General features: G+C 42.1%; 1 protein-coding gene across 5 annotated transcripts; it reads left to right on the top strand.

The window, feature by feature from the left end:
* The first annotated feature begins 516 nt into the window (after positions 1 to 516).
* Positions 517 to 46,868, top strand: ZMPSTE24 (zinc metallopeptidase STE24). 5 transcript variants are annotated; one of them, XM_005543839.3, is made up of 10 exons: positions 517 to 829; positions 3,429 to 3,575; positions 10,626 to 10,712; positions 11,253 to 11,369; positions 12,818 to 12,970; positions 15,086 to 15,227; positions 25,142 to 25,326; positions 39,044 to 39,148; positions 43,591 to 43,734; positions 45,163 to 46,868. In XM_005543839.3, the coding sequence occupies exons 1-10, from the start codon at positions 707 to 709 to the stop codon at positions 45,385 to 45,387; spliced, it is 1,428 nt and encodes a 475-aa protein (XP_005543896.1). In that variant the 5' UTR covers positions 517 to 706; the 3' UTR covers positions 45,388 to 46,868. The 5 variants fall into 5 exon arrangements, 3 of the variants coding, with proteins under 3 accessions (XP_005543896.1, XP_005543897.1, XP_073867268.1); XR_012421975.1 differs by lacking the exon at positions 25,142 to 25,326; XM_005543840.4 differs by lacking the exon at positions 43,591 to 43,734.
* Positions 46,869 to 51,830: the final 4,962 nt, after the last annotated feature.

Genomic DNA, 51,830 nt, shown 5'->3' with positions numbered 1-51,830 from the left:
GATTTTCAAACGCTTGAATTCTCTCATACGCTTGAATTCCGAACACCCCAATACTGGCCAAAAGACTCCATTTCTAATGCCTGGTCTCGCTTTTGAGTTAGCTGTAATTCAGAGGCACGATTTTTAGAGACTGGGAAATCGGCTGCTGTCGCGTCCTTCCAAGCCACCTCAGGCGGGAGCCGCGGTCCACTCAGTCCGGCCCCAGCCCCGACTACCTGTCGCCTTGTTGGGGGAAGGAGGGCAGATACTGCAGCCCAGTCAAGGTAAGCCGCTGACCCAGGGGGATGGAACTGCGGCTCTGGAGATTAGAAAGCCAAGAACATCGCCGCGTTCACGGGCCCAGGAGGAAAGCCAGAACCCTAGACCGGAACCCAGCGTCAAGAGGTGGGGGAAGAATGTTGATGCAACACAGCTCAGCAGGTCCGGGAACTTGGCGTCTGGGTCTCCGCCCTCTTTGGGCCGGAAGTGAGGAAGGTGGGGCTGGGGCTTTTCTGTAGAAACTAGGAGGGACTGGGTAGAGTCTGCAAAGGGAAGAGTGTGTCTGTGACACTGCCAGCAGCGCGCAGAGGGAGGGATGGGGGCGGGTATCGGAATAGGGGCCCTCGGAAAGAACGGATATCGCTGTGACACCGCGGGGACGCTCTGAGGGGACGAGTGTCGGTGTGGCACCGGTGCATGCTGAAGGAGCCGGCGGAACCGGGTGGCCATGGGGATGTGGGCATCGCTGGACGCTTTGTGGGAGATACCGGCCGAAAAGCGTATCTTCGGAGCCGTGCTGCTCTTCTCCTGGACAGTGTATCTTTGGGAGACCTTCTTAGCACAGCGGCAGGTGAGCCTAGACAGGGTCCAACCTGACCCCCACACCCGGCCAGCCCTGGACTAGCCTTGACTTCGACCCTGAGACTCTTGATTGCTCCAGTCCCTGCGCCAGTCTTGTCTCTGTGGTCCCTGCTGAGTCTGGTAACTTGGTCCGATGGCGGGCTGTGGCTTTGAGGGGGATCTTGGTGCGTCAGAGAAGTTTTCTGTAACGTTATCATGGGACCTAATCCCGTTAGGGCCTGGAGGAAGGCTTGGGCTCTTGTGCCCTCCCTGCAGCTTCCTTGGGATCCTTGGGCCCAGACTTGGCCTCCTTTATCTTTGGAATAAGCCTTCAAAAGGATTTAGACACCCAACTTCCTCATGACATTTATGTAATCATGCCTAACCATAGGATTTTGCAGTCCTTCCAAGAACTTGCGCCCTTAAAGAGCATATATTATTTCTGCTGAAAACAAAACAAAACAAAACAAAACTTATCGGGCTGGGCGCGGTATCTCATGCCTGTAATCCCAGCACTTTGGGAGGCCGCGAGGCAGGTGGATCACCTGAGGTCAGGAGTTCAAGACCAGCCTGACCAACGTGGCAAAAACCCCTCTCTACTAAAAATAGAAAAATTAGCCGGGTGTGGTGGCGTGCACCTGTAGTCCCAGCTATTTGGGAGGCTGAGGCAGGCGAATCGCTTGAGCTGAGATTGCACCACTGCACTCCAACCTGGGTGACAAGAGTGAAACTCGGTCTCAAAAAAAATAAAATTAAAAAAATATATATATTTCTCATTTTCTATAAAATCATCATTTTAGTTTAAAGTATTAAAATGGTAAAATAGGCCGGGCGCGGTGGCTCAAGCCTGTAATCCCAGCACTTTGGGAGGCCGAGGCGGGCGGATCACAAGGTCAGGAGATCGAGACCACAGTGAAACCCCGTCTCTACTAAAAATACAAAAAATTAGCCGGGCGCGGTGCCGGGCGCCTGTAGTCCCTACTCAGGAGGCTGAGGCAGGAGAATGGCGGGAACCCGGGAGGCGGAGCTTGCAGTGAGCCGAGCCATTGCACTCCAGCCTGGGCAACAGCGTGAGACTCCGTCTCAAAAAAAAAAAAAAAAAAAAAATGGTAAAATAGAAAGTGAAAGTTAACAATTTACCTGAGATAACCATGAATTAGAGATCTAAACTTTTATTTGTTTATTTTTAATCTTTATTTATTTATTTCATTTTAGACGGAGTCTAGCTCTGTCGCCAGGCTGGAGTACAGTGGCGCGATCTCGGCTCACTGGTTCAAGTGATTCTCCTGCCTCAGCATCCCGAGTAGCTGGGATTACAGGCACGTGCCACCATGCCCAGCTAATTTTTGTATTTTTAGTAGAGATGGGGTTTCACCATCTTGGCCGGGATAGAATATTTATTTATTTTATTCAGAGACAGGGGCTCACTCTGCCACCCAGGCTCAAGAGCAATAGCATCATCATAGCTCACGGCAGCCTCGAACTCCTGGGCTCAAACGACCCCTCCACCTCCACCTCAGCCTTCTGAGTAGCTAGGACCACAGGTGCGGCTCACTGTACCCGGCTAATTTTTTGATTGTTTTATAGAGCTGTTGCCCGGGCTGGTGTGGAGTTCCTGGACTCAAGTCATCCTGCTGCCTCGACCTCCCAAAGGGCTGGGATTACAGGCGTGAGCCACCGTGCTCTACCTGCCCTCAGCTTTTATTGGCACACAACAATATATAGGGAAAGCATGTTGTAGTGGCCCATTATTTTGTTTGGTATCCATTCTCTGTATTACATTTCCTGAACTGAAATTACCCTTACCTTTTAGAATTTAGTATAATGAGAAAGTTGATCTTTCTCCTAAAGAGATAGAGTCTCTGTCACCCAGGGTGTAGTGCTGTGGCACAATATGGGCTTACTGCAACCTCTGCCTCCCAGGCTCAGGTGATCCTCCCACCTCAGCCTCCCAAGTAGCTGGGACCACAGGTGCACACCACCACACTCTGCTAATTTTTGTATTTTTTGTAGAGACAGGATTTCACCACATTGCTCAGGCCAGTCTCGAAATCCTGGGCTCAAGGAATCCTGCCCGTGCCTTCCAAAGTGCTGGAATTACAGGCGTGACCCAGTGTGCCTGACTGAAAGTTGCTCTTTTCTCACAGACCTGATATGTTTCCATCTGGTACTCCTCAAGTTTCTGGCATTTAGGACCAAATTTAATGAGCAGCCTCAGTATCTGTTCATACTCACGGTTAGCATGTGTGCTTCTCCTTTCCATGAGTTTGTTTTCCATATTATAGGAGGTATGTAAACCTAGAATGAGTAGTATGTGTTACAAAGTTGTGATGTTACAACTTTGGTTTACATATACAAACTGAAGTGTGGTGACAACCCTGATTATAGTTTTACCAGTCAGCTAACCTCAGGTTCTCTTGTTCTGCTTTTATTTTCCTGCATCAGTCATTTCAGTGGTTAATGTATTTGATCAAGTGCAATATTTGTGTAGGTATAAAGCAAATTCAACAGAAATAAGTGGCAAGCCATAAACCATTCAATGTTTGATCATAAATGACTATTGTAATAATCGACTGTTTCACTTAAGTGTTTTCTTTAAAATATTTCAGAGAAGAATATATAAAACAACAACTCATGTACCACCAGAATTAGGACAGATCATGGATTCTGAAACATTTGAGAAATCTCGACTGTATCAACTGGATAAAAGCACTTTCAGCTTCTGGTCAGGACTCTATTCAGAGATTGAAGGCACTGTGAGTAATTTACTTCTTGGAGAGACAGTCTGTCAAATTGTTTAATACTTCATAATGGTTGTTTTCATTTTCATATTTTTGTAACACAAAAGAGGGTGCCACACTTACAAGTCCCAGCATGCTTTCTTAACCTTTGTTATTGGTAGTAATGGCTGTGGAGCAAAAAAAACAGAAACACAACTGCTTAGTCAGTTTAAAACTATAGAATATGGGAACTATTACCCTGAAGCCAGGTAGAAAAAAGATCCTCTTCCATTAGGATCCAGCTGAGATGTCATGTCTTCCAAGAAACCAATTGAAACTCCCTGCCTGATGAATGTGGGTAGGGTAGCATCCTATCATTATTCCTGTCAGAGTACTTACCGCATTATGTTGAATTTGCCTGGATTTTTTTTTTTCTTCCGGCACGGTCTCGCTCTGTCACCCAGGCTGAAGTACAGTAGCATGATCTTGGCTCACTGCAACCTCTGCTTCCCAGGCGCAAATGATCCTCCCATCTCAGCCTCTTGAGTAGCTGGGACTACAGTTGCATTCCACCACGCCCTCTCAAAGTGCTGGGATTACAGGCATGAGCCACTGTGCCTGGCCTGATTTGACTGTTTAATTGGCAGACTGGTAGTTCCTTAAAGAAATAGTACTTTAAGGTCTTGTTCATCATTTTATACCTAGTGCATGGCATGTAATCAGCATGTAGTTCCTATTTACTGAATGAAATAATGTGGGGTTTCTTTTTGTTGTTGCTTTTTTGTTTTGTTTTGTTTTTGTTTTTGTCTTGCTCTGTCACCCAGACTGGAGTGCAGTGGCACGATCTTGGCTCACTGCAACCTCCGCTTTCCGGGTTCAAGCGATTCTCCTTCCTTAGCCTCCTGAGTAGCTGGGACTACAGGCATGTACCACCACGCCTGGCTAATTTTTTTGTATTTTTAGTAGAGATGGAGTTTCACTGTGTTAGCCAGGATGATCTCAATCTCCTGACCTCGTGATCTGCCTGCCTCGTCCTCCCAAAGTGCTGGGATTACAGTCATGAGCCACTGTGCCCTGCCACTTTTATTATTTTTATCATCCTGATCATCATCATCATTTCTCTAGAACTTTTAGATCCACTAGTACCACTAAGAGAAAGATTCCTAAATTTAAAAGAATTATGATCAGATACCATCATTGTTTCGTGAGTTAAAGAAACTGGCTTTATGTAGCTGTGTTAAATGACAGAATTGTCTAGCTCATCACAAAATTTTTCTTAACAAGTATGGAATAATAAGACTAGTGTGGTTAGATCCAAATTATTAGAAACTGTGCTTATTTCTTCAGGGTGATGGAAAATGGCAATGCTTCTAGAAGAGTTAAATTTTGGTATTTAGAAAAATTAATAAATGATTTGGAAAACAAAATCTCATTGGCTTTGGGGATACACAGCTATTGCTGTTAAGTAATCTTTTCAATAATGACTTGGCTTTACTTAATTTATCTGATCATTTCTTCTGTTAGGGACAGGTCACAAGTAGGAAATCATCCTTCAGAGACAGATGGAAGTAGAAGTGGTTAATTTAGACACTATTCTTTCTTTTTTTTTTTAATAGATGAAAGAGAGTTTACTTATGTATTTATATAATGGCCTTGGTCCAAAAAAGACTAATGGGAGCTCAAAAAAGAATTATAGTAACTTTAAAAAATACATTAAGCATATCCAAGATCTTAAATGTATTATTCTCCCCAAAAGCTAGCTGCTTCCAAACTTGATTTAATATTTTGCATGTTTTCCCTCCATTGCTTGGTAAGTGTATTTGCCTCTCCTTTCTGCAATCGATGTCTGACAGCTGAGTTTTGCTGTTTTGTCAACTGACATTTCCCCTTCTGTTTCACCAGTTTCAGAGGAATTGTTGAACAGCTTACAACACTACCTGAAGAAGTAATACTGAGAGTTCTTGTTCTATACTGATTAATAGCTCCCATATTTTTCTTCATCTCTGAAAGGTCTGAATTCTCTGTTTAATGATGACAAGGCAATTAGATGAGATAGACACTATTCTCTTTCTGATGTTTGCTTCTTGGAAGTCCTTTGACTTTACCCCCTACAGGGCCATAGTAAAATGATAGGAAAAGCATTTTCAATCTCCTTGGTTGTCCCTGGTAAATAGTGCCAGAAAAGATAGACAGTAGCTTGGTAATTATGGTTGGTGACTATTTGTTCTAGGAGATAACAGAAATAGGGAGAATACGTATATAAAGTGAGAGCTTTGTAATGTACTGTGGCTCAAACTAGAAGCAGTACTGATGGGCTAAGGTTGGGAACAGTAATAGTTGTCATGATTTTCACTTCATACATAGTTTTTATATTTATTATTTGATGTTTACAACAGTGAAGTAGAAAGGATAGGCATTATTATTCCCTTTTTATGGATGAGGAAGCAAAGGCTTGGATAAATTAAAGGGCTTGCATGTTTAATGGCCAGGGGACATGCTAATAAGTAGTATAACTGGGTTTCAAACTCTGTTCTTCTGAGTCTTTAAAATGACATTGAAAAAACCATTCTTGAAACTCTGAAGACTGCAACATGAATGTGCTAAATTTATCTCTGGGGATTTTGTGGCTGCATTTACGCTTGGCAGGAAGAGTATTTTGGGTAACTTTGAAACCTTGTTTTGTTTGGAAACAAGTTCATTAATTTCTATTTGATTAAAATTAATAGGTTTGTATGTTTTGATCACAGAGATCAAGTGAGAAGATTAGTTTCGACTTTTTTTTTTTTTTTTTTTTTGCCATAGTACTTTCTACTTGATAGAACCTAAATAGAGTCCTTGTGTGGCCAGTTATAGTTGCCACTGTTCACATAAATATGACATTGCATCCAGACAGAAAATGTTCAGCCTCTCTGAGACACTTTCTCTAGTATCTCACAGATACCAATAAAGGGCTCATTGAAGAAATGGAGTGGTTGGGAAGCAGAGTAGGGCAGAGTTGAAAAGTTTAAATTGTTGCTTCTGTAATTTTTGCATGTTTCTATGTGAGCAGTTTCACCTTCTTGAGCCTAAGTTTTCTCATCCTTAAAATAAGAAGTGGGCTGGGTACAGTGGCTCACGCCTGTATTCCCAGCACTTTGAGAGGCCGAGGTGGGGCGGATCACCTGAGGTCAGGAGTTTGAGACCAGCCTGACCAACATGGCAAAACCCTGTCTCTACTAAAAATACAAAAATTAACCTGGCCTTTTGGCACGTGCCTGTAATCCCAGCTACTCAGCAGGCTGAGACACGAGAATTGCTTGAACCCAGGAGGTGGAGGTTGCAGTGAGCTGAGATTGTACCACTGTACTCCAGCGTGGGTGATAGAGCGAGACTCCATCTCAAAAATAAACGAAAATAAAATGAGAAGTGTGTGGATGTTAAGCCATACCTTGTATGGTTTGTGGCAAGGACTAAGTGAGTGAGGTAATGTAAATGAAGCTCAATGCATAGGAATTACTTAGTCATTGGGTTTCTTTGGCTAAGTTACTTTAACCTCTCAGTTAAAGTAACCTTTCAGTTAAAGACTTTCGGTTGCCTCATCTATTAAATAGAGATGATTATACCCTTTTCCCTGCCTGCTTTTCAAGACTGTAGTAGTGAAGCCAGGCATGATGACTCAATCCTGTAATCATAGCATTTTGAGAGGCTCAGGTGGGAGGATCACTTGAGCCCAGGAGTTGGAGACCAGCCTGGGAAACATAGTGATACCCCATCTCTGCAAAAAAATTTTTTAAAAAATCAGCTGAGTGTGGTGATGTGCACCTGCAGTTCCAGCTCCCTGGAGGCTGAGGTGGGAGGGTTACTGGAGCCCAGGAGGTCGAGGCTGCAGTGAGCTGTGATCACACCACTGTACCCCCACCTGGTGACAGAGTAAGATCCTGTCTCAAAAAAAAAAAAAAAAAAAAGTAGTGAAATAATATATGTCAAAGCACTGGAATTATTTTTTCTGGGATCATTAATTTTGCCATAGAACAACCCTGGGAGCATACTTAGTGAAATTATCAACATAGAGACATTGTACAGTTCACCATGCTTTGTTTTTCAGTCCCCAGAAGAAACTAAACAAGGTTTGCAGTATCGATTTTCAAATGCATTTATAGATCATTCAAAATTCACATTAAAACTATCCTTAATGCTCATTTAAATACTGGACTTTTAGTAATAGTTGCTCTAGCCTTTACTAAAAGCATTATAAGTCCTTAATTATACATTATTATTATTATTTAATTTTTTTTTTTGAGACAGAGTCTCGCTCTGTTGCCCAGGCTGGAGTGCAGTGGTGCGATCTCGGCTCACTGCAAGCTCCACCTCCTGGGTTCACACCATTCTCCTGCCTCAGCCTCCTGAGTAGCTGGGACTACAGGCGCCTGCCATCACGCCCGGCTAATATTTTGTATTTTTAGTAGAGATGGGGTTTCACTTTGTTAGTCAGGATGGTCTCGATCTCCTGACCTCATGATCCACCCGCCTCGGCCTCCCAAAGTGCTGGGATTATAGGCGTGAGCCACCGTGCCCGGCCAATTATACATTATTTATTAGTATTGGGAATTGGCTGAAAGAAATACCATCCCAGGTCAATTACTTCAACAACTAGGGCATATGTCAGACAGTGGTGTCTTTTGGGAAAACAAGGTTTATGTCTAAGGTTGAGTTAGTTGTAGTAAAGTGGAAATACTTGGAGGTAGTGTTAGGGGAGCCTTTTGAAAAGCAGTTTATTGGGGCTGAGTGCAGTAGCTCACGCCTATAGTCCCAGCACTTTGGGAGGCCACAGTGAGAGGACTGCTTGAGGCCAGCCTGGGCAACATAGAGATACTCTATCTGTACAAAAAATTAAAATTAGCCAAGTATGGTGGCTCATACCTATAGTCCTGGCTACTTGGGAGGCTGACATGGGAAGAGCCTTTGAACCCAGGAGTTAAAAAATACAGTAAGCTATGGTCGTAACACTGCTCCCCAGCCTGAGTGACAGAGTGAGACTCTGTCTCTTAAAAAAAGAAAACAATTTATTAACGCAATGATTTTCAAACTTTAGTATACATCAGGTTTACCTAGAAACTGCTGGGTCCCACTTCCAGCTTCTGATTTGGTACATCTGGGGTAGGGCCTGAGACTTTGCATTGCTGTGAAATTCCCAGATGCTGTTGCTACTGTCCAGAGACCATATTTGAGACCCATGATATTAAACCAACCCAATGTACTGCTAACAGTCTAAAAGATGAGTAAAGTGTGGGTGAGATTGTGGGAAAACAGAAACACTCAAGTACTGCTGATGGGAGTGTAATTTGTTATAAACACTTTAGGAAATATCCTGATAATACCAAATAAAGTTGAAGTCTACCATGGATGGATCTAAGAAAATTTAGAGTATAAAAGCAAATCATAGACTGATAAGTACAATATGATGTCATTTATATACGTTCTTTAAAAGCATACATAAATCACTATATTATTTGTAGATACATATATGAAAATGGGAATTAGATTGGAAGGATACCCATGAAATACGATAGTACCAAAACCCCTGAAACCATGAGGAACTATGTCTGAACCAATGGGAATATTGTGCTTCCAGTCAAGGAATGTGATTGATCATTGTGCTCCTAAGGTCCTGTCCTGTAGAGAGAAAAAATAAATTGATTCCTCTTGACAAATGAGTCCCACAAAGTTGTATGTGTTTCAGGCAGTAGAATTTCTTAAACATGCATTCTTTTCAAATTTTGAGCTGCTTCCTAGCTCCTAATGTCCTGGTTATTTAGTGAATGTCTGTGTTCACTTTATCTGCCCAAGACCAAGACAAAGGGTGGTGCTGAGGAAGAGACTTCTCCTGTGAAAGTCTGGCCCTTACCTCGCCTCTTCCTGACCCAGCAAAGACACAGATAATCCCATTCTGTTCCCCAGTTCAGTAAGTGGACATGACTCTCTACTTCTGTGCTTTGTCCTGATGGAAGAGGACTATTTTCTTTCACAGAAAAGACAATTATGGAGCCATATTAACATGGGTCAAATTCCATTTCTATCACTCATTAGCTTTTGGATTTCGAACTTCGTTGTTGTTGTTGTTGTTGTTGTTTGTTTTTGAGACAGGGTCTCATTCTGTCACCCAGGCTGGAGTGCAGGCATGATCCTGGCTCACTGCAGCCTTGACCTCCCAGGCTCAAGCAATCCTCCTACCTCAGCTCCCCCAAGTAGCTAGGACCACAGAATCATGCCACCATAATCGGCTCATTTTTGTATTTTTTGTAGAGACAGGTTTCACCATGTTGTCCAGGCTGGGTCTCAAATTCCTGAACACAAGCAATCTGCCTGCCTTGGCCTCCCGAAATGCTGGGATTACAGGCATATGCTTCCACACCCGGCTGTTTAACCTTTCCAAGTTTAGTTTGTGATTTTGTTGTGGTCTTTTGACAGAAGTGTGTTTTTGTTTTGTTTTGTTTTAGAAAAGCTTTATTGAGGTAATTAATGTACCATACAATTCATCCGTATATAGTGTACAGACAAAAATGTTATTTTAACTGCCTAAATTTAGTCTCTCAGTGGTTTGTACTCATCTACATGCATAAATTATGCTAAATGTTAAATAGGTCTATTTTTTAAAAAATTAATTTTATTTTGCTACTTTATTTTATTTTATTATTTTATTTTATTTTATTTGAGACAGGGTCTCACTTTATTGCCTTGCTGGAGTGCAGTGTCACGATCACGGCTCACTGCAGCCTTGACTTCCTAGGCTCAGGCAATCCTCTCACCTCAGCCCCCCAAGTAGCTGGGTCTACAGGTACTATCAGGCCCAGCTAATTTTTAAATTTTTTGTAGAGATGGGGTCTCAACTCACCTTGGTGCCCAGGCTGGTCTTGAATTGCTGGCCTCAAGCCATCCTCCTGCCTCAGTCTCCCAAAGTGCTGGGATTACAGGCATGAGCCACGGTACTGGCCTCTTTTTTTTTTTTAATAGATTATTATTTTGTACTTTCTTTCTTTATACCATGCTTTCTCATATGATAGTTTCTAGTACTGTTCAACTGTGATCAAAGTATGCTTCGTTTTATAGCTTATTCTTCTCTTTGGAGGAATACCTTATCTCTGGAGGCTTTCTGGACGGTTCTGTGGTTATGCTGGCTTTGGACCAGAATACGAGGTATGTGATTATTAGCATATATTTGTCATGGTATTTCTTTTGGCTTGGCAGGCTTTCTACTAAAGTTAATTTTTTGGCTTCTGCCAATGTTAGATTTGCCTCTCTGTCTGCATAGTCCTTGGTTACCCATGCTGTATTGGCATAACATTAGTTATGATAACAAATCCCAGAATATCACAGGCTTATTTGCAATGGTTTATTTCTCAATCACATAATAGTCCAGTGTGAGTATTTTTAGTTATCAGGTGACTTTCTTCCATGTGGTAAGCCAAGAATCCAGGCTCTTTATCTTAGGGATTTGTCTATATGATTTAAGGTACATTTCATATAGTGCCTGTGTAGTAGAAAAGGATTTGTTTTGTTTCTCGTTTACTTCTCTCAAAAGTAAACTTTTTTGAAGGCAGGGATGATGTTTCAGAGCTTGTATTATCCGTAGAATCAAGCATATTGCTTAGGATGTAGTAAGTGCTCAGCAAATACTTGTTGATTTGTTTGCTAGTAGTTCATAAAAACTAGATTTTTGTTTTTTCTTTTGCTTAGATCACTCAGTCCCTGGTGTTTCTGCTGTTGGCTACACTTTTCAGTGCATTGACTGGTTTGCCATGGAGTCTTTATAATACTTTTGTGATAGAAGAAAAACATGGTTTCAATCAACAGGTATAGTAAAGAATAACAAATGTTCTCTTTTAAATGTGAAAAACTTCTGTGCTTTTATCCTGTACTGTTTATAATTTAAACATAATTTACTATTTCAGAGTATGAATTGAGAAAAAACGGAACTGCAGATATGGTAAAGATCATAGCTGAAAGTCTTGGGAGCCACGGTGGCTCAGGCCAGTTGCCCTGGCACTCAGGGAGGCGAGGCTACATGTTCAAGGCCAACCTGGTCAACGTTGATTAAAAAAAATAAAAAGAAAAAAAACTTAGGCCGGGTGCAGTGGCTCATGCCTGTAATCCCAGCACTTTGGGAGGCCAAGGCGGGCGGATCACAAGGTCAGGAGATTGAGGCCATCCTGGCTAACCCCGTGAAACCCCGTCTCTACTGAAAATACAAAAAATTATCTGGGCATGGTGGCGGGTGCCTGTAGTCCCAGCTACTCAGGAGGCTGAGGCAGGAGAATGGTGTGAACCCGGGAGGCGGAGCTTGCAGTGAGCTGAGATCTCGCCACTGTACTCCAGCCTGGGTGACAGAGCAAGACTCCATCTCAAAAAAAAAAAAAAAGAAAGCCTCGACTGGGTAGAGTGGCTCACACCTGTAATCCCAACACTTTGGGGAGGCTAAGGCGGGAGGATCACTTGAGCTCAGGAGTTCAAGACCAGCTTGGGCAGTATAGTGAGACTTCATCTCTACAAAAAAATTCTAAAAGTTAGCCAGTTGTGGTGGCATGCACCTGTAGTCCCAGCTACTTGGGAGGCTAAAGCAGAAGGATTACTTGAGCCCAGGAGGTTGAGGCTACGGTGAGCCATCATTGTGCCACTGTACTCCAACCTGGGCAACAGAGCCAGACCCTGTCTCTTAAAAAAAAAAAAAAAAGAAATTTATGTTATAAACTCTTAGCACTAATGTCTGTTGTTTTTCAGCTACTGATAATCATTTGTTTGTTTGTGACAGGGTCTCGTTCTGTCGCCTAGGCTGGAGTGCAGTGGCAGGATCATGGCTCACTGTAGCCACAACCTTCCAGACTCAAGCAATCCTCCCACCTCAGCCTCCCTAGTATCTGGGACTATAGATGAATTACGCTACACTGGGTTAATTTTTTTTTTTTTTTTTTTAATTTTTAGTGACAGGGTCTCACTATGTTGCCCAGGCTGGTCTGGAACTACTGGACTCAAGCAATCTTCCCATCTAGGCCTCCCAAAGTGGTGGAATTATAGTCGTGAGGCACTGCACTCGTCCTCAGTTAATAATGTTTAAATGAATTTTCACCTGTAAGATGCAGGACATTTACTCATTGTCTTAAGCTGTCTAATGTCATATAATATAGTTTCACTGCATGTTAATTTTAAAAATTGCTTTAATAATGTATCCTTTGTAGTTATTTATTAGTTATTTAAAAAGCAAAACCAGTTTCTCAGTTTCTTGTGGTAATGTTTTCTTTTTGCAGACTTTGGGGTTCTTCATGAAAGATGCAATCAAGAAATTTGTTGTGACTCAGTGTATTTTGTTGCCTGTGTCTTCACTTCTACTTTACATTATTAAAATTGGGGGTGACTATTTTTTTATTTATGCCTGGCTGTTTACATTAGTTGTGTCTCTGGTGAGTAAAATCTTTATTTCATTTTCTTTACAAAAGTTCCTTGGTGAGATTACTGTAATCTTCATTGGCATGTAAATAGTTCTTAAGAAGCAGCTGAAATATAAATAGGTGCTTATATACATTTCCCCTTTGGTTTCTGCTTTTGATTATAGAAACAGGAGTATTGACTGACCATACATTTCCTTCTCCTTATGCTAACTCTTACAGGTCATAGAAACTAGTTGTTAGTCACTTTTAATGATTCCGTTGTCAGGCGGTTTTGGGTTGTGCATTTGTGAGTTGCCACCAGAATGACTAAGTATGATAATTTAATGACTCCTGACTGACCTCCACTGCCTAAAATCATGGTTATTTTGAAGAGAAATGAGATTTAAGAGGGACAAGAGAAAGAAAACATATATTTAACTGGCTTTCTTCTGCTTCCCTTCCCCTGCCTTTCCCTTCCCCGTTAGACACTCTCTGCCTTCTTTGCCCCATCTACTTCCCCTTCCCCTTCTATCTTTTACGCATTCTTCTTCCTTTCCTTCTCCTTTGTCTTCCCTTGTCTCCCCAACTGCCACCTATTCCTGCCTCTCTTCTTCTCCTTTCCTTTTCCCTCTCACTCTTTTCCCCCTTCCCTCCCTCACATCTCCTATTCCTCTTCTCTTTCCATACTCTCAAGTGCTTCACAACACAAACACTGCAACACAGTCAGAATGGTCTGTTCAGGGCCAGGCACAGTGTCTTATGCCTGTAACCCCAGCACTTTGGGAAGCCAAGGTGCGAGGATTACTTAAGCCCAAGAGTTTAAGACCAGCCTAGGTAACACAGTGAGACTGTGTCTCTACAAATAATAACTTTTTAAAAACTCAAATGAAAAAGACCAGAATGGTCTGTTCAGTACACCCAGAAATTATCATCTATCAGCTCTTCAACTCCACTGATGATGAGGTTTATTTTAGTTTAGTTTATTTTAGTTTAGTTTAGTTTAGTTTAAGACAGGGCCGGCCGGGCGCGGTGGCTCAAGCCTGTAATCCCAGCACTTTGGGAGGCCGAGACGGGCGGATCACGAGGTCAGGAGATCGAGACCATCCTGGCTAACACGGTGAAACCCCGTCTCTACTAAAAAATACAAAAAAAACTAGCCGGGCGAGGTGGCGGGCGCCTGTAGTCCCAGCTACTCGGGAGGCTGAGGCAGGAGAATGGCGTAGACCCGGGAGGCGGAGCTTGCAGTGAGCTGATATCCGGCCACTGCACCCCAGCCTGGGCAACAGAGCAAGACTCTGTCTCAAAAAAAAAAAAAAAAAAAAAAAAAGACAGGGCCTCCCTATGTTGCCCAGGCTGGAGTACAGTGGCTATTTCACAGGCATGATCATAGTGCACTACAGCCTTGAACTCCTGGGCTCAAACAATCCTCCTGCCTCAGCCTCCCGAGTAGCTGGGACTACAGGTGTGTTATACCACGCCCCAGCTGAGGTTTATTTTAGTCTGAATTACATAATGCCCATTGTTTCATTTTCCACTGATGGGATCAAGATCAGAAAATGGGCGGTAGTTGGATTTACAGGTATCAATTGTATGGCAAATTAAAGTAAGAGGAAAAAGAGCAGAGAAAATGCTCTAAAAATGCTTAAGGAAGTGCTTTTTCAACCACAATGTACGATTATGAACTACAGGTAATTAATTTTAGCTGATAAGCCAACCAAGTAACAGCATACAATCAAGTTCTACGAATTCTTTTTTAGGAAAGACTTCAGGTCTATTGTGATTACACTCAAAGGCAGAACTGCGTGTTATGATTGGCTCATGAAGCATCAGAAATCCCCAAGATAGTTTTGAAAGGACTATACTTATTACCACCTAGAGATCTTAATCACTGTTAGTAGCATTATCCTCTAAAATAAAATTCATGGGTTTACTCGGTTACCAGACTACTCATTTCAATTTAATTCATCAGACAGATATTATGCTCTTACTATCTGGTACTATTTGGGCCTGGGAATACCAGAGCAAGTAAGTTCCTTGTTCTCAAGTTTGAGGTCAACATAATTGTTTTAATATAATTTAATCTGTATAATAAAGAATGGTTTTTCTTTAAGAACATGTTTATATGTTGTTCTGACATTTGCTTTTCAGGTTCTTGTCACAATCTATGCTGATTATATTGCCCCTTTATTTGACAAATTCACACCTCTGCCTGAGGGAAAGCTTAAAGAAGAAATTGAAGTGATGGCGAAGAGTATTGACTTTCCTTTGACGAAGGTGTATGTTGTGGAAGGTAAGGCTACCTGGGGATAAGAAGGTTTTATTCAAGTGGTTTGTTTTATTTGATGATTTATTCTTAAAATTTTAATAAAAGAATAAATCAGTTTTTGGTTTTTTTCTTTTTAAACTTTGTTATTTAAAGGCTAGGAGTTTACCTTTTGGCTTTTTAAGATTTACAGAAATCGATAACATAGGCCAGGGGTAGAAACTGGTGGCTTGATGCCAAATCCTGCTCTTGTCTGCAGCTATGTTTGTTTGGTTTTACAGTATTGTTTTGAGTTTTTGGCCAAGGTTTTTTCACTCTCTATTATATTATGTTATATGTTAGACTGATTTATTCACTTCTGTTATCTGCCTGGTTCTTTCAGGTAATTAAGTTGAACTCTTGAATAGTCAGATTCTGTTTAGTATTAGTTTGGAGGCTCTTAAACAAAGCCAGTGTTATTGACCTTGTCTCCTCCAACAAAATATCCAGTGTTCTGGAGGACTCACCTGAAGATTGATTACCAAAGACTACAGTACCATCGAGTACTGCAGATTCGTTATACTCTGCTTTTTTGATGATTGCTTTTGAGATTTAAGTGGTCTCTTGACTGCTACTCATTAACACCCAGTCTATTTCCATTAACACCCAGTCTATTACTTTCTTTGAGACTTTGGTAGTCAACTACCAAAGTCTCAAAGAAGCCTACGGAGATGTAGAGAGAAACTGTTGTAAGGTTCTATGACTTTGAGAATTTATAAGGTCCATATAATGAATGTAATAGTTCTGCCCCTGCCACTTGCCGTTATGGGATCTTGGACAAGTAACTTCACCCTTCTGGGTTTCAGTTGTGTTTCCTCTAAGCTATGGTTTCACAAATGTTTTTTGTAAAGGGCTAGATAGTAAATATTTTAGGCTTTGTGGGCCACTTGTTCTCTGTTGCAACTATTCAATGCTACTATTATAGCGCAAAAGCAGTCGTAGACAATACTAAACAAATGAGCATGGCTGTGTTCCTGTAAAACTTTATGAAAATAAATGGCAGACTGGATTTGGCCTGTGAGTTGCAGTTTGCTGATCCCTGCTCTAAAATAAAATATTACCAGTGAGAAGCAGCTATGTTAGATGAAGGACTAGAAACTGAGAAGCAATCACAGGGTTAGAGGAAAATAGAGATGGTCACAACTGAAAAGAATAAATCAACAGCAACTGGAAGAACTTAGAAATTTCAGACATTTAGTGGTTCCTGAGGATATATAGCCCAACTAAAGCCACAATTGGAGTAGCTTAAAAGTCTGTGGATAAATGGTAGAAGAGTAAGCCAGTTCATACTTACTTCTTTAGCCTCTGAAATAACTACTGTTTTTTTGGGGTTTTTTTTAAGGTAATATTAAACTAAAAATTTAATCACTAATCAGTACAACAGAATAGTCTCTAAGTGGCTTTTACTAAAGGAGCAACCTAAGTTGCTGATCCCTTAAGTTATAATCAGATAATGTGAAATAATAGCTAATGCTATTGACAGTGGAGGTAGTCAATAGAATATGTGAAATATATCAGTGCTATTTTCTTTTTATCTTTCCCCCCCCTACAACATCCAGAGTATGAGAGCTATTTTCATTTTAGATAAAATAGTCAGGGAAGGCTTTATGGAGGGTTATGACCTGAGCTGGGTGTTAATGGGAAGTCAAGATTTGAGTAGGTTGGGGGCAGCATTTCAGACGTCAGGCTTCAGGGTCAAAAGGCTTGGGTTCGAATCATAGTTCTATCACAGATTACCAGTGCTGGGTTTAGTGGCTCCAGCCTGTAATCCCATCTACTGGGGAGGCTGAGGTGGGAGGTCAGAAGTTCGAGACAAACTACTTGTGTGACTTTGGACAACTTAGCTTTGCTAAACAGCAATTTACTCATCTATAATGTATGTTTTTATTGTTAACAATAGTAACAATTCTCAAAAATATTTCGAATGAATGAATGTTGTTGCCGACAATAACAACACATATTACGTATTTGTAAATTGGTAGGGAGATTGTAGTGAAAAGCCAGGAATCTTGCTCTCAAAATATTATCAGATAGCAAGTGCTATGCAGAGAATTAAACTAGTTTGGTCTGATAAGTTGATACTGTAAATTGGGTCATCAGATTAAGCTGAGACCTAAACGGAGGAGCTACCCACTTGACGTCAATGGGAAGATGTTCAGGGACCATAAAGAAGTCCAGTGTGGCTGCACCATAGCAGGAGAGTGTTAGGAGATGAAATCTGAGACATAGGCAAGAATCAGACTACATAGGCCTTTGTAAGTCAGGGTAAGGAGTTTGGATTTTAAGTTCAGTGGGAAGAGCCATTGGAGGCTTAGACACGAAAGTGACATGGTCTGCTTTGTATTTTTAAAATATCCTGGGCTACTGTATGGAGAATATATGTAAAGAGAGGCAAGAGTCTAGGTAGGACATAATGGTAGCTTAGACTAGGATAATAGTAACTAATGGAGAGAAGTGGATATATTTGGGACAAGTTTTAGGGCTAGAGTTGATTGAATTTTCTAATTGATTGCATTGGGAGAATAAAGGAAAGAGTGACATCAAAGATAATGGCCTAGGACTTTTGACCTGAGCAGTTGGATATGTGGTAGTTTACTGAGATGGGAAAAACTGGGAGACTAGTAGGTTTCTGGGGAATTAAGACTTCTAATGGTTATATTACATATTGAGAAACCTATTAAACATTGTATTAGAGTTCTGTAAGCAATAGAAACCAACTGTGGCTGATTTAAGCAGAAAAACTGCTTATTGAAGCAATATTTGGGCCAGGCGCGGTGGCTCATGCTTGTAATCCCAGCACTTGGGGAGGCTGAGGCGGGCGGATCACTTGAGGTCAGAAGTTCGAGACAAGCCTGGCCAACATGGTGAAACCCTGTCTCTACTAAAAAAAAAGTTAGCTGGGCGTGGTGGCGGGCGCCTGTAGTCCCAGCTACTTGGGAGGCTGAGGCAGGAGAATTGCTTGAACCCGGGAGGCAGAGGTTGCAGTGAGTCAAGATCGTGCCACTGCACTCCAGCCTGGGTGACAGAGCAAGACTCTGTCTCAAAAAAAAGAACAGTATTTGGCCAGGTGTGGTGGCTCACACCTGTAATTCCAGAATTTTGAGAAGCTGAGGCAGGTGGATTACCTGAGGTCAAGAGTTCGAGACCAGCCTGGCCAACATGGTGAAACCCTATCTCTACTAAAAATACAAAAATTAGCCGGGCATGGTGGTGCACACCTGTAGTTCCAGCTACTTGGGAGGCTGAGGCAGGAGGATCGCTTGAATCTGGGAGATGGAGGTTGCAGTGAGCCGAGATCACACCACTGCACTCCAGCCTGGGCAAAAGAGTGAGACCCTGTTTCAAAAATAAAAAACAAACAAACAAAAAAAAAACCAGAAACAATATTTGATATCTCACAAAGTCTGGGGGAAAATTAAGTTTACGAAGTTCAGAAAATGGGCTGTTACATAGGAAGGCTAGGAATGTATGATCATATTGCGGAGCCTATCTGGTGAGGACACTGCTGTGGCTACTTCAGAACACCGGATTCAGCCACTAGCACCTGCAGAATTAATTCCTTACTGCTTTGCTTTCTTGTGTAATTAGCTAACTATTCAGAGTCCCTAAGGGGTGCATCTGATTGACTAAGCCAGGGCATGGGGCTAGCTGCTCGGAGTGCTGGAGAAACAAATATCTGGTCTTTTAGATTTCTCAAATGAGAAGCAGCCTCTCACGTGGTGTGACACTCCCTAAACTCTGAAAGGAGATTCTAATTTTGGACAGGAAAAAAGACTACACACAAGAATACAAACAACAAATAGGTCTATAGACATCACTGTGGAGATGTCAAATAGGTAGCTGTATGTATGAGTCTGGAGTTTTAGGGTGAGGTCAGCACTAAAAATACAGATTTGGAAGTATCTGGCACATAGATGGTGTTTAATGCCATCAATGAGGGCACTTACGAGAAGGGGACCAGGGTCAGAGTCAGCAGAGAAACAGCCAGGAGGGAGGATAAGGAGGAGAGGCCCTTGAGGTGGGAAGAAAACCAGAAGAAACTGGTGTCTCAAAAGCCGGGAGAAGATTGTGTTTTAAGGAGAAAGTGGTCAACTATGTTAAATGCTGCTAAGAGGTTAAGAGGAAGCATTTTAAAGAAAAAATGGCAATGCCTTACATTTTTGTAGAATGTTTTGATTTTTGGAGTTCTCAAATACATTACTTCATACCTCAAGTGATATCATTAATCCATTCAGTAAATAAGCATCATTGAATATACAGTCATGCATCGCTTAATGATGGCAATATGTTCTGAGAAATGCATCATTAGGCTTTTCATTGTCATGCAAACACCAAGAGTATACTCATGCAAACCTAGATGGTATTACCTACTGCACACCTAGGTTGTATGCTATAGCCTCTTGCTTCTAGATTACAAACCTATCTAGCATGTTACTGTACTGAATACTGTAGGCAATTTTAGCATGATGATTAGCATTTGTGTATCTAAACATAGAAAAGATAGTGTGCTCTGCTACAACATTACGGTGGCTATGAGGTCACTAGGTGATAGGAATTTTTCAGCTTCATTATAATTTTGTGGGACCACTGTCCTGTATGTAGTCTGTGGACCGAAATGTTATTATGTGGTATGTGACTGTATACTACATGCCAGGCACAGCGATATAAAAAGCTTATGTTACAGTACAGGGATTCTTTTTTGTTTTTGAGATGGAGTTTTGCTGTCGCCCAGGCTGGAGTGCAGTGGTGCGGTCTTGGCTCACTGCAAGCTCTGCCTCCCGGGTTCAGGCCATTCTCCTGCCTCAGCCTCCCGAGTAACTGGGACTACAGGCACCCACCACCACGCCCGGCTAATTTTTTGTATTTTCAGTAGAGACGGGGTTTCACTGTGTCAGCCAGGATGGTCTCGATCTCCTGACCTCGTGATCTACCCGCGTCGGCCTCCCAAAGTGCTGGGATTACAGGCGTGAGCCACCGCACCTGGCCAGTACAGGGATACTTAAACTTTAGTAAGTATAAAAGTCCCTCGAGAGTTTGTTAAAAGACAGATTCCTTGAAGGGGTGGCCTGCCCCTCCACACCTGTGGGCGTTTCTCGTTAGGTGGAACAAGAGACTTGAGAAAAGAAGTGAGACACAGAGACAAAGTATAGAGAAAGAAAAAGTGGGCCCAGGGGACCGCCGCTGAGCATACAGAGGACCCACGCCAGCACCGGTCTCTGAGTTCCCTCAGTATTTATTGATTTTACCATCTTAGAAAAAGGGAAGTGGCAGGATAATAGGATCATCGTAGGGAGAAGGTCAGCAGTAAGACATATGAATAAAGATCTCTGTGACATGAATAAGTTTAAGGAAAAGTGCTGTGACTTGATATACATATGTAAACACCTCCATAAACCTTTTTAGTGCATAAAGAGCAGCATTGCCGGTAGCACGGCCCACCTTCAGCCCTAAGGCGGTTTTCTCCTTTCTCAGTAAACAGAACATACAGTCGGGTTTTACACCGAGATGTTCCATTGCCCAGGAACGGGCAGGAGACAGATGCTTTTCTCTATCTCAACTGCCAAGAGGCCTTCTTTCCTCTTATACTAATCCTCCTCAGCACAGACCCTTCATGGGTGTCAGACTGGGGGACGATCAGGTCTTTCCCTTCCCACGAGGCCATATTTCAGACTATCACATGGGGAGAAACCTTGGACAACACCTAGCTTTCCTAGGCAGAGGTCCCTGGGTCCTTGAGATTAAGAGAATGGTGATGACTTTTCACAAGCATACTGCCTTCAGGCACTTGTTTAACAAAGCACACCCTGCACAGCCCCAAATCCTTTAAACCTTGAGTCACCACAGCACATGTCTCTTGCAAGGACAAGGTTGGGGGTAGGGTCCCAGATTAACAGCATCTTAAATACAGAACAAAATTGAGTCTCTTATATCTACTTCTTTCTGTATAGACACAGTAACAGTCTGATCTCTTTCTTTTCCCCACAATTCCTGGGCTTCATTCCCAGAGATTCTGACTTAGTAGGTGTTTCCAGTATCTACTTCTAACAAGTACCCCTAGGTGATTTTGGTGTATTCCTTGGACCACACTTTGAGATACTTGGACTGGTGGGAGATAGTAAGACATTAATTTACTTTTGTTTGTGTGCATACAATCTGCTTACTTTCATAAATAACTTCAGATAGCATTTAAGAAATTTTTAAAATTAATTTAAAAATTTAGGATTAGGGCCAAGCATGGTAGCTCACGCCTGTAATCCTAGTACTTTGGGAGGCCGAGGTGGGCAGATCACCTGAGGTCAGGAGTTCAAGACCAGCCTGGCCAACCTGATGAAACCCCGTCTCTACTAAAAATACAAAAATTAGCTGGGTGTGGTGGCGTGTGCATGGAATCCCAGCTACCCAGGAGGCTGAGGCAAGAGAATCGCTGGAACCCGGGAGGCAGAGGCTGCAGTGAGTAGAGATCATGCCACTACCAGCCTGGGTGACAGAGTGAGACTCCGTTTCAGAAAAAAAAAAAAAAAAAAATTTAAGATCAGAAAAGACAGAAATGAGATAGAAGAATGGGACTTCAAAGGGTAACACAGACAAAATAAACAAACATGTTTGGCTCTTCCTGGCAACCAAACCGAAAAGAAATGTAATAATGCAATAAATAAATAATAGCTTCTATTTGTCAAAGTTTTACTACTAAACATACTGCCAAGTACTTTTCATTAGATATATGAATAGATAGAAAATTCATGTTTTTTGTGAGAGACTTCAGATTCTCAAGAGAAATAAACATTTATCATTTCTTTTTTGAAAAAAGTATATAAATAATTGTAGTAGTATAGAGATAAGACAGCATACTAATTGCTTCACTTAGAATCTCTCATGTAATCCATAATCTAACCTAATAAGGTAGATAATAGCCTCGCTTCATAAATAGGAAACTAAAGCTTAAAGAAATGAAGAAAGTTTTCTAAATTTACACAACTAATACATGGCAGAGCCAAGATTTGAACCCAGAGTCTATGCTCTTAATCACTATACTCAACTCACTGCACATTGTAGAACATTTGGAAGTCAAAGAAGTATATAAAGAAGAAAATAAAAATCAGCCATAGTTCAGGTACTGTTAAAAATGTAGGTATGGGCTGGCTGTGGTGATTCACACCTGTAATCCCAGCACTTTGGGATTCCGAGGCAGAATTGCTTGAGCCCAGGAGTTAGAGACCAGCCTGGGCAACGTAGCAAGACCCTGTCTCTACAAAAAATTAGCCGGGCATGGTGGTATGTATCTGTAGTCCTAGCTACCCAGGAGGCTGAGGCAGGAGGATTGATTGAGCTCAGGAGGTCAAGGCTGCAGTGAGCCATGATTATGCCATTGCATTACAGTCTGGGCGACAGAGAGAGACCCTGTCTCAAAAGCAAAAAAGGTATGTCTTCTTCCAGTCTTTATAAAAATTGCTTTAATTATAGAAGTAGGTATGCTTATTTTAAAAGTCTTGGGGAAAAAAAGGAAACAAAAATCCATAATTCTAGAATTTAGTGATAAACATTTCAGTATTTTGGTATGTTTCCTAATAGGCATGGGCTTATGCTTTTCTATTAATATTTATTAGATCGGTGCAAAAGTAATTGCGGTTTAGGCCGGGCGCGGTGGCTCAAGCCTGTAATCCCAGCACTTTGGGAGGCCGAGACGGGCGGATCACGAGGTCAGGAGATCGAGACCATCCTGGCTAACACCGTGAAACCCCGTCTCTACTAAAAATACAAAAAACTAGCCGGGCGAGGTGGCGGGTGCCTGTAGTCCCAGCTACTCCGGAGGCTGAGGCAGGAGAATGGCCTAAACTCGGGAGGCGGAGCTTGCAGTGAGCTGAGATCCGGCCACTGCACTCCAGCCCGGGTTACAGAGCAAGACTCCGTCTCAAAAAAAAAAAAAAAAAGTAATTGCGGTTTTAGACCATGAATTTTATAACTAGGCTCAAACACATCTTTATTAATCAAAAGAGGAACCATTACAATGAACGCATTTGTGCCAACAAGAAATAAGTTTGTTTATTCCTGTAGGGTAAAACTCTGTGCTTCGGGATTTGGCAAACTTTTGGAAAGCATTTTCTGCATCCAGCTAGTTGTGGAAACGTTTTCTCTTTAAAAAGTTGTCGAGATGCTTGAAGAAGTGGTAGTCAGTTGGCAAGAGGTCAGATGAATATGGCAAATCAGGCAAAACTTCATAGCCCAATTTGTTCAACTTTTGAAGCATTGGTTTTGCGATGTGCAGTTGGGTGTTGTCTTGGAGAATAATTGGGCCCTTTCTGTTGACCAATGCTGGTTGCAGGCATTGCAGTTTTCTGTGCATCTCATCGATTTGCTGTGCATACTTCTCAAATGTAATGGTTTTGCCAGGATTCAGAAAGCTATAGTGGATCAGACTGGCAGCAGACCACCAAACAGTGACCATGACCGTTTTTTGGTGCAAGTTTGGATTTGGGAAGTGCTTTGGAGCTTCTTCTGGGTCCACCCACTGAGCTGGTCATCGCTCGTTGTTGTATAAAATCCATGTTTCGTCTCACATCACAGTCTGATAGAGAAATGGTTTGTTGTATAAAATAAGAGAAGATGACACTTCAAAACAATGATTTTTTTTATTTTTATTTTTGCTCAGCTGATGAGGCACCCACTTATCAGGCTTTTTCACCTTTCCAGTTTGCTTCAAATGCCAAACGACCGTAGAATGGTCGACATTGAGTTCTTCGGCAACTTCTTGTGTAGTTGTAAGGGGATCAGCTTCGATGATTGCTCTCCATTGGTCGTTGTCATCTTCTGATGGCCTACCACTACGCTCCTCATCTTCAAGGCTCTCGTCTCCTTTGCAAACTTCTTGAACCACCACCGTGCTGTACGTTCATTAGCAGTTCCTGGGCCAAATGCGTTGTTGATGCTGCGAGTTGTCTTTACTGCTTTATGACCCATTTTGAACTCAAATAAGAAAATTGCTTGAATTTGCTTTTTTTTTTTTTTTTTTGTGAGAGAGTCTCCTGCTGCTGCCCAGGCTGGCGTGCAGCGGCGACATCTCTGCTCACTGCAATCTCTGTCTCCTGGGTTCAAGCAATTTTCATACCTCAGCCCCACGTGTAGCTGGGATTACTGGCATGCGCCACCATGCTCGGCTAATTTTTTGTATTTTTGGTAGAGACAGGGTTTCACCATGTTGGCCAGGCTGGTCACGAACTCCTGACTATAAGTGATCCGCCTGCCTCAGCCTCCCAAAGTGCTGGGATTACAGGTATGAGCCACAGTATCCGGCTGAATTTGCTTTTTGTCTAATATCATTTCCCTTATCTAAAATAAATATAAAATAAACAGCAAGTAATAAATCATTAGCAAAAAACAAAACGAGAAATGTGCATTAAAATGACATATAACATAACCATATTTAAGAATGTATTCCAATATCAAACAGCAAATTTCAACAATGCAAAAATCGCAATTACGTTTGCACCCATCTAATACATGTACACTTTTTCTTGACAATAATGGAACCTTATATATATGAAGTTTTGTATGCTTCACAATATATTGGTGAGCTTTTTCTTGTTAAAATTCTTTGGAAGTATAATTTTTTTCTGGCTGCTTAAAATTCTATTTTATAGTTTTACTATAATTGAATCATTCCATAACTGTTGGATGTTTAGGCTTTACTTATTTACTTATTGCTATAAAGCTGTGATGAGCACATTTATTGGCAAAAAAACAGACACTCTCCACTTCTGGTGGTGAATTATATTGATATGGTTTTTCTTCTATTAAACGATTTTAAAATGTTAATGTCCTTTCCAGTAATTAAATTTCTAGGAGTCTCTCCAAAGGACCCCAAACTTTTTAATTATATTCCATGCTTTGAACTGTCTTTTCCTTAGGATCTAAACGCTCTTCCCACAGCAATGCTTATTTTTATGGCTTCTTCAAGAACAAGCGAATAGTTTTGTTTGACACTCTACTAGAAGAGTACTCTGTACTAAACAAAGACATCCAGGAGGATTCTGGCATGGAACCCCGCAATGAGGAAGAAAGGAACAGTGAAGAAATAAAAGCTAAAGTTAAAGTGAGTTCTTTTTTCCTAAGAGACTCTACCTTAGTTTTTATACACAGTTCCTGTGACAACTCAAAATAACATCAATTTCTATGCAGTGAGTGTTGAATTCAGGGAGACTATCAAATAAAAAACCATGGCTCCTTTATAGTTCTGGTATTTAGGAGAGTTTACCACTATTATTACATGCTAACTACCTTGCAAGCTTTTATAGAATGTAGAGATTAAAATTGGAAGCTCTGTAAGAAAATTCATATGATTATAAGCTGTCTTTAAAACAGTAACTTGTGTGTGTGTGTGTGTGTGTGTGTGTGTGTGTATAAAATTTCTGATGTGTTTATGATCAAAGAATTCCCACAAGCAAGATAAAAAGATAAACATCTAATTTTTAGCTTTATTAAGACAGTAATTATAGGCTTTGGCAATGGAGAGACTTGGATTTGAATCCTGGTTCTGTCATTTAGTAGCTTTGTATCCTTGGATACATTATGTAATTTAGTCTGTTTTATTTGTTTAACACACATTTATGAAATGTATACTCTGTGCTGAGATACTTTGCTTGGCACTAGGTACACAAAAATCAAAAGGAATACCTTCTTCTTAAGCTTACAGTCCAAAGGGGAGCTAGTCATGCAATCACAGTACAATACGTTAATTGCTACTGTCAAGCTTTAGACTCTAGATATAGTGGGAGCACAAGAAAAGACATTTCTCGAATCTGACCTGAGAGTCTGAGAAAGCTGCTTCTGAATCCTTTTCCTGGATAAGACTGACTGATATTGATTAGCAGAATTTAAAATATCAAGACTAAATGGGGGAGAGGGGACAATGATAAGAAACAATACAAACTGTCAGAAACGGTCATCAGTATTTGTATGTGTGATGGAATGTGCCTTTGGTGTCATACAGAGATGATTTTAGATCCCTGTTCACTCACCATCTGTGTAACTCTGTGCAAGTAAGTTAAGCTTTCATTTATCTATGTATTTATTTATTTTGAGATGAGGTCTCATTATGTTTCCCAGGCTTGTCGAACTCCTGGCCTCAAGTTACCCGCCTGCCTCGGCCTCCCAAAGTGCTGGGATTATAGGCGTGTGCCACTGCACCCGGCCAAGCTTTCTAAATCTTTGATTTCTTAACTGAAAGATGAGGCCAATAGGGTTTCTCAAGCTCCACACTATTTTTTGGGGACAGATAACGTTTTTGTTGTGGGAGGCATCTTGCGCATCATAGGATGTTTAGCAGCATCCCTGGTCTCTCGCCACTAGGGGCCATTTCCCCCCCACAACCTCCAAAAATTGTGACAATGTCTCAGAATATTGCCAGATGTCCCCTAAAGGTTCAGGTGGGGTCAGGTCTCCCCTGGTTGAGAAATACAAGGCTAAAGATGCCTACATTTTAGGATTTTGAAGATTAAATCAAATAATATGTGTGAAATACCTTGTACTGTCTATCAAAATGTAGAGAGTACCAGAAAATGATTAGCATCTGAGCATCTGTTTTGACCCTAAAAACAGGTTCTAGTAAAGTACCTAGCCTATTATAAATATGTAGAGGAAATAAAATTCTGTGAAGGGATTAGAAGACATATTAAGGTCATCTTATAGATAGGAAAACTGAAGTCCAGAAAGAATAACCCAGTGATAGCACTAGAGAATCATGCAAGTTTAGAAAGTTAATCTGCTTATGGTCGGGCGCTGTGGCTCATACCTGTAATCCCAGCACTTTGGAAGGCCAAAACAGGTGGACCACTTGATGTCAGGAGTTAGAGACCAGCCTAGCCCACATGGTGAAACCCCATCTCCACTAAAAATACAAAAATTAGCCGGGCATCGCGTGCCTGTAGTCCCAGCTACTCCAGAGGCTGAGGTGGGAGAATCGCTTGAACCCAGGAGGCAGAGGCTGCAGTGAGCTGAGATTGTGCCACTGCACTCCAGCCTGGGTGACAGAGTGAGACCCTGTCTCAAAAAAAAGAAAGTTAACCTGCTTAAGAGGCATCTTAAGCATTGTCTAAACCTGGTAATGTTAAGTAATGTCTAAACCTAGACATTAGCTAATGGTGCACTGATTACAAGCAAAGTACAGAGATAACAGACGTTTAATGTCTATGAGAATAGTTTTCTTTGGCTACAAAAACAATTGAGTGGTCCTTTGAAGTATGTTGAATGGGATTTGACTTATTTTGCTGGCTGCTTTAGAGGCCCGCAGCTGGGTGTGGTGGCTCACACCTGTAATCCCAGCACTTTGGGAGGCTGGGGTTAGAGGATTGCTGGAGGCCAGGAGTTTGAGACCAGCCTGAGCAACATGGTGAGACTTCATCTTCTCAAAAAATAAAAAAATAGCTGGGCGTGGTGATGCCCACCTGTAGTTCTAGCCACTCGGGAGGCTGAGATGGGAGAATCACTGGAGTTCAGGAGGTTAAGGCTGCGGTGAGCTGTGTTTGCTCCACTGCACTTCAATCTGGGCAACAGAGCGAGACCATGTCTTCAAAACAAACAAAAAGAGCCTGCTTTGCTTCATTGGTTAACTACAAATATTTTACTGTCTAAATACATATTACATGACAAGATACAACAGACATAGTTTTACCCTAAAGAACCTACAGTAGAGGAGACAAATAGCCTAGAGTTTAAGGCAGGGCATGGTAAATGTCATGAGTAGCAGCTGATATAGTGTGGCTTTCAGAAATGGAGATATTGATGCAGATTCTAATGGTCAGCAAGTTTCTTAGAAGTGAGGCTATTTGAAGTAGGTAGAAGTTTGACTTGGGGCTGGGGTTTTTCAGGTTGAAGGCTAGGAATAAATAGAGATAAAGTTCACAATGCCTGTTCTGAAACTAATGATTAAATGGATTCTTGTAGATGGGGATAGGAAGGTAGGCCAGGACCAGTTTTTTGAATGCTTTTTCCTGAAGCCATCAAGTGATTGTTTCCAGTGGCCTGGAAAGTTTAATTTGGGTAGAGGCCCAAGCTTATTTTAGGAAGATTCAAATCTGATGGCAGAATATAGAATAGAGCAAAGATTGGAGGCAAGGAGACTTCCAGGAGTCTACTGCATTAAGATGACCAAGATAAGCGTGAGATAATGAGGGCCTGCGCCAGAATGAGAGGTCCAAGTAAGTGCAAGAGTCATAATAAAGGATGGATTGAAAGTACAGTCATGCTCCACATAATGACATTTCAGTCAATAATGGACCGAATATGCTACCATAATATTATAATACCATGTTTGTAACCATACTTGTCCTAAGGTTACATATGCTTAGATACACACTTACTCACTATTGTGTTACAGTTGCCTACAGTATTCAGTGTGGTAACATGATAGACAGGTGTTTGTGTAAGTGTACACTATGATGTTTACACAACAAAATCACCTAACAACACACTTACCAAAACATATCCCCATCATCAAATGATACATGACTGTACTTAGAGATTGATATTATGGGAAGTGAAGGAGAAGGTCAAAGATTGACTCAACAAGCCGGGTGCGGTGGCTCACGCCTGTAATCCCAGCACTTTGAGAGGCTGAGGCAGGTGGATCACCTGAGGTCAGGAGTTTGAGACCAGCCTGGCCAACATGGTGAAACCCCGTCTCTACTAAAAATACAAAAATTAGCCAGGCATGGTGGTGGGCACCTGTAATCCCAGCTACTTGGGAAGCTGAGGCAGGAGAATCACTTGAACCTGGGAGGCAGAGGTTGCAGTGAGCTGAGATTGTGCCATTGCACTCCAGCCTAGGCAACAAGAGTGAAACTTCGTCTCAAAAAAGACTCAACAGTTATTACTTTATTGCTTTTTGGCACATGTACCACTGGTGAGATCATTTTAGGTATATCAACGTTTTAAATTTGATTAGTTTTATATCTATTAATGTATATTGGGGGGAAAATGAAACTAGTGTATCAAACTCATGATTTCATACAAATGTATTGTCACTTAGGATAAGGCTAGTTTTAAAAAGTGGATTGGTTTAAAGAAATAAGTAAATAATTACATGGAGGGTACACAGATGTGGTGGAAGTTTAGGAAGCAGATTTATTCAGCACTTGCTACTGAATGCCTACTATGTACAATGCAGTAAGGGATGCAAAGATGGTGTTAGCCTGGATGGTACAGAGAACATGAAGCTTTTCATTTTTAACAGAAATTTAAAGAAAAAAACTAAAGTTACCTGAAATCCCACCCCTTAGAGATAACTAACATTTTGATGAGTGTGTCCATAATGGCTATTACATTTTAAAAGATAACTGGGAAACCTGGCTGGAATTTTACCCTTCAGAAGACAAATAGAAGAATTGAAACAACCTGTCTCAAAAGCAATTTAAGGCCAGGCACAGTGCCTCACGCCTGTAATCCCAGCATTTTGGGAGGCCAGTGTGAGAGGATTGCTTGAGGCCAGGAGTTTGGGCAACATAGCAAGACCCCTATCTGTACAGAAAATTTAAAAATGCAAAATGTTCAAAAGCAATTTAAGAAAATAATTTTAAATATATATAAGCTGCCCTTTTGTAGAAGACAGCAAGTATTTCCCCAGTAAGTACTAGGGTTATATGAAAGTCTTCCCAGTTGATAAATATGATGGAAAGGATGCAGGCTCCGGAGAGGTGGATTTTACCCACTATTTAGTAGCAAGACATTTTAATTTCTTACCTCCTTTTCTTCATCTCTAAAATGAAGACCTTTCTTCCCATCTGCCCAACTTGGTGTTGTGAGGATCAAATGAGGTAGTGTATGAATTTTGTAAAAAGGAAAATGCTAAGAAAACTAATAGATGGGCAGTACCTATTTTTGTTCTCTTATGTGAAATTAGAGTGGGAAGAAAAGAAAATCGAGGGCTAAGAGTCTCTCATGAATAAGAAAGTCTCCTTTCTGTGGGAAGTGATCCACACTGTTTAAGCTGTAATCATTCCACGTCAGCATATCTTTGAGTGTGACCCTGATGCTGTTCTAAACAGCTTCCTAAATCCAGACATCAAACCAAGAGACGAGAGCATATCCTGAACAATAGAGAATTGGTTGTTTTATAAAATAATGCATAATTCATATTGGAAAGCAGGTGACTGGTGAAAACAGAAGCCTAAGGACCATGTTACTTTGTGTAAAATAAGGCTATTAATACCTGCCTTATAGTAGTGAAGATTAATGAACTGTTTGTAAAATATCTGATACCTACAGTATCTGTACATAGGCAGTTAATAAATGGAAGCTGTTATCACTGTTATTATTAAACAAAAACATTAGCTATATTTTTGCTTATTACTAAAGTAGAAAAGTCGGCCTGGCACAGTGGCTTACCCCTGTAATCCCAGCACTTTGGGAGGCTGAGGCTGGTGGATCACCTTAGGTCAGGAGCTTGAGACCAGCCTGACTAACATGGTGAAACCCCATCTCTACTAAAATTACAAAATTAGCTGGGTGTGATAACACATTTCTGTAGTCCTAGCTACTTGGGAGGCTGAGGCAGGAGAATCTCTTGAACCCGGGAGGCAGAGGTTGCAGTGAGCCAGGATCGTGCCATTCCACTCCAGTCTGGGCAACAAAAGTGAAAGTCTGTCTCAAAAAATAAATAAATAATAAAAGTAAAAATAAAAAAGTTAGAAAACATCAATAACAAAAATAATGATCCAACAAACCATAAACATCTTACTAGATATATTTCTAGTCTTCTAAACTATAATTTTTTTTTTTTTTACCATTTTCCTTTTATTGAATATATGGATTGTTTCCAATTTTTTGCTGTTAAAAATGTTTCTGCAGTATTTTTGTATGTAATCCTTCAGTTGTAACTCTTAATTTTCCCTTTAGAGTAGTCTATAAATTGGTGCTTTAGTTTGTTACTCCTTCATGACCATTCCCTGAAGGTACAGGTAAGTGTGTGTCTCTTAGCTCTTTAAGGAACGAGGTTAGTTATGTGATGCGTTTCTCTACTAAATGTACTGTGACCCAAACTCTAAAATTTAAATAGGAAAGAGGTAATAAATGTTAATCATGTATTGCAAATCACTATAATTTATCCCTCTTTCTCATACAAGGGACCTAGCTTCTCTATATGTGGTCATTTTCCTTTAAAAAATGAGGAACTGGTGAAAGAGGGGGAAAGTGGTAGAATATCTAGATTCCAATAAATCTTGTCTGTGTTCTCATGAGGCTGCATTTTCTCAGCTGTGTGAAACAAAATCTATTCCAAGTTCATCTTTTTTTTTTTTTTTTCTTTTTTCTTTTTTTTTTTTTTTTTTTACGTAATTTGCTCTTTTCAGTAGCTGAAGCGTATTTCAAAATCTTTAACCTGAACTTTCTGGGATATATGTTCTCTAACTGTTGCAGGGTACTGTATGTGTCCAATGGATCAAACTTGTTTATTATTTTATTCAAATATTTATATCTTTATTAATATTTTATTTGTTTGGTGTTTCCATTATTGATAGGGGTCTGTTACTATCCTTTATTATAGTAGATTTGTCAAGTTTTCTTTGCAATCTTTTTTTTTTTTTTTGAGACGGAGTCTTGCTCAGTCACCCAGGCTGGAGTGCGGTGGCGCGATCTTGGCTCACTGCAAGCTCCGCCTCCCGGGTTTACACCATTCTGCTGCCTCAGCCTCCCGAGTAGCTGGGACTACAGGCGCCCACCACTACGCCCGGCTAGTTTTTTTGTATTTTTAGTAGAGACGGGGTTTCACCGTGTTAGCCAGGGTGGTCTCGATCTCCTGACCTCGTGATCTGCCCGTCTTGGCCTCCCAAAGTGCTGGGATTACAGGCGTGAGCCACTGCGCCCGGCCTTCTTTGCAAATCTTACAGTTTTGAAATAATATATTCTGAGGCCAGTGTATAGTTACATGCAAATTAAAAATTAATGTATCCTCCTGGTAAAGTGAAATTTTTATGATTGTGTTGTGGCCTTCCTAAATAATCCTTTTTGCCTTTACGTTGCCTTTAAGTTGGCTGGGCACGGTGGCTCACGCCTGTAATCCCAGCACTTTGGGAGGACGAGGCGGGTGGATCACCTGAGGTCGGGAGTTCGAGACCCACCTGACCAACATGGAGAAATCCCATCTCTACTAAAAATACAAAATTAGCTGGGAGTGGTAGCGCATTCCTGTAATCCTAGCTACTCAGGAGGCTGAGGTAGGAGAATCGCTTGAACCCAGGAGGCAGAGGTTGCAGTGAGCTGAGATTGTGCAATTGCACTCCAGTCTAGGCAACAAGAGCTAAATTCCATCTCAAAAAAAAAAAAAAAAGTTGATTTTGTCTGATATTAATACAGGTGTCCCAGCTTTCCTTCGGTTAGTGTTTGTTAGAGGTTATCTTTTTTATTTTTTATTTTATTATTATTATTATTATTATTTTTGAAACGGAGTCACACTGTCGCCCGGGCTGGAATGCAATGGCATGACCTTGACTCACTGCAACCTCCGCCTCCCGGGTTCAAGTGATTCTCCTGCCTCGGCCTCCCGAGTAGCTGGGATTACAGGTGCCCACCACCAAGCCTGGCTAATTTTTTCTATTTTTGGTAGAGATGGAGTTTCACTATGTTGGCCAAGCTGGTCTCAAACTCCTGCCCTTGTGATCCGCCCACCTCAGCCTCCCAAAGTGCTGGGATTACAGGCATGAGCCACTGCACCCGGCCTCAGAGGTCATCTTTTTACTTAAAAAAAAAAAAATTTAGTGATGGCCGGGCGCAGTGGCTTATGCCTGTAATCCCAGCACTTTGGGAGGCTGAGGCGGGTGGATCACGAGATCAGGAGATCGAGACCATCCTGGCTAACACGGTGAAACTCCATCTGTACTAAAAATACAACAAATTAGTCAGGCATGGTGGCAGGCACCTGTAGTCCCAGCTACTCAGGAGGCTGAGGCAGGAGAATGGCGTGAACCTGGGAGGCGGAGCTTGCAGTGAGCCGAGACCGCGCCACTGCACTCCAGCCTGGGCGACACAGTGAGACTCCGTCTCAAAAAAAAAATTTAGATAAAATTCACATAAGATTCACCATCTTAACCATTTTAAAGCGTGTAATTCAGTGGCTTATAGTATATTCAAAAAGTTGTATAACCATCACTAAACCACTATCTAATTCATCCTTTTACTTTTAACCTTGGCCTTTTATTTTCAATGTCTCTTGTATATAGCATGTTAATAGATTTTATTATGGTTGTTTTTAAAGCTATACTGACAGTTACTATCTTTTTATTGACAGGTTTAGTTTATGTATGTTGTGATTACTGACATATTTGGAATTATTTCTGCCATATTATTTTATGCCCTTTGTGTCTCTTTTCTGTCCTTTCTGTTCTCCACCCTTATCTTCTCACCTCAACACAACATATACACCCTCCCACTTTTTTCTAAGAACTGATTGAAGGTTTTTAAAAAATTCTGCTTAGGTCATTATTCATCTTTGGATGTTCTAGTATTACTATTCTTTTAATGATTGCCGCTAAAACTTAAGCATGCACACATATCTGAAGATCTTAAAATACATGATATCTTCACTATTTCCGGAACAATCCAGGGTCCTTAAATACTTTGAAACCATTATGCCTTTCATCTTTTATTTTAGTTTTATCCTGTTGTTTATCCCCCAAATTGTCATTTTTTTTTTTTTGGTCTTATACAGTTATCATTTAGATTCGTCTATATGCTTATCTGTTTTTCTGCTTAACATTCCTTATTCACCTCACATCTTTTAGAAATCATTTTCCTTCTTTCAGAAGTATATACTTTAGGATTGTCTTTTTCTTTTTTTCTATGAGATGGAATCTCACTCTGTCACCAGGCTGGAGTGCAGTGGCGTGATCTCAACTCACTGCAACCTCTGCCTCCCGGGTTCAAGCGATTCTCCTGCCTCAGCCTCCCAAGTAGCTGGGACTACAGGCACAACTACAGGCACACGCCACCATGCCCAGCTAATTTTTGTACTTAGTAGAAACGGGGTTTCATCATGTTGGCCAAGATGGTCTCGATCTCTTGACCTTATGATCCACCTGCCTCGGCCTCCCAAATTGCTGGCATTACAGGTGTGAGCCACTGCGCCCCGCCGTGCTTTAGGAATTTATTTGGAAAATTCTGGTTTTGTTTTTATTTTGCTCTTATTCTTGGATATCAATGCAGAAATGACAGCTCTTTTATATTTAAAGATAATCATTCTGCCAGGTGCTTACACCTATAATCTCAGTACTTTGGGAGGCCAAGGCTGGAGGGTCACTTGAGCTCAGGAGTTCAAGACTAGCCTGGGGAACATAGCGAGAACTTGTCTCTACTAAAAATAAAAATTAGCAAATTAGCTAGGTGTAGTGGTGTGTGCCTATAGTCCCAGCTATTCAGGAGGCTGAGGTGGGAGGATCTTTTGAGCCCAGGAGATCAAGGCTGCAGTGAGCTATGATCGTACCACTGCACTCCAGCTTGGGCAACAGAACGAGACCCTGCCTCAAAAATAAATAAATAAATAAATACGTAAATAAATACATAAGATAAAGATAGTGTTCTATTGTGTTCTGGATTTTTTTTTTTTTTTTTTTTTTGATACGGAGTTTCACTCTTGTCCCCTAGGCTGGAGTGCAATGGCGCTATCTCGGCTCACCGCAACCTTTGCCTCCCAGGTTCAAGGGATTCTCCTGCCTCAGCCTCCTGAGTAGCTGTGATTACAGGCGCCCGCCACCACGCCCAGCTAATTTTTGTATTTTTAGTAGGGACGGGGTTTCACCATGTTGGCCAGGCTGGTCTTGAACTCGTGACCTCAGGTGATCCACCTGCCTTGGCCTCCCAAAGTGCTGGGATTACAGGTGTGAGCCACCGGGCCCGGCCCATGTTCTGGATTTCTTTGTTGTTCCTGTTGAAAACATCTGGCTCTGAGCTTATTGTCTTCTTTTTTTATTATTATTATTTTTTTACATTTACAAATTAGGATGCATTTTTTTTCCCTTTTTTTGTGAGACAGTCTTGCTCTTGTTACCAGGCTGGAGTGCAATGGCACAATCATAGATCACTGTAGCCTTGAACTCCTGGGTTCAAGCCATCCTCCCATCTCAGCCTCTCAAGTAGCTGGGACTATAGGCGCACACCACTATGCCTGGCTAATTTTTAAAAAATTTTTTTGTAGAAACAGGGTCTCATTATGTTGCCCAGGCTGGTCCATGACTTTTTGTTTCTTAATTTATTCCTTTATTTTGGTAGAAAACATCCTCTAGTACCTTCCTGAGAAAGATTACATCGGTAAAGTTTTAAGTTTGTATGCTTAAAATGCCTTCATTTTTCTGTCATACTGGCTTGCTACTTAGACTGGGTATAGAGTTCTAGATTGGAAATACTTCTCCTTCAGGATTGTGAAGGCATCGTTTCATTGCCTGCTTGATTCCAACACTGCTGATGAAGTATCTGAAGTCATTCAGATTACTGATCCTGGCCAGGCATGGTGGCTCACGCCTGTAATCCCAGCACTTTGGGAGGCCAAGGCAGGCGGATAACTTGAGGCCAGGAGTTCGAGACCAGCCTGGCCAACATGATGAAACCCCCGTCTCTACAAAAAATATAAAAATTACCTGGGCATGATAGCTCATGCCTGTGATCCCAGTACTCGAGAGTCTGAGGCACAAGAATTGCTTGAACCTGGGAGGTGGAGGTTGCCGTGAACTGAGATCCTGTCACTGTATTCCAGCCTGGGTGGCAGAGTGAGACCCTGTCTTAAAAAAAAAAAAAGGCCGGGCGCGGTGGCTCAAGCCTGTAATCCCACCACTTTTGGGAGGCCAAGACGGGCGGATCACGAGGTCAGGAGATCGAGACCATCCTGGCTAACACGGTGAAACCCCGTCTCTACTAAAAAATACAAAAAACCAGCCAGGCGAGGTGGCAGGCGCCTGTAGTCCCAGATACTCAGGAGGCTGAGGCAGGAGAATGGCGTCAACCCAGGAAGCGGAGCTTGCAGTGAGCTGAGATCCGGCCACTGCACTTCAGCCTGGGCGACAGAACGAGAGTCCGTCTCAAAAAAAAAAAAAAAAAAAAAAAAAAATTGCTGATCCTTTTGTTACTTTTTTTTTTTTTTTTTTTTTTTTTTTTTGCTTTTCTGGAAGTTTGTTAGATCTTTCTCTGTTTCATTGTTCTAAAATTTCACATACCCTGATGGGGATCTGTTTTCTTCCACCGTGTTATATGTATCACACTGTTTTCATCCACTGTGATGTATGCATTAGGCTCTTTTATTCTGGAAATCGAGGTCTTGTGGTTATAAGAATTTTCTGGAATTATTTTGTTGATTTTTCTCCTCTCCATTTTTAAAATTCTGTCTTTTCAGGGCTCCTCTTACTCAAGTGCTGGATTTCTTATACTGAACTCTCCTATCTTTTTAACCGTCTTTTCCATTTTAAATATATCTCTTTCTACTTTCTAGAATTCCCTCATCATCTTCCAATTCTTTTTTTTTCTTTCTTTCTTTTTTTTTTTTTTTTGAGATGGACTCTTGCTCTGTCGCCCAGGCTGGAGTGCAGTGGCACAATCTTGGCTCACTGCAAGCTCCGCCTCCCGGGTTCATGCCATTCTCCTGCCTCAGCCTCCCGTGTAGCTGGGACTACAGGCACCCGCCACCGCACCCGGCGAATTTTTTGTATTTTTAGTAGAGAGGGGGTTTCACCATGTTAGCCAGGATGGTCTCGATCTCCTGACCTTGTGATCCTCCCATCTCGGCCTCCCAAAGTGCTGGGATTACAGGCGTGAGCCACTGCGCCTGGCCTCATCTTCCAATTCTTTTATTGAACTTACTTTTTTTGTTGTTGTTGTTGAGATGGAGTCTTGCCCTCTCACCCAGGCTGTAGTGTAATGGCACAATCTCAGCTAACTGCAACCTCTGCCTCCCGGGTTTAAGCAATTCTCCTGCCTCAGCCTCCTGAGTAGCTGTGATTACAGGTGCGCACCACTACGCCCAGCTAATTTTTTTTATTTTTTATTTTTGTATCTTTAGTAGAAAAGGGGTTTCACCATGTTGGCCAGGCTGGTCTCGAACTCCTGATCTTGTGATACACCTGCCTCAGCCTCCCAGAGTGCTGGGATTGCAGGCGTGAGTCACCATGCCCGGCCTTCAACTTGGATTTCTAAGAATTTTTTTATCTGCATTTTCCATGTTACAGCACTTTGTTATTTTTTCTTAGGTACAGTATCTTAATTTTCTAAACTTTCTCTTTATATAATTTGTTTATTTCATGTTGCTTTTTTTCTGGATCAGATCTTCCATGTTAACAACTTACCTCATATGTCTGGTAAATCCTTGGTTATTTGCTCCTTAGTAAGAGAATGGGACTAGGCCGGGCACAGTGGCTCATGCCTGTAATCCCAGCACTTTGGAAGGCTGAGGCGGGTGGATCCCCTGCGATCAGGAGTTCGAGACCAGACTGGCTCACATGGTGAAACCCCGTCTCTACTAAAAATACAAAAATTAGGCAGGCGTGGTGGCGCATGCCTGTAGTCCCAGCTACTCAGGAGGCTGAAGCACGAGAATCACTTGAACCCAGGAGGCGGAGGTTGCAGTGAACTGAGATCGTGCCATTGCACTCCAGCTTGGGCAACAAGAGTGAAACTCCGTCTCAAAAAAAAAAAAAAAAAAAAGAAATAACTATTGTTAACATTTGTATATACTTTGTCTACTTTTTATATTTGTATATTTTTATATACACATTCACATTGTTTCATAATTAGAATCATACCATATATTTTTAGTTTGTGTCTTTCTTCACCTAATCATTTTCCAATGTCAGTACATAATCCTTTTTTTTTTTTCTTTTTTTTGAGATGGAGCCTCACTTTTTCGCCCAGGTTGGAGTACAGTGGCGTGATCTTGGCTCACTACAGACTACGCCTCCCAGTTTCAAGCAGATCTCACGCCTCAGCCTCCTGAGTAGCTGGGATTACAGGCATGCACCACCACACATGGCTATTATTATTATTATTATTTGAGATGGAGTCTTGCTCTGTCGCCTAGGCTGGAGTGCAGTGGCGCGATCTCGGCTCACTGCAACCTCCACCTCCCAGGTTCAAGCAATTCTGCCTCAGTCTCCAGAGCAGCTGCGATTATAGGCACCTGCCACCATACCCGGCTAATTTTTTGTATTTTAGTAGAGACAAGGTTTCACCATGTTGGTCAGTCTGGTCTTGAACTCCTGACCTCGTGATCCGCCCACCCTGACCTCTCAAAGTGCTGGGATTGCAGGCATGAGCCACCACGCCCAGCAACATTTTGTATTTTTAGTAGAGATGGGATTTTGCTATGTTGGCCAGGCCAGTCTAGAACTCCTAGCCTCAAGTTATCTGCCTGCCTCGGTCTCCCAAAGTGTTGGGACTGCAGGCGTGAGCCACTGTAATTGGCCCTAATCTTTGAAAACAAAATTTCTAATGGTTTCGTAATACAGTGTGACTATCATATAACTTTATCATGATTTATTTAACTATTGTCCCATTGATAAAGATTTCTATTTCTTCCAGTTTTTTTTTTTCCCTAATCTAAGTTAGTCTAGAGTGTAAGCTTTATGTAGTCTGGAAATGTCCATCTTGTTCGTCATTCTGTCTTCAGTGCTTAGCCCACTGTCTCATGTGGAGCAGTGGTTCAGGGAATGTTTTGTTAAGACAACAGTTTTGAACAAAACTGATTATTTCTTTAAGTTAAAATCTATGAAGGGCTATTACTGGGTTAAAAGATAAAACTTTTTAAAGGTTCTCAATAATTTATTTTTCTTTTTTTTTTTTTTCAGAATAAGAAACAAGGATGTAAAAATGAGGAGGTACTTGCTGTACTAGGCCATGAACTGGGGCACTGGAAGTTGGGACATACAGTCAAAAATATCATTATTAGCCAGGTAAGTGTGGAGTGACAATTATTTTTTTATGGCATGGTAGTCAAATTAGAACTATGGCAGGCATGAGAGGTCATATAAGAGAGGTCAAGACAGACACCACAGCCAGGCTACCTGGTTTCCCATCACAGCTCCCTGACTTACTACCGGTGTGACCTCAGCCAAGTTCCTTAACCTCTGCCTCTGTCTCCTCATTGAATGATAATACCTCATAGGACTGTTTAAGAATTAAGTGAGTTAATACATGTAAAGATTTTAGACTAGCACCTGGAATGTGGTGAGCACTATATAAATTATTATTATCACCACCATCACCTCCAGAGTAAGAACTTGGAAGATCAAAAGGAACAAGCCTAGATAAGTTGGACATTAAAATGCTTTTTTAAAATTAAATTAAAAATTTTTTTTGAGACGGAGTCTCGCTCTGTCACCCAGGCTGGAGTGCAGTGATGTGATCTCGGCTCACTGCAATCTCTCCCTCTCAGGTTCACGTGATTTTCCTATCTCAGCCTCCTGAGTAGCTGGGACTACAAGCACCCACCACCATCCCTGGCTAATTTTTGTATTTTTAGTAGACACGGGGTTTCACCATGTTGGCCAGGCTGGTCTCGAACTCCTGACCTCAGGTGATGCACCCGCCTCGGCCTCCCAAAGTGCTGGGATTATAGGCGTGAACCACTGTGCCCACCCTAAAATGCTTTTTTTTTTTTGAGATGGAGTTTCGCTCTTGTCGTCCAAGCTGGAGTGCAATGGCACGATCTCAGCTCACTGCAGCCTCTGCCTCCCAGGTTCAAGCAATTCCCCTGCCTCAGCCTCCTGAGTAGCTGGGATTACAGGCACGCACCACCACACCGGACTAATTTTTTTTTTTTCTATGTATTTTTAGTAGAAACGCGGTTTCTCCACATGAGCCAGGCTGGTCTCGAACTCCTGACCTCAGCTGATCTGCCCGCCTCAGCCTCCCAAAGTGCTGGGATTACAGGCGTGAGCCACCACGCCCAGTCTAAAACATTTTTTTCATTTAAAAGTTATTATTGCCAGGCGTGGTGGCTCATGCCTGTAATCCCAGCACTTTGGGAGGCCAAGATGGTGGATCACTTGAGGTGAGGAGGTCGAGGCCAGCCTGGCCAACATGGTGAAGCCCCATCTCTACTAAGAATACAAAAATTAGCCAGGCGTGGTGGCACACCTGTAATCCCAGCTACTCGGGAGGCTGAGGCAGAATTGCTTCAACCCAGGAGGCAGAGGTTGCAGTGAGCTGAGATCATCCCAGTGCACTCCAGCCTGGGTGACAGAGCAAGACTCCTTCTCAAAAAAAAAAAAAAAAAAAGTTGTATATTCATTGGAAATTGCAGAAAATACAAAAAGAAAGCAATTCCAATAATGTTCCTCCTCTGGGTTCCAGAACCTCTAAACCAACAGATGTTTAGACTTTGGGTGAAAAAGCACTATATCATGTTGACTAGTTCTGAGCATATGTGGCCTTAACTGAATCTTCAGTGGGTTTTCAGACCTTTAAAAAGGCTGGCTGAGCCAGGCATAGTGGCTCATGCCTGTAATCCCAATACTTTGGAAGGTTGATGAGGGAGGATCACTTGAGGCCAGGAGTTTGAGACCAGCCTAGGCAACATAGCAAGACCCCTTCTCTCCAAAAGGTTAAAAAATTAGCTGGGCTTGGTGGTATGCACCTGTAGTCCCAGCTACTTGGGAGGCTGGGATGAGAGGATGGCTTGAGTCCGGGAGATCAAGGCTGTAGTGAGCCATGATCACACCACTGCACTTCCAGCCTGGGTGACAAGGAGACCCTGTCTCTAAAAAAAATTAAAATAAAAAGGCCAGCTGGTTCTGGGTGATGAATTACAAGGGAAGACTTGTGAACTCCTGTGGGCACTTTCCTGTATCTTTAGGTATAGAAATGCATTCCTTGGCTTGAAGCTGTGTTGTGTGGATACATGGCACTGAGTAAGACTAAATAAATCCAGGTCCAAATTCAATTGAATTTTCAGTCTAATAAGGAAAATCACTGCCCCTTCCATGAGGGAAGGGTTCCAATGGAATCAGCCTACCACAAGGTGGTTGGCTGGTCCCTGAGATGTGGTACCTTATCCAGACTGGGACTGATTGCTTCTCCGGACAGACTGGACATATGGCAGGTGCCAGTGAGGAGGGTGTCTGTGTTGACTAATACGTTAACTCCATCTTTGTCACTGTGGCCACTCTATTCATAAGTCCCTTGACTAAGTCATGGAGTGGCTACAGAGAAAGGCTAGCTGACCTTCACAGAGCAGGTGTCTTCCCCAGTTGACCAAGAGCCTCCTTGACTGTGGGACTCTTTCGGTGAACATTAACATTAGGCCACCTATAATCAAACTCTGCAGTAATTTTGGAAGTTTTGTCACATACCTCTTTGCCAAATCTCCTTGTTAGCCATCCTCTACTTTTTTCCAAGGCCCTAATTATCCAGCCGAACCATTTTTTTTCCCACTGCCAATGAATTAGGATATATATCCTTGCCTCAGGCTCTCTCTCCTCCCAGGCTGAGTGGACAGTGAGATATACACCTTAAAGTTCCCCTCACCGAGAGTATATCCCTTCACCGCCACCTTCCAAGACCATCCCTGAGTGGCTCTGTAATGCCACAGCAGTCCACATTCATCTGGTGCCAGCATATTGTGTTAAGTTATTTGTAAAATAGGCTCTGATTTTTTTCCTGTTCAACTAATTGATTATAGGAAATGGCTTATGAGTAAGGGTTGGTTGAGGGTTGTTGGTGGCAGGAGTTGGTGTACTAGAGTATGAGCCACCTGCTTATTTAACTTACTGGTGCCTTCATAACTTGCTTCATTTCCACTCTTATATCTATCACTTATGCTTGATGATGAAGTGTTTCTGGGCATACCAGTTTCCTGGCTAGGCAGATTAACATAGCATCCAGTTCAGGAGGAATAGTTCAGGTTGCAGGATCATGGTATCCCATGACCAGGAATTCAGTCTGTAGTAGGGCCCAGTAGCAAACCAAAAGTTATTTTTCAAAAGGACAATGGTTACTTGACAAAAGTGGATGCATAGATGATAAGTGTAGGAGACTTCACTGAGTTTTCTGTTGGAGCTTGTCATATGGATCCACTGAGTGATAAGGATGAGGGCGAAGCTGCTTGTCCTTTGTCCTGGAGCAGCTGGTGAGCCTTCTTACGCTCTGAGCCCCATTCTAAGCTGACAGCTTCTTGGGTTGTCTCGTAAATGGTTTGGAGCAACCACTTAAATAAGGTCCATGTGGCCTCCAAGATCCTAATTTGCTACAGAAAAAGAATGTTGTGTGTTCTCCAACCTTACTCGAAGAGGTTGTATTTTGGTATAGATTTTTTATTTTTTTCCCCACTCATTTATTGTTCAAGATGGATCTACTTTCTCCCCTGACCTTTCTAACTATTTGGTACAGCTCCAGTGGGCCTAGAGAGGATTCAAGGGAAGCCTGTTGCTTTGGAGCCTCCACTTCAAAGTCAGGTGGGAGACGTTGTATCTGATTACAGTCTTATAAAACAAGGCCAGAGTCCATTCTAGCACTTCACCCTTTACAGAGAGAAAATATCCCATTGCTATTGACCACTTCAAACCCTCAATGATAGGAGGCTCCACTGAAGCTTGCCCTTATAGAAAATGATACAGTTTATACATTTGGGAACATTTTGTTTTACTTTTGAAATAAAAGTGAAACTAAAAACTACTGGCGGGGCAGGATGGCTCATGCCTATAACCCCAGCACTTTGGGAGGCTGAGGTGGGCGGATCACCTGAGGTCAGGAGTTCAAGACCAGCCTGGCCAAAATGGTGAAATCTCGTCTCTACTAAAAATATAGAAAAATTAGCTGAGCATGGTGGCAGGCTCCTGTAATCCCAGCTACTTGGGAGGCTGAGACTGGAGAATCGCTCAAACCCAGGAGGCAGTGGTTGCAATAAGCAGAGATTGTGCCACTGTAATCCAGCCTGGGCAACAGAGTGAGACTCCGTCTCAAAAAAATAAAAATAAGTAAAAACTACTTAAATAATTTGTTCTGTGATCACACTGATACCTTTCTTAAGATCACACTATGATTTCTTTTTTGTTGTCGTTTTTTTGAGACGGAGTCTCGCTCTGTTGCCCAGGCTGGAGTGCAGTGACACGATCTCAGCTCACTGCAAGCTCTGCCTCCCGGGTTCAAGCCATTCTCCAGCCTCAGCCTCCCGAGTAGCTGGGACTACAGGCGCCCGCCACCATGCCCAGCTAATTTGTTTGTATTTTTAGTAGAGACAGGGTTTCACCGTGTTAGCCAGGGTGGTCTCGATCTCCTGACCTTGTGATCCACTGCGCCCGACCACACTTTGATTTCTTATACTTTATGGATGCTACTGATCCCATAGTGAAATCAGCTTGGTAATAACTTAGAAATTTCATGTCCTTCTTTCTAGATGAATTCTTTCCTGTGTTTTTTTTTATTTGCTGTATTAATTGGTCGAAAGGAGCTTTTTGCTGCATTTGGTTTTTATGATAGCCAACCCACTCTAATTGGACTATTGATCATCTTCCAGTTTATTTTTTCACCTTACAATGAGGTAATGTATGATCTTTAAAATTATCACACATACGCTCTTACCTGCTTCAAATCTAGAGCTTTCAGGATAGTGGAAAAGGAAATAGAACAGTACAGTTTTAACAAATAGATGAAACAAAGTCTTTTAGTCCCTGGATTTACTGGTCAGTATGACAAAGTAGCAGAAAAATTCAAGCCCAAATAAATAAACGCTTGCATACTCTTAGGAAAATGTAAGTAGAAAATTAGACTTCAGTGGTGAACACCTAAAAGGACTCGGTAGAATGTTGTGTCCTAGGCCACATATTCACCAGTGCTTGGGTAAAAATCTTATGTGTGTGAGGGGACAAAGCAAACACTAATTGAGTCTGTGTATGGCTCAGTAGGGAGGCTTAGTGACTTCCTCTGCTCCATGACCACCTGCCTCCATATAGCCTGAGGGATCCACCCAAACCCACAGAATCAAAATCAGGTATTTTGTGGTAAATGAAACTTAAGAACATTGCTCTGTGTTAGCTCATTAGGGGTATTCCGTGTGAGTGATAATACATAGGTTAATGAGACTATATAACAAACCTGACAGTGGCAACATTTCATCATGTTTGGTAAGGCTTCCAAATTACACTAAGAAATAATATCGAAGATCTTGAGGTATCTCCATTCGGAAGAATTCTTTCTTGGGATAGATTGCAGAGTTAAGTTAAGATGAGCTAAATGAATCATATTTTTCTATTATGTATGGTAGGGACCCCAAGAAAGAAAAATGGAGGGGCATAGATCATATTCATATAACGTTTTCTGCATAAACAAAATAAATTTGGCAGAGGACTGAGATGTATTATCTTTAAACTCTTTTTTTTTTTTTAAGATGGAGTCTCACTCTGTCTTCCAGGCTGGAGTGCGGGGGTGTCATCTTGGCTCACTGCAACCTCCCTCTCCCAGGTTCAAGCAATTCTCCTGCCTCAGCCTCCCGAATAGCTGGGATTCCAGGCACCCATCACCACGCCTGGCTAATTTTAGTATTTTTACTAGAAACGGGGTTTCACCATATTGGCCAGGTTGGTCTCGAACTCCTGACATCAGGTGATCCGCCTGTCTCAGCTTCCCAAAGTGCTGAGATTACAGGTGTGAGCCACCTCACCCGGCCTGAGCATGACTTTTGAGTCTCATGTCAGCACTCAAAGTTTCAGATTTTGGAACATTTCAGATTTCAAGTTTTCGGTTAGGGATGTTTGACTTGTATATGTGTTTCTGGCCTGTTTGCTTGGGGGAAAATAAGGCTCAATTTATAATTTCCCCACCCTAGGTCCCCTAAATATTAGTGATCTTTCTTTTGTCCTGCCATTCCTCTTATCCCAAGCCAAACTTCCTCTACAGTCTCAGCTCATGGAACCTTCAGTAACAACAAAGAGGTAGACAGTGGCTAAAACCCTTTCATTTACTTTTTCAGGTTCTTTCTTTTTGCCTAACAGTCCTAAGCCGCAGATTTGAGTTTCAAGCTGATGCATTTGCCAAGAAACTTGGGAAGGCTAAAGACTTATATTCTGCTTTAATCAAACTTAACAAAGATAACTTGGGATTCCCTGTTTCTGACTGGTTGTTCTCAATGTGGCATTATTCTCATCCTCCACTGCTAGAGAGACTTCAAGCTTTGAAAAGTATGAAGCAACACTGAGATGCCCAGGGTCTGTGACTGAAGACATTCTGATTATTTCTGTCCTGGTAGCATGTTCCAGCTCTTGATGTTTTTAAACTTTTTTTTAAAAGAAAAATTAAGTACAGAAAAGCCCAGATTTAAATACGTTTAATATGTCATTTCAAAAATGATTTTAATAATTCATTTCTTAAAGAAAACACCGAATGAATTTTGAAGCTTAATGTTTTTAAAGGCATAGTTTTATCTTTGACATCTAATTTACCATCAAGTTGTAAAATTGTTTGGAAAAATACAGAACTTGTTTTATTTATATACTTACATGGAAACTGCATGTGAGGTGTTTGAGGGCATATGTTTGAAAGAGGGAGCACCACCTCGGGAATCCTTTCTGTGAGGCGGAAACCGTGGTCCTGAATCGTTGTGCTCATACCTAAGTTGAAATCTGGTCTTACTTTCATGCTGTTATGATTTCATCTGGTGAATCAGTGTTTTAAATAAGAAAGGTAATAGTTGGTAAGGCCAATATTATTTAAATGAAGGTAGTTAGAAAAATGCTCTCCTACCAAATTTTAAATTTCTCTCTTCCCTTTCTTGCTACACACTGATCAAGAGTTTTTCATAGTGCTTTGAAGTTAGAAATTATGTATAGGATATTTTAAATCATTGAGTTTTGTGTTTTGTTTGTTTTCATTTTTTGGAAAATCTCTGTCTTTATCTTTTTTTCCCACATGGTAAATATGATCCCATTGGGAGTAAATTGTAGCTTTTTCTCATTCATGCAGTAAATAATACATCCTTTCACTTAGCAGAGATGGCCATATTAAACACGTTTTGCTATGTTAAAAGTGGCAGAACATGAAAGACAAAAATAACATTTTTTAAGCAACATAAGAGTGAAATGAATCTCTATGACATTTCGGGAAAAAATATAGTTTTCTATCTCTTTCAAGGGCAGAAGAGTTTTCATTTTTATTTTTGTAATTTTATCTGTAAGTCATAAGTACTGCTTAATCAGGCCTGATTCTACTTTTGAAAATTACAGTTCTGGAAATGCAGATAGTGTTTACTTTGAAAACAAATGTCATGAAAGATTTCCAGTTTTTAAAGCTGTATGTTTCACTGCTTCATATCTCTGTCCACTTTCTGAATGAGAACTTAGTTTGTGCCTAGAGCTGGCACTCACTGATAATGCTTACCTTCTGGGCATTTATTCCAAAGTGGGATCGACTGTGCGCCTTTGGTATCTGACCATAAAGTCTTTTGTTCCACTGACATTTGGGTGATGTCTTCACATGGAAATATAATAAAAGTGAAAATCTAGTTTAGTACTGCATTATTTATTTTCCTGAGGCTAAAGAGGAGCAGTCCTATGCCTTTTATTCAGCATCCTTTATCTGTGACTTCATGCTCTGATAACTGCCTTTCCTTCCTTCTGTGCCTTTGAATACAAATTTCAGTTCTGCAAAAGTTAAACATTAAACATTGCCAATGCAAATGTATGTACTTTGTCTTTAGTTTGATATTTGTGTATCATTTGTTTAATTTGTGTATCGTTTGTTACCTGAACGTATGTTTATTACCCAAGAGGAACTAGGTGCTAGCAATGAAGAGGGGAATGAAGAAATAGCCCTAATGATGAGTGGTGTCAGCACCACCTAATGATGAGTGTCAGCACCACCACTCATCATTAGGCTTTACACAGAGTCTCTTCAGTGGCTTCCTCCTCCTCTGCTCCAGAGTATCACCAGCTCTTGCAGATATTTCCTTGGAAGCTTCATTTGGAACCATTCCTTCTCCTTTTTTTTTTTTTGAGACGGAGTCTCGCTCTGTCACCCAGGCTGGAGTGCAGTGGCCGGATCTCGGCTCACTGCAAGCTCCGCCTCCCAGGTTCACGCCATTCTCCTGCCTCAGCCTCCCGAGTAGCTGGGACTATAGGCGCCCGCCACCTCGCCCGGCTAGTTTTTTGTATTTTTTAGTAGAGACAGGGTTTCACCGTGTTAGCCAGGATGGTCTCGATCTCCTGACCTCGTGATCCGCCCGTCTCGGCCTCCCAAAGTGCTGGGATTACAGGCGTGAGCCACTGCGCCCGGCCTCCTTCTCCATTTTTATAACCTCAAATTGTTGGGCCTGCCTGGTCTGCTCCAGCTGCCTCTTTGGTTTTCCTTACATATGGTGGCAGTAATTAGCTTTTAAATATGTGACTGACTTAGTCACCCACACTTTATGGATGGCAGAGGCATAGGGATGGCCAAAAGGATACTGGTAGGTTCCTGAGATATTGACCAGTCACTGGTGGGTTCCTGAGATATTGACCAATCAAAGGAAGAGTAGATAGGCCCACCAAAAAAGGAAGAGATGCCACTTTGCACCCTAAGACTTGGTGGATGTGCAGCAGGGGCAAAATTGAGTAGGTCAGAGCCTTGGGTAAAATGGCACAACTCCAGCAGAGTTAAGCTCTGAATCTAAGGTAGAATCTCTGTTGTGTGTATATACTGGCTTTATCTGAGTTGGTCCTTTGCTGAGGTCTGAGAACTGCTTGTAAATTCTGCCTCTGTTTAGGATAGGAGAATTCCCAGGATCAGTTCAGTGGTTTTAGAACCAAATGAGGGTCCCAGCTTGCCCTTATGCTTTATATGCTTATTGTTACCGCTGATCCTACATGTGATATTCCCTCCCTAGGAAACCTTCTACTTGGTCTTTTTTTTTTTTTTTTGAGACGGAGTCTCGCTCTGTCGCCCAGGCTGGAGTGCAGTGGCCGGATCTCAGCTCACTGCAAGCTCCGCCTCCCGGGTTCACGCCATTCTCCTGCCTCAGCCTCCCGAGTAGCTGGGACTACAGGCGCCCGCCACCTCGCCCGGCTAGTTTTTTGTAGTTTTAGTAGAGACGGGGTTTCACTGTGTTCACCAGGATGGTCTCGATCTCCTGACCTCGTGATCCACCCGTCTCGGCCTCCCAAAGTGCTGGGATTACAGGCTTGAGCCACCGCGCCCAGCCACTTTTTTTTTTTTTTTTTTTTTTTTTGAGGAGTTTCTCTCTTGTTGCCCAGGCTGGAGTGCAATGCCCTGATCTCAGCTCACCACAACCTCCGCCTCCTGGGATTACAGGCTTGCGCCACCACGCCTGGCTAATTTTTTGTATTTTTAGTAGAGGTGGGATTTCACCATTGTTACCCAGGCTGGAGTGCGGTGGTGTGATCTTGGCTTACTGCAACCTCTACCACCTAGGTTCAAGAGATTCTCCTGCTTTTCAGCCTCCTGAGTAGCTGGGATTACAGGCATGTGAGCCACCACAGCCAGCTAATTTTTGTATTTTTTTCTTTTCTTTTCTTTTCTTTTTCTTTTTCTTTTTTTTTTTTTTTTTTTAGACTCTCTCTCTCTTGCCCAGGCTTGAGTGCAGTGGCACGATCTCGGCTCACTGCCACCTCCGCCTCCCAGCTTCAAGTGATTCTCCTGCTTCAGCCTCCTGAGTAACTGAGATTACAGGCATGGGCCAGCACGCCTGGCTAATTTTTGTATTTTTAGTAGAGACGGGATTTCTCCATGTTGGCCAGGCTGGTCTCGAACTCCTGACCTCAGGTGATCCACCTGCCTTGTCCTCCCAAAGTGCTGGGATTGTGGGGTGAGCCACCGTGCTCAGCAAATTTTTGTATTTTTAGTAGAGATGGGGTTACTCCATGTTAGCCAGGCTGGTCTCGAGCTCCTGATCTTGTGATCTGCCCGCCCCAGCCTCCCAAAATGCTGGGATTACAGGTTTGAGACACCGCACCTGGCCATGTTCTTATAAACTTTGTATATCTTTGATGGTTTTGAGTATTCTGCCATCATTAGCAGAAAGCTAACATACCACTTAAGGGCCTTACGTTCTCTCCTAAGGGCAAAACAAAGAAAATTACAGATAATTGGTTTTTTTTTTTTGTTTTTTTTTTTGTTTTTTTTTTGAGACGGAGTCTCGCTCTGTCGCCCAGGCTGGAGTGCAGTGGCGCGATCTCGGCTCACTGCAAGCTCCGCCTCCCGGGTTCACGCCATTCTCCTGCCTCAGCCTCCCGAGTAGCTGGGACTACAGGCGCCCACAACCGCGCCCGGCTAATTTTTTTTTGTATTTTTAGCAGAGACGGGGTTTCACCGTGGTCTCGATCTCCTGACCTTGTGATCCGCCCGCCTCGGCCTCCCAAAGTGCTGGGATTACAGGCGTGAGCCACCGCGCCCGGCGATAATTTGTAATCCAAAACTTTTATCCAGAAACTTTTAAGACCACAGTGATGTAACTTGAACGGTGTGTGTCAGGGTGAGTACAGCTTGGTGGGAAGGCAAATATAATCCATCAGGGAATGGGATAGGCCCATTTAGACAATATGGATAAGGAAACCTTGGGCTCTTCCCTGTTATCCAGGATGATTTCCAGGGAGGAGGATTTCCTAAACAGTTTGACCAGAAACAGCTAGGAGGATACCTCTGTGTGTTCTAAAAACCCATGAAGCCGGGACCACCAATACTCAGGAAGCAGATTAGCCTTACTCTGCCCTTGGCTGAGTCAGAGCTCCCCTCTGGCTCTCTGGATGACGGTCAATAACAGGTCAAGTATTAGGATTAAGCCTCGGGCTCTCTAATCCAACGTGCCACTTACTAGTAAGACTTTGGGTAAGAAATTTGACCGAGACTGTATTTCTCCATCTGTCCGCACTCTACGAAGCGCTGCTCTAGGTGCTGGGGAATACATAGTAAACAAAAGGTACAAAAATCCTCCATCTCTTGGAGTTTACATTCTAGTATGGGGGAGGCAAACAACTAAAATTTATGTATATGGTGATACATGTTTTAGAAAAAAAAGGGGGAGGCTGAGGTGTTTGGGTGGGGGTGGGAGCTGTAATTTTATTTTATTATTATTCTTTTTTTTGTGACAGAGTTTCACTCTGTCGCCCAGGCTGGAGTGCAGTGGCACAATCTCGGCTCACTGCAACCTCCGCCTCCCAGGTTCAAGCAATTCTCCTGCCTCAGCCTCCCAAGTAGCTGGGATTACAGGCATCTACCACCACACCCGGCTCATTTTTGTGTTTTTAGTAGAGATGGGGTTTCACCGTGTTGGCCAGGCTGGTCATGAACTCCTGACCTCAAGTGATCCACCTGCCTTGGCCTCCCAAAGTTCTGGGATTACAGGCATAAGCCACCATGCCTGGCCAGCAATTTTAAATAGGGTGGTCACAAAAAGGCATCACTGAAGGTCATGTTTGAACCAAGATCTGAAGGAAATGAAGAGTGAGGTGTTCTAGGGAGGTGTCTGAGGGAAGAGCATCCCAGACGCTAGATTTTGCAGGGCCTTGTAGGCCATTGTAAGAATTCAGGCTTTTCCTTGAGTGTGGTAGAAGCCATTGCAGAGTTTTAGGCGAAGGAGTGACATGATCTGAATTTTTAATAGGACCACTCTGGCTTCTATGTTGAGGAGCAAAGGTTGAAGCAGGGGACTAGTTGGGAGATGCTTGCAGTCCTTCTTGCAAGAAATAATGGTGCTAGACTGGAGTGGTAGTCAGGAGGTGGTAAGTGGCTGGATTTGGGATATATTTTTAAGACTGAGCCAACAGGATGTGCCGATGGATCAGATGTGGGGTCTAAGAGATAAAGTGGGAGTGGAGGATGACTCCAGTGTACTTGGCTTAAGTAACTGAAAGGATGGAGTTGCCCTTGGGTGAGATGGGAAAGATCGCAGGAGGGGGGATTCTGGAGGGGAAGATCAGGAATTGTTTTGGACATGTTAAATTTGAGATACCCATCAGACATTGAAGGGGAAATGTTGAGTAGGCAGTTGGATCAGTGGATCAAGTTAAGCAGTGAGATCTGGACTGGGGATGTATAGATAAGGGTTGAAGCCATGAAACTGAATGAGATAGGAGAGGAGCCAGAGAAAAAGATGTGGTCCAAGGACCAAAGTGACTTTCAGATACTGGAGAGATGAGAAATCAGCGCAGGAATCTGAGAACAGTGCAGTGAGCTAAAAGCCAAAGTGAGACCAACCCTTCCCATAAAAGGGAGCAAAAATGTGAGATAGTATCTACAGGTGGGATTGAGACAGAGATTTTATTTTTTAACATGACAAATGGGGTAATACCTACTTTACAGGGCTGTGGTAGGGATAGAATGAGATAATGTTTGCAGACGCTTAGCACAGTATCTACTAATATAAGAGCTCAACAATTGATACTTGGTGATATAATAATTCACCCTAATTGCTATGATGTAAATAAGCACAAAATTAAAATGTTTCTGGGCTGGGTGCGGGGGCTCAAGCCTGTAACCCCAGCACTTTGGGAGGCCGAGGCGGGTGGATCATGAGGTCAGGAGATCGAGACCATCCTGGCTAACATGGTGAAACCCCGTTTCTACTAAAAATACAAAAAAATTAGCCAGGCCTGGTGGTGGGTGCCTGTAGTCCCAGCTACTTGGGGGGCTGAGGCAGGAGAATCACTTGAA

Source organism: Macaca fascicularis, chromosome 1 (genome assembly GCF_037993035.2).
Source record: "Macaca fascicularis isolate 582-1 chromosome 1, T2T-MFA8v1.1".
Taxonomy (NCBI): Eukaryota; Metazoa; Chordata; class Mammalia; order Primates; family Cercopithecidae; genus Macaca; species Macaca fascicularis.
The sequence above is the reverse complement of the archived record's forward strand: the minus strand, read 5'-3'. Positions and strand labels throughout refer to the sequence as shown.

Bases quoted from the DNA above. Each gene is read 5' to 3' on its own strand.
- ZMPSTE24 (XM_005543839.3), top strand. From the start codon at position 707: ATGGGGATGTGGGCATCGCTGGACGCTTTGTGGGAGATACCGGCCGAA. The intron at 830-3,428 runs GTGAGCCTAGAC...AAAATATTTCAG, and splicing joins CCTTCTTAGCACAGCGGCAG to AGAAGAATATATAAAACAAC. The intron at 43,735-45,162 runs GTAATGTATGAT...TTACTTTTTCAG, and splicing joins TTTTTTCACCTTACAATGAG to GTTCTTTCTTTTTGCCTAAC.